This window comes from Carassius carassius, chromosome 15, assembly GCF_963082965.1.
Source record: "Carassius carassius chromosome 15, fCarCar2.1, whole genome shotgun sequence".
NCBI lineage: Eukaryota > Metazoa > Chordata > Actinopteri > Cypriniformes > Cyprinidae > Carassius > Carassius carassius.
In genome coordinates, this window is record NC_081769.1 from 24445601 (window position 1) to 24509403 (window position 63803).

The 63803-nt window shown below is 37.4% G+C and overlaps 1 protein-coding gene and 1 long non-coding RNA gene across 2 annotated transcripts; one reads left to right on the forward strand and one right to left on the reverse strand.

Moving 5' to 3' along the window:
* Positions 1-29667: 29667 nt before the first annotated feature.
* Positions 29668-57827, reverse strand: LOC132157807 (uncharacterized). The gene is made up of 3 exons (XR_009437623.1): positions 57481-57827; positions 53753-53903; positions 29668-30085 (listed from the first exon to the last, which is right to left on the reverse strand). It is a non-coding gene; the product is annotated as an uncharacterized LOC132157807 (long non-coding RNA).
* Positions 40548-43459, forward strand: pou3f1 (POU class 3 homeobox 1). The gene has a single exon (XM_059568153.1). It carries the CDS (start codon positions 40727-40729, stop codon positions 41831-41833), a length of 1107 nt encoding a protein of 368 aa, XP_059424136.1. The 5' UTR covers positions 40548-40726; the 3' UTR covers positions 41834-43459.
* Positions 57828-63803: the final 5976 nt, after the last annotated feature.

The window sequence follows — 63803 nt, forward strand, 5'->3', positions numbered from 1 at the left end:
TCAGATCCACAGAAAGCACTGCTTCTTTGCATGTACAAAGCAGTCCTTGACCCCAGCGACAGCCCCTTGACCCACTACAGTTACACAGACCAGCTCAAAGCTACACACAAACACACATTCACACACAAATAAATAGCCTACTGAATAGCATCATAGGACATATAAATGTGCATAAGATTATGTTGTTATCGACAGTATGTCATTAAAAACATATAGGTTTCATAATGCAGACAAAACTCTTGAGGGCATTATTGTTTTTATAGGTCTTTATGTTAAATACACAAGGGGCATATACCTTACCAGCAAGTAAACAAGCAACTAAAGTATCAGAAATGACCATTGTGCTACATTTCACTTGACTGTGGCTTTTTGAGCAATGTTTTTTTAACTAAATTCTTAATTTTTCTATTTTAATATATGTTAATCATGTGTTATCAAAGCTGAATTTTCAGCAGCCATGACTCCAGTCTTCAAGGTCACATGATCCTTTAGAAATGCTGCTCAATTTTAGAAGTTATAAACATTGTTTATATATATATATATATATATATATATATATATATATATATATATATATATATATATATATATATATTTAGTGCTATCAAATGATTAATCATGATTAATCGCATCCAAAATAAAAGATTTTGTTTATATAATATATGAATATGTTCTGTGTATATTTCTTATGCATATATAAATACACACACGTGCATTTACAGTATATATTTCAAAAATAAATATGTTGATATATTAAATATATTTATTATTATTATTATTCTTATCATTAAATTGATGAATTGTATGAATATAAATACAGACATGTAAATGTAAATATTTTCAAAATATATACTGTATGTGCATGTATTTATATATACATAATAAATTTACACAAAAAATTCATTTATTGAATGCAAACAAAAACTTTTATTTTGGATGTGATTAATCATGATTAATTGTTTGACGGCACTAATATTTTTATATTTTATAGTTTATAACTTTTTCTGTGCTGAAAACTGAGATACTTTTTTTCAGGATTCTTTGATAAATAGAACGTTTGAACCGTGTTTATTTAAAATAGAAATCAAATGTTTTCAACATTGAGAATGATATTGATTATAATAAGAAATGTTTCTTGGGGAATCAGGATCATGTGACACTGAAGACTGGAGTAATGACTGCTGACAATTCAGCTTTGCCTATACAGTAATAAATTACATTTTAAGAAAATGTTCCGATAGAAAACAATTATTTTAAATTGTAATATTTCACAATATTACTTTATTTACTGTATTTGATGTCTCATCATTTTTGGAGTTTTTTATTAGGAGTATAATGTAAATATTAATATTTTAATCATATCAAAGAACCATCTGATTTCATCATGGTACCACAATACCACCAAAGTACTTTTTTGTAGGCCTCTATGGTAATATGTAGTAGGATGCCCATGCAAACCAGCCCATAAAAATACACCCTTGATATAGTTAAATACTCACACAGACTGGCACTTACACACACAGAGAGAGGAGTTTATCTCCTCCATCAATTTCCTCTGCATATGGTGGCTGTTTATGCATGGGCTCTTGTGCTACACTTTATCAAAGGCATGTCCTCAGAGCCATGCATTATTTAACAAACCCAATCAGAATTCTGCTGCAGGTAGCACCACAACCCAGGTGCTGCATACACACACACACACATGCTAAAAACACATCCTCCAAGTCTCCTTCGTCACTAAACCGGTACATGTCTGTACTCCATTGTTTTTTAAACACTTTGGGCCCACTTGTACACTCTGTGAGGACAAAGGTACACAGCAAAGCTTCTAATTGAGACACATTCACTATATAATTGATGGCTCTCAGTTAACAGAATAAACATCTTTCATTTTGAAGCATTGCATGCGAATGGAGTTTTATGTACGTCTGTGCATGGATTCCAATGTTTTAGATGATTAAACATTTCATTTGTCAAACATATGCATGATTACTATGATTATTTTATAAGGCAGGTGCCTGAGTCAAGTGAGGTAAGCAACCATCTGCTGTCTCAAGCACTGCACTTCCGTTGCTCCTGTCAGAGAGAGACTGGATCGCTCAAGGCAGAAAGAGAGGAAGTGCACAGGTGTGTGTTTATGTAAGAAAGACTGCACACAGAATGAAAGACAGTTAAAGATAAAACAAGAGACAGTGATGGCCATCCTTTCAGAACGCAAGAAGAAAATGCTAAAACATGCAGAAGTTGTTGTAAACAAAGATAGCATCAAAAAGTTTCCGTTGTTGGGGTCTCAGGCCAATTGCACCATCTGTCCACCTGTTGTCGACTGCCGACTACCAATGGCCTTTCTTGTGGTTCTGACATGGTTACAGTCACCTCTCCCTGACCCCTTCCCAAACACCTCATTCACTCGGCTATATTCCGGCCGCCTGATGGACGCTGTTTATTCATCCACACTCTTTTGTTGAGGGAATAGCAATGAGACGATTGCATCTGCTTTACCTTTGCCCTCAACAGTGATGGCATTGTAAGGTCAGGAACGGAAGCAAGTGTGTGCGTGTGTGTTCTGTGGCGGTCAGTGAAGGTGAATGGCGTACAGAAGGAGCTGTTTAAGTCAGTTGTTCGCTCCACTTTGCCCTCTTCCCCTTCTCCACTCCCAGTGGCCTCTACAAGCGAAGGCATGGAAATGTATGCGGCAAATAAATACGTGGAGTGATGGAGAGGGCAAGCCATCAGGACGTGGAAGGTAAACCATACTGAGCCTGAAAGGGTGAGCATTTCACATTCAGAGGCACGTGGTTCTGGAGGTCACACAGCATTGCGTCTTTTTATACGTGAGAATGCATTGTGGGATTTCGCTTTTGTGTATCAGCCGTGCAAATAGATTCAAGGCTATACTCACATGAATGACATACTAGTGACCTGTATGGTAAAGCTGTGGTTATGAATCAGAGATGCTGAATCAGATTTGTATTGTGGCATTTTACTGTTGTACTGCTATACTTTTCTAAAGTGCAGAAGGAAACCAGCCGCAGACATTGCGCTCATTTGCACCAGATATTAATTTCTATCTCAGGTGGTCCATCACAAGCCCATCTGAATGGGGTTGGAAGTGATAAAATCACAAAATGTTTTGTACTGCGTTTTTTACTTCGGCATTTGAAATTTTTATATAAACACTCACTAGAAAGATGTCTTTGACCGCCGCATCTCTCTGCCTTTGTATGCCACATTTTAATACTTCTGCATCAAACTTTTAAAACGTGTCTCGAGACTAGTTCCGTTTTATTGCTTTAATCTCACAATTCAGACTTTTTCAGAATTAAGAGTTGTGAACTAAAAAGTCACAATTACCTTTCAAATTTGTATTTTTATTCCGTGGAAGAAAAATTATTCCATGTATTTCAATAGGAGTATACAGTTAAGAATTTATCGCAGTATATTTAAGTTGGTCACTAATTTGCAATGTTGATTAAACAAGCTGTTTGGATTGAAAGTGACCTCTGTGTGAGCAGTACTTCCCTACACTATTCACAATATACAGTATAGCTTCTTTGGCCCGGTTCCTCACAGTGCAGCAGGACCTGTGGATTCCTGTTGTAAAGGGGCGGCTGGGGTGTCTGCAGGATGTATGGAGTTCTGCCAGGCTAGGCTGTATTATGCTGGGATGATGCTGGCTGGCTTTCCCATGGAACATGAGCCAATTGGCAAAGAAATCAAACCCCTCCTTTCCCCAACATCAGCCCCTGGTGAAGAAGGGTGAGACCTCTGCAGTGGAAACAGAAGCTATTAAACAAACTTCATTAGCCGCAGTAAGCTTAATTTACACTCAGCTTTACGTCATCTTAAATCATGATTAAGATGTGTTTATATGAGGCAGTACAGTATACTTGATCCAAATCTTCCATATGCAGATTCAGATGAGTGGTGATTAGTACAATTGTAAAAAAAAAAAAAAAAAAAAAAAATACCAGCAAAACATATTGGTAACTATATATGCATTTCACTCCCTGTTTCAAGCACACACACACACACACACACACACATTTGTAGCTTGTTCCACCCCAGTGCTCCTCGCCTCTCATGCCTATTTGCACACAACAAAAAATCAATGGCTTTTTTCCACTTAATCTCCTGATTAATTTATCGCTTTACTGCATGTCTGTGTGTTTGTGTGCATCTGTGTGTGTGACAAACAGCTTTGTGTGTGATACAGATATTATTACACAAACCCATTAGTCAGGAGGATGCTGGCATTTGTAAGTATTGATCGATGGAGGGAGGAAGACGCCTCGCAGCACATGAGCCATTGGAGGTAAGTGAATGCCAGGAACGACACCTCGAGTGTTTTATTGAAAGAGGTTACCAAAACAAGTCTCACTTTCACAGTATTATTTTTAAAAGCACTTGTTCAGCAACTCTGCTTATAAGTGTCATTCGTTGGAATGCATTTTAAAGGTGTAAAGGGGGTTGGCAAAGGCCCTAAAAACATGGTTAAAAATTTATTTCTTGCTTATAGTGCCTTGCTATTTTAAGACTACTGAATCCTATTACCACCATGAGTAAAATAAAAAATAAAAATACTAAAATGTTATTTGACTTATTTAATACAAAAAAAATATTATTACAATTTTTGTTTAGAAAAATAAGTGTCTATATGAAACTAAAACACATAAATAATGTCCAATCCTCAAGACACAGCTCTGACATACCGTATCTAAGGATGTGTGGATACTTGACGAAGCTTCATGTTTAACGCAAGATAAGTTGGACCCAGCATGTGGCATTTTGATATGCAGGGGTAAAACATAATACCCTGGGGCTTATACTTCACCTCAGAAGCACCTGGCCTTTTGGCAGGGCTTTGATGGTGCCGTGCACAGACCGTTTTCCAACAAACACAGCGTTACGTGCATTCCTCAATCTGCCCGACACGCAATAACTCAAAATCTGAGACGTGTTTCCTATCGTAGGTGTCTTCTTTAAGTGTTTTCTTCAAACAGACTGTATTTTATTCTATTAAAATTCACTTGATCAGCAGATTTAAAAAATTACGATCTAGATTAAACAGAAACTTTGACCCCGCTGTCAGGAATTACAAGCTCTCTCTGCAGAAGGAGATAAATGTTTCGCAGTAACATTTTTGCCTGGCTCTTAGAATGCAAATCAGGGCCTGAGAGCACCAGGTTTGTAATTGTTCATTAGTAGGGTGGATCAAAGTTGATTTTCAATTCCAGTCACCATTCTGTATGTAAATTTATGTTATGGGTGGTGAGCATGCAAATACCATTTAGAAGCCGCTTTGGTGGCTTTGTAATTTATGAAGCATGTACTGTGCCATTACAGCAATATTATTACATAACTGGATCATTAGAAGACGTCAGGCCTCTGATTTGTTTAGTACCAGTTCTGCCTGCAAGGTTTCAATACCATTCTCGTTCCACAAGAGTTATTAAGGTATTTATTCATTTATTGTTTTTACGAGGCCACCCTTTAGTGTGTTGTCCATGTTAGGTGAAATTATTCAATTGTTCTGAGCCAAATTAAAACTTATGCAAAAGATTGTGTGCGTGTGAAAGAGAATAAGTGCCTCAGGCAGTGAACTTGCAGTGAGGTAACTAACTGGAGGGCAGAGGTGGGTAGTAGCCTAACGAGTTACATTTACTTCGTTACATTTACTTGAGTAATTTTTTGGGGTAACTAATACTTTTCGGAGTATATTTAAAGATGGTTACTTTATTCTCTTACTTGAGTAAATTTTTGGGAAAAAATCTGTACTTTTACTTCGTTACTGTGGGCGACGCTCCTCTCGTTACTTTATCTTAATGCAATAAATGTTGCTTCAGTTTATTCCAAACGCGCCGTCTACTTTTCTCTGGGCAATGAGCGATGCCCATTCGCGAATGATTCATTCTTTTGAGTCAATTCTGTTCAAAGGCTTGATCAAACCAATTGGCAAACGAGTGAATTGGTTCATGAATCAGTTTGAATGATTCGTTCGGTTCCCTGCCGCACCGCACGCGCTGAGCGTCTGAAGCGGTTCACTCAGAGTTGTAACGTTTAACATCAGCAGCGTTGAAAACGTGGCTATGGAACTGCACTGAATTGAAAGCAAATCTACAAAGGCTATTATTTGCGATGGAGATCCTTATTAGATGAACACCGCGTGTGCTGTCTACTGTTTAACAGGTAATAACTTGGGCTACATTCGATTACAGTAGCACGATACCACTGTGACATTAGTTTGTTGTACGTGTGTGGCTTATAACAGAGGGGAGTTAAGAGATAGATGTGTTTTTACAGCACTGCGCATTATAACAAATCACACATGATTTTTTTGAGCTTATTAAAGCATTGGCCAATCAGAGGTGTTCCGATGAGTCATCGCTAAAATGCCGGTGCTTCCTTCACTCGCTCACTGACTGAATGCCTCTTTCTGGCGAATTCTCTCATCAGAAACAACAAAGTGCAGATGTGTGTACGAATCTATAATTAAGATATTGATTTCACAGTGTTAACAGTTTCAGTGATTTTAATGGGAGTTTCTGAGAGTGATTGAAATCTAGACTGTCAGTGAAAATTATCTTTAATAATGTAAATGTTATTTGCTCTCTTTCTGAACAATGAAAGATTAGTAGCAATATTTATATCACATTAACTTTCAATGTTAAATTCACATTTAATATAAAGTCAGCCGTATTAAAAATATGTTATGGCATGACACCTATATCTGTTACTTAAGTAAACAGACAGGGTTTTATAATAAATTACATAAATTGGAGTAAAGGCTGATGAAATATATACATCTATACACACACAAATACATTACATACATTTTATCTATATATCTAAATAAAAATAGGCTCAGTATATATGATCCAAAGTAACTAGTAACTAACTACTTGAGTAGATTTTTTTCCTGATACTCTTTTACTCTTACTCAAGTAACTATTCAAGACTAGTACTTTTACTTTTACTTGAGTAAATATTTCTAGAAGTACTTTTACTTTTACTTGAGTACAGTTTTTGGGTACTCTACCCACCTCTGCTGGAGGGATATTTTGGGTTGGTGAGGTCAGTAGGGTTAAACAGAAGGTCGTGACCTTGACCCTGCTGCAGCTCCTTAAACTGTGAGAGGCGATCAGTGAGGCTCTGTAGGGGAACATGCAAGGCTCACTATGTTAGAGAATTACAAATGGACAAAGAGAAAAATACCATTTTAGTAATGGACTAAAAGGGCCGAGAAGCAACATAAAAGTAGATAATAAAATTCACAGACTATATTCCTAGTCTGAAGACGTGATAGCGTTAATTTAATTTGTTTGTTCTCTGAAAATTCTCCACTCCGGTGGGTTGTAAGCAATTTCTGAGTTAATCATTTGTGAATAAATCATTCAGTTCTGTTTTGTGAACTGGATCAGCTGATTCATTGAAAGGATCTGTTTCGAAGAACTATTTTTTCACAAATCAGCCTTTAAGCAGAGGTGGGCAGTAGTGAAGTATTTTTACTCTACTCAAGTCAATTTAAAAAGTATCTGTAGTTTATCAGAGTGTTTTCCTTTGTAAAATTTTCTTCACTACATTCCAAAGCATACAGTAATATCATACTTTTAAGTCCACAACATTTCATAAATTAAAGTTGTTGCTTTTACCTTTAATACTTAAGAACGTTTAAAAAAAATGGTACTTTCTTTTTCTCAAATAAATCTTTTAATAACTTTTACTTGAGTAAAAGAAAGTAATAGATTTCTAATGTAATTAAGTATTAAGTTATATTTCATATGAAACGTGGTGCAGTAAAAAGTACAATATTATGCTTTGAATGAAAGTTTTCTAAAGAAAAACAAAACTCCTCAAAAGTACTTTTACTGCAGAGTAAAAATACTTCACTACTGTCTGCCTCTGCCTTTAAGAGAATAATGACTTGAATTTTGTTTCCTTGCCTCGCACAAAGCTATCACATGGCTTCAGAATTGTTGTAATCTAGCTGAAATATTGACCTCTTTTATTATATTTATGGTGCTTTTTGCTGTTGTTTTGATAGCTGTTGATGTTTGACAGCTTCAGCCTCATTCACATTCATCGTACTGAAAAGAACGGCCATAGTATTCTTAAAAAATTATTTTATGTTCCCAGAGGAAAGAAAGTCACAAGGGTTTGAGACAACATGAGGGTTAGTACAATTAAAAAACAATTTTGTATTGTTTTCTTTTTTTGCCTTTATTAGGGACAGGATCAGGAAAGATCAGGCAAAGCGAGGCGAGACTTGAACTCGGGAAGCCCAAAGCACAATATTGGCGCTTTTCCATTACCAGTACCAGCTCGACTCGACTCGACTCGACTCGGCTCGGCTCGCTTTTCGCTCTGTTTTCCATTGCAGATAGTACCTCCACAATAGTACCTGGTTGTCATAGCGACGCTGCAGGAAACTGCCGTGACGTAATCTTCTACGCGACACACACCCGCTACCCACACACACATGACAATGGAGGAAATCGAGTGCATGTTGTTTTTGATCCTCGGGATGTGGCCGTTTCTCACAGCAAGAAGACAAACGTTGTTTCAGGAGAGGCTGAGGGCAGCAAAACGAAACACTGCTGAAAAAACTATCTGGATACTATTACTGGCGCGTGTAATGATGACGCAGTGAATAGTGACGATTCTCTCTGACCAATCAGCAGTCTGCTGTGTTTTCACGTCACATTATAGTATCGCCTCAGCTCGCTTGGAACCTTGCCGGAGGTGGTACGAAAAAAAGTACCTGGAAGCCGGTACAGGTACAACTTTTACACAGTGGAAAACCAAACAGAGCCGAGTCCAGGCGAGCTGAGGCGAGCTGGTACTGTGTAGTGGAAAAGCGCCATATGTCAGTGTGCTGCCCACTACGCTATTGGCACTGACTGATGTTTGCATAAAATTGTTCTTTGAATTATACTGATGTGCTGTTGCTACGGGTGTCCCAAATTCGAAACCTTGGCCAGTGGACCTTTCCTGATCCCACCCCCATCTCTCTACCACTTCTCTTCCTGTCTTCTTTACACTGTCCTATCATAATACATGTAAATAATATTAATTATAATAATAATTATAAAAGGGAAAATAATAATTATACTGACATACTGTATACAATCCTGTTCAAAAGTTTAAGGTAGTTAAAAAAGTAAGATTAAAAAAAAAATAAAGTCTTATATGCTCACAAAAGCTGCATTTATTTGTTCAAAAATAAAATAAAACCATTGATATTGTGAAAAATTATTAAATTTGTATTTCTAATATATTCAAGTGTAAATATATATTATATAAAACAAAAATTGTTTTCCAGGATTTTTAATAAATAGAAAGTTCAAAAGCACAATTTCTATTTGAAATAATGTCTTTACTGTCACTTCTAATCAATTTGTATATTATTTATATACAGAACTATTATACATTAATATGTGTGATTATATGATACTGTTAGACTTGGATATTTCAGTGAGAATTATGTTTCCAGCTTTTATTGATTTACATGAAAGTCTGTGTGTTTTAATATTTAGAAGTGTGCCTTAAGCACTTTTATCATTCGAACTCAGCCCTGAACCGTTCTCGCGATTTTACTTCCGTCCTTCTGTCTGATTCCCCTGCGTGTGTCTGTCAGATGACACCGGGTGATCGAGTCTCTGTCTGCTGAGGCATGTCAGAAATTAGCGCTGCTCGCCAGAAACGCCTGTAGTGCTGTCAGGTGAAATTAGAAAAAATGGAAGCACTCATCCTAGCGACAACTTTACAGTGTGCAGGGAGGGGAGGGCACAGGCACGGGGTGTTCATTTGAGTCGGTTGGCAGGGGTTTAGTGCCTTTCATTGGAGTAGCGGAAAGACTGTGAGAGGATAAGATGAGCCGCACACCACGTCTTTGACACCGATGGATTAGCAGTGATAATGTGATGATAGTAATTGAGCTCGTAATAATTGCTAAATCACAAAGCTCATCCCAAGGGCCTAGTGACAATATTACACTTCATGTCCCCACACAAGCATTTATGAAACAAGTTACATCATTCAGGGAATTCCGAGGGTATGTGTGTGTCGTTTTTTTTTTTCTTCTGCATTTATGGTTAATGGGGGTAATTGGATGTTATCCAGAGATAAAGTCTTTTTCTTTCATCTAAATACTGTTTTGAGGGTGTTTTTGACAAAACTAAATTTCTACATGGCTGTTTATCTGAATTTTCTCATTTGATTTTAATTTGACTGTATTTCATTTTAGATAACTTGCATTTATGCACTGACTGATCTGTCTGAAGCGTTTTCATTGGTAGATAATTAAAGAAATAGTTTCAAATATACATTCTTAACAGTTGTTCTTAATTGTGCCAGCAGCAAGATGCAGGACTTCCTTGTGTTCATCTGTCTGATGTGAGAAAAGAGAGAGAGTTGACAAGGCCACCTTCTTACTGTCAGAATTTTCTCGGAGAATCCAACACAAAACCCCAAGTTGCTGAAAACAGAAAGCGAGGGGAGAGAAAGAAAGGGAAAAAAACAGCTGAGGGTGTAAATAATTCATGCAGACAATATGACTTTTTTATGTAAATTTGGTGCATTAACCCTCTATTAGAATGATGGACGACAGATATGGGTGATGTTTCCTTGGTAAGGGCTAATGGATGACCATCATAAATTCACTGCACATTTTATTGTGTTGCCAGGGAAATTGTGCCTGCAGGCAATGTTGTTTACTTTTATGTAGAAAAAAAAATCCTGCCTGTCTTCAAAAGGGAGAGAGGAAAGGGAGGGAATAATGGGCCGTCGGCCAGTGCCTTGTTATGCACCTTTAGCCACATTTGGAGTGAATGTTCCTACACTCTTCCTCATCATCTTCTTCCTCCACCATGATGTCACCACCAGATTAGTGATAGACATTCATTCAAAGATGCATGCTCTCTCTTTCCTTTTCTTTCTGTTCCCGTTTCTTGTTTTCACTTTTAGAATAGTTCACCCATAAATGAAAATTCTGTCTCGTTGTACTTGACCCCTGCATATAAATAACAGTTTTGAACCTGTATGTCTTTCTCCATTAAGCAACGACATGATAGCTGTTTTCTGTATAATGAGAGTGAAGTGGGTGCTGTCATGTTTTAAAATTACCAAAAAAAGCTTTTAAAAGGGAAAAAAAGTGTTTTTTAAAACTCATGGGAACTGTTCCAAGTCTTATAAAGCCATACAATAACTTTATGTGAGAAACAGACTAAAATTTAAGCCACTCTAATTGATGAGAATTAGCCATGTCAGATAAACAGAAGAAACATGTGTAGAAAAACAATTAAACATTACATTTTGAAGTATAAAAAGTAGGGTTTTGTGTAAAATGTAATGTAATAATCTTTTTTTTTTCTGTTTTATTTACAATTTTACACGTTACTTTTTCATCATCCAAAAAAATTCAATTATTTTTATTGAATCAGTTGATTCAGTATAGAATCAATCTACAGTAAATGCTTCTTCTATGATTTAGAAAGATCCAGACCTACTGAATTTGAGAAGTATCTGTAAATAATGGCTTTAATTTCAGTCTTTCTTTACATAAGGTTATCATATGGCTTCAGAAGATCTGGAATAAAGTGCATGAGTCATATTTTATGATATTTCATGCTTTTTGATTTCTATTTTAAAGCAAAATTAACTTTTATTATATGTGACACTGGACCACAAAACCAGTCATAAGGGTCAAATTCTTGAAACTTTCTTTCTTTATACATAATCTGAAAGCTGAATAAATAAGTTTTCAATTGATGTATGGTTTGATAGGATAGGACAATATTTGGCTGAGATACACCTTGAATTAGAAAATCTGGAATCTGTAGGTGTCAAAAATAAATAAATAAAAAAATTGAGAAAATTGCCTTTAATGTTGTCCAAATTAAGTTCTTAGCAGTGCATATTACTAATCAAAAATTAAGTTTTGATATATTTACAGTGGGAAACTTACAAAATATCTTCATGGAACATGATCTTTACTTAATATCCTAATGATTTTTAGCATAAAAGTGTAAACGCTGTGTAAACATACTGTAAACATTGTGTAAATTTATTTTGTAAGTATGGTGAACAGCGATAAATGTACGAACGCTGAAGTGCAGGCACTTGTTGCAAATGTAGCACTGCCAGTGGTCGTTGGAGACTCTTAATTCTCCTTTCCGTTCTTTCAATCGTTTTACGTACACGTTAACATTCCACGTCCATTATTGTGAAACTCGCGAGACACAACAAAAACACACCTCCGATCACAGCGTCTTTCATCCTCTTGTTGTTCTTCTTTGTTAACGTTGTTGAACGTCGTGCACAAATGGCATCTCTGCCGACTGGCTTACATCACGTCCTAGTACACACGATCGGTGCGAATGCAGCCCTTTAAATGGTACTGGGAAATAGTTTGCGCATAATCATCCCAGTACTTCAGTACTGTACATTTAAGTTCTGGAACTAAAGCAGTGCGAAAGGGCCTTATTTCTGGCTATTGCTACAAATATACCTGTGCTACTTATTACTGGTTTTGTGGTCTAGGGTCCAATATGGCTAAAAAAGCCTTTTGTGTTACACAGAAGATAGACAGATGAGTAAATTATATTCATTTTCGGGTGAACTATCCCTTTAAGACCATCTTTGTCTTTTCCTGAGTGTGTTCTGTGAAGGACCACTTGCTTAACTTTCCCTAATGAGCTCTGAGTTTTGTCAGGAAGCCTCTATGCAGTCTGTGATAGGCAGTCTGTGTATTTCTCTAAGAAAGAGAATGGGAGAAAGCGAGTGAGCACAGAGGTGAAGCAGATGGTTGGGTGCAGCTGTTCGACAACAGACAGACTGGTGAAGCACCTCTGGATGCAGCCGAGCATCAGTGCCACATCTGGGCTTTAGTCACACCACAGTCTTTTATGGAGAACCGAGACTCACATACCCATTTATATCTAAAGCTCCAAATACACATCTGTGGAGCACAGCAGGAAACAACAACATTGTGACTAGGGTGCTTCAAAGAACTGTTATCCATTGTTTGCTGCGAGATTTATTTACTTGCACACAGAGGTCAGATACAAGATGGTTTTGGGTTCGAATCCCAGGCTGATGTCCTGTCTTTCTCCTTGTCTCCCCCACGGGGCTGCAAAGAGTTTGGCTAAATGGTGGAGGCAGAAGCCATGCACACTGCCCTCGATGAGGGCGTCTGCTAAACATATAGATGATAATTACCAGCACAGCTGTCTGGTGCCATGTGTTGTAATAGGTCTCGGCTCACTGCTTGGTCCTCAGAGAGTCGTCACCATGCGTTCCTAATTTCTCAATTTGTCCACGGCTTTCTGCTCTGTTTTACTCCCATCAAACTTGCTCTTTCAGCGGATGTCTTTACTCTTCAATATTTGTTATAATCTCAGCCAGGAGTTTTGAGACCGCAGGGGGCTACAAGAAAATTTTATAGGGGTTTGGGGAAATAGTTTTTTTAAGGACAGTGTTAACTGATTTTGAACAGTATTTATTATAGAAACTGCTATACAAATCTCCTTGAGTTTATGGTCAATAAGGTTTTGTCAGTCTTTTCCAGATATCCACCTTCTTCAATGCGGAAGTATGGGTTAGACTTCCAGTTCATTTTTCATTATTCATTCAATATAGGTAAATAATGAGGAGAATAACAATGTGCAGTAAACAGTAAAACGGTTTGCACTACAAACCAATGTGTTCCTAATTAAGATAATACATTAAAATAATATGTTAAGACACACCAACTTTCAATATCAAGCAACAAAATGGAACTGTTTTGTTCAGCTAAAAATAGCTAGACGTAGTGAACGCAGATGAGACCAGAAGCCAGACCCATAGAATTTACAAATGACCATGCCCATTTTTATGACAAGAAAAATGTGGATACGATTTTGAACATTAATAACCAAGGCTTGATTAAGGATTTTTTTATTTTTGCATAATATCATGCATTTTCTCACACAGTGTAAACAGGTCTTTATGCATATGCTTTACTATTTATATTTATTAATATTTACACTATCTTTACACTGAACGACTGGTGTTTTTCAAATAAATTTATACTTTTACTGAGCGAATATGCATTACATTGATCAAAGGTGAAAGACTAGTCCAATGTTAAAAAAGATGCTGTTCTTTTGAACTTTCTATTCATCAATAATAATAATTTATTATTATTATTATTATTATTATAAGATTTTGTTTTACATTATTACTGTTTTTACTGTATTTTTTATTATGTAAAAGCCTTGGTGAAAAGAAGAGACTTCTTAATATACATATATATATATATATATATATATATATGTTAGGAGAAAATTGTTAGCCTGAATGCAATGTAAGTCGCTTTGGTTAAAAGCGTCTGTTAAATGCATTAATTTAATTTAATTTAATATATATATATATATATATTAAATTAATGCCTTGATGCTTCTTTGATTTATTACACAGATAATATATAAATGAAGTCAGGTTATCTATGAAAATCAGTTTGAGTTGTTTATCTGCTAACATAACACACTCCCACCTTTTATTTTTTATTTCCGGTATACAATGTACATACACATCCTCTATTGAATTAGTGATATTTTTTGTTTAAAGCTGAGGCTGTTGTCTCCAGGGGTTTGGAACTGTGTGTTTGTCAGCTTGGTTCTGTGTCTGTTAGTAGTTCTGTTGGTCTCAGAGGGACCAGGGGCCTCTGGGCCTCTCTCCATCTGGGGAACTGTTTCCTGGGAAAAACACTAGTCTGGCAAGGTGCCACTTTAGGCATGTTTATATACTCTGGCAAACTTACGCTGGTGAGAGAGTTCAGGTGTGCCCAAGAGAGAGCTGGATCGAAAGAGCTGTAGTGGAATCTCAACATCCTGTATTTACTTGCCCTGTAGCATTCACACGCAGCACATGCACAGAACTGTGCCTGTAGTTATCATGAGTATTTCATTTGGACTAATTATTGGGTCCAATTAGAGGCTGATGTGCTGTGGTGAAATGTTATCTTTCTGTCAAAAGAGACTCTGGAGGGGTTGAAGTTTCCTGTTGTTAACAGTCAGTGTAGAAATACATCATTAATGGCATAGAAAGCAGTTGATAGATATTTTCTGGCAGCCTCATATTTATTGGAATACCTATATATAATTTTTCTTAAGTAGGTTTCTTATTCATAAACGGCTCGATTGAAAAAATAGCTACTAAACCTAAATTATGTTTGAATTCATTCTGCCCATTCAAACTAAGCACCCTGCTAAAATACACATTCCTACTTATTTAGTGCTGCCTAATGCCGCAACACCAATACTGTGTCTATACTGTGAAAACAAACCAGTGTTAATCTATTATGAACCAAAACATAAGTAAGCAAACAATATAGTCTGATTCCCAATCAAATGGCTCTCATGAGCCATTTCTTTGTAGTGAATAAGAAACATCCAAAGCAAGCAGTGTAGTCCGATTCATGATCAAATGACTCTTATGAACAAGTTGTTTTTAGTAAACATACTTTGCAGTCAATGTTGTTTAATTCCCAGACGACTGACTCTAATGAGTTGTTTCTTGTCCGTATAAAAGATAGTAGAACACAAGACTACTAGAGGATAGTGAATGGCTTTGAAAACTGTATTTCAATAATATTGATATTGTAGTTCTTTCAAATGTGATTAATTGCATCCAAAATAAAAATGTATGTTTACATAATATATGTGTGTGTGCTTTGTATTTTTATTATGTATAAATAAATACACACACATAAAGTATATATTTTGAAAATGTTTTCATTAATATATGTATGTAATGTATATTATATACATACAGTATACAGGTGCATCTTAATAAGTTAGAATGTCATGGAAAAGTTCATTTATTTCAATAATTCAACTCAAATTGTGAAACTTCTGTATTAAATAAATTCAATGCACACAGACTGTAGTTTAAGTCTTTGGTACTTTTTTTGTAATGATTGTGGCTCATGATTGTGTGATGATTGTGGCTCACATTTAACAAAAACCCACCAATTCACTATCTCAACAAATTAGAATACTTCATAAGACCAATAAAAAAACAATTAGTGAATTGTTGGCCTTTTGGAAAGTATGTTCATTTACTTTACATGTACTCAATACTTGTTAGGGGATCCTTTTGCTTTAATTACTGCCTCAATTCAGCGTGGCATGGAGGTGATCAGTTTTTGGCACTGCTGAGGTGGTATAGAAGCCCAGGTTTCTTTGACAGTGGCCTTCAGCTCATCTGCATTTTTTGGTCTTTTGTTTCTCTTTTTCCTCTTGACAATTCCCCATAGATTCTCTATTGGGTTCAGGTCTTGTGAGTTTGCTGACCATTCAAGCACACCAACACCTTGGTCATTTAACCAACTTTTGGTGCTTTTGGCAGTGTGGGCACGTGCCAAATCCTGCTGGAAAATGAAATCAGCATCTTCAAAAAGCTGGTCAGCAGAAGGAAGCCTGAAGTGCTCAAAAATGTCATGGTAAAATGGGTGCAGTGACTTTAGTTTTCAAAAAACACATTCGACAAACACCAGCAGATGACATTGCACTCCAAATCACATACTGTGGAAACTTAACACTGGACATCAAGCAACTTAGGCAATGAGCTTCTCCACCCTTCCACCAGACTCTAGGACCTTGGTTTCCAAATGAAATACAAAACTTGCTATCATCTGAAAAGAGGACTTTGGACGACTGAGCAACAGTCCAGTTCTTCTTCTCCTTAGCCCAGGTAAGACGCCTCAGGAGTGGCTTAACAAGAGGAATCCGACAACTGTAGCCAAATTCCTTGACACGTCTGTGTGTGGTGGCTCTTGATGCCTTGACCCCAGCCTCAGTCCATTCCTTGTGAAGTTCACTCAAATTCTTGAATCTATTTTTCTTGACAATCCTCATAAGGCTGTGGTTCTCTGTGTTGGTTGTGCATCTTTTTCTTCCACACCTTTTCCTTCCAATCAACTTTCTGTTAACATGCTTGGATACAGCACTCTGTGAACAGCCAGCTTCTTTGGGAATGAATGTTTGTGGCTTACCCTCCTTGTGAAGGGTCTAGATGATTGTCTTCTGGACAACTGTCAGATCAGCAGCCTTCCCCATGATTGGGTAGCCTAGTGAACCAAACTGAGAGATTATTTTGAAGGCTCAGGAAACCTTTGCAGGTGTTTTGAGTTGATTAGCTGATTGGCATGTCACCATATTCTAATTTGTTGAGATAGTGAATTGGTGGATTTTTGTTAAATGTGAGCCAAAATCATCACAATTAAAAGCACTAAAGACTACAAACTACTTCAGTCTGTGTGCATTGAATTTATTTAATAAACAAGTTTCACAATTTGAGTTGAATTACTGAAATAAATGAACTTTTCCTCAACGTTCTAATTTACTGAGATGCACCTGTATTTAATATACAATTATAAAATATTTTTCTTAAATATATACATCCATGTGTGTGTATTTATATATACATAATAAATATACACAGTACACATACATATATTATGTAAACAAAAACATTTGGATGCGATTAATCATTTGACAATGTCTATTAATATAATAATCATAACTAAATATTTGTTTGCTTTATGCAAATTAATTAATTGTTTTGTTAAATAATATACATAAATTAATATTGTTCTGATGCTTAAGCAGTCAAACCTGACAGTATTCTTATAAACAGCTAATTTATAAAAAGTCAAGTGGAAAAAATTTAGACAAAACATAGTCTGTCAATAAAGCAGTTCTTCAAATAAACTTTGAATTCATGTAGTATTACTGTATTTACATTACGACTGAATTCAGTCCAGAGTCTTCAGTAATGAGCGTACTTCATCTAAAAAAATGCTGCTCCCGCCAGTGCACTCGCCTGCCGCTGTCAAACATTGCTTAGTGTGAGCGGTGTTTAATGCCCGGTAATTCTAAAATTAATCATCTTACTATTAATTAAACCGGTTAAGTGCTAGTTGCGTTTTATTAGTCGTGCCATTTGGACATTGAAGTGACACTCCTAATGGTGCTGCACTTAAAAAAAAAAAAAGAAACAAAAAAAAGAGGCATAATTGGGTTTGGCAATTCCATTTACTCAGACGGCCACTATCCCATCCCTCCTCCATCTATAATTCATCTAATTACTGATATTGTGGTACGAGTCACTCTCAATTTAGGAGACAAACATGATTATTTAATATTAATAATGTCCAAAACATATGCATTTTCTCTCTTCCAGCATTCTCCCTTTCAATTTTTAATGATCTCTTAACACAACGGGTGAGAGCAATTCCAAATAGAACAACAAAAGAGGCCTCTTGTACGTGACCTTTCCAGCCTGTATTAGCAACACGTCAACTAACAATCAAGACAAAAGCCCTAGCACAAGCAGATGGCATTGCCTGTGTTATTAATGAACGTTCAAAGTTAAAAGCATGCTAGCCTTTAGCGAAAAGTGGGTGGAATTGCCGGGTCTGGACGTTCCGTGGAATTCACCCCGCTGCTCATAATGAGCTCAGTGCTAGTCTTGGATGCTGTAGAGTTAAAGTATGCTGCGATGCCGTAGATTATGTGGGGCAGTAAAACACAGACAAACTCCCTCGAACATGCGGGAGGTAAATGAAGTCCCAGGGGCGTTATATTCTCCAGCTCCAACTGATACATTTGTTTCATTCTCATCCAAAAGACAGCCCGTGCTGGCCCTCACATATGTGGGGAGTGTGTGAGAGCAATAATGGAAGAGGGAAGAAAAGAAATGAGAGCGAGGTATGCAAGTATTATTATGAGTATGTGCCGCAGGCTGGATGTCATTATTTTTTCTCAAGGACATTTCAGTGGTTGTTGTAAACCATCATTGATTAACATTCTATGAAGACGCTGCACAAGGCATTACATACTGTATATTGGCTATATGTGCAATGAGTAATTCAATAACTATAAATGAGCAAAAGCCACTGAGCATTATGAGGGGCTTCTGAATGGAAGAATGATCTTGCTCTGCTCGCTTTCTTTCCATCATACAGTATGTTGTGCCCACGTGCTTTTTCTGCTTACTCATGAATCTGAATCAAACTCAGATAAAGCAAACTCAGTAGCCACATGACTCAGTAAACAGAAAAATTGCTAAGCTTAAGTGTTACTGTACTAGAAATACATTTTTACACTGTATGGACAAAATGCAAAAATAACCAAGCTTTTTAGGTCAGTTTTTAGTATAGGGACCAATTCTCACTATTTAGTTGCTTATTAGCATGCCTATTATTAACATATTTGCTGTTATTAGTTTTTATGAAGCACATATTCTGCATGACCATATTCTGCATGACCATATTCTGCATTCCTAATTCCAATACCTGAACTTAACAACGACCTTACTGACTACTAATAAGCAGCAAATTATGACTTTATGAGCCAATAGTTCTAAACAAATTCTAAAAAATGTTATATTATATTTTTGGGATATTTTTACCTACCAGTGCATGTGTGTGCATGAACTGTACATCTAAAGGTCAAATGTAATGATGTTAGGTCAATACAAATAAGGGCATTAATGTGCATATTTTTGAAATTGTTAATGAAAGTCCCTTCAAATAAGCATCTTTGTTAAAGAAACAGAATCAATACTATTTATATAATCATTTTATTGTGATTCTGAATCATAATGCATAAGCGGGTTACACCCCCCCCCCCCCCCCCCATCAAATTGCACAAGGGGGATCATGCTAAAGAATATCTTAATTCAAGACATGCACTGTTTTTTTCATGGCTGCTTTCTGTTTAGCTCCATCTAAGACAGCACATGACTGATTTTATTTGTGTGTATGTGTGATGGATGTGAAATATCCAGCTTTAGAAACATTTCCTCACTCAGGCCTGTGTGCTGTGGTTTAAGGAGGTAGTGAAAGAATCCACTGGGTTGTTTGGTTCAGTAGCTCATAAGACCCTTACTCTTCACGCTTTTCTTTTCTCATGCCAAGGCTGGATCTATGCTCCCAGCAGAAAACTTTAAGCCAGTATGGTGTGGTTCAACAGGTGCAGAGCTCTCTCGCCTGATCCGTGGCTGCAGGGCAGAGACAAAACATGTAGTACCTAAAATTAGTCTCTCCGGGAAGACGAGTTAAGGTTCTTCTCTTCACACCTTTACCTGGTAGGTGGATCCGTCCTGGTTTCAAGTCTATGGGAGCTGTCATTGGAAATACACATGTCATTGAGGCAAGACGTTAATTGCCTTCGCGGGGTGGTGCGATGCATGCTCAGGTGTGTGTAGTCTGGCCGCAGCTGCGCAAATGAGATTTGAATATTCGCCAACGGTGTCTCCTTGCTAGAGATAATTGACCTGCGGGGTCTGCCTCTGAGCTGCCCGCCCTCTCTCCTCTACAGTCCTTGACAGTCTGGGAGCTTCTGATTGGTCGGTAGTCAGCATTAAATGGCAGCCCTCTGACCCAAGCCCCATTCCCCCACCCTTTTTCTTCCTCAGCTCCTTCACAAGGACATACAGGAGCTGAGGTGGCCAAATCAGCGGCGTTCTTTAGCTCTTCTGCATGGCCCCCCACACCTTCAACACACACACACATATGCTTGTACACCTACTGCTTAGTTATTTGTTTCTGTTGTCACCCATCCAGGACTTAATTAGCTGAGAACATCTTGTTTGGACCTGTGTCCGGGTACCAGCTACAACAGATACCGCTGTTCACACTTTGTTGTTTATGTTTGATTAATGAAATTTAGCTCATTTTAGACACTTCCTCTATGAACGTGGGATTTCTGTGCAACTTGTGTCACCTCACAGAATTTAAAAAAATGAAAGATTTCCCAAACATTCTGGCAGTCTTCATTGGTTGGACAAGCAAGTAGTCCTGCCCCAAACTCACGCTATTGGTTAAGCTACTCAATATATGAATACAAAAGAAGAATAATTTTTTATTGTCATCAACTATGGGAACTTTTGGATTTTTTATAGACACTTTTTTCATTCTCTCTTTAATCTGTAATGTTATCAATATCTCCCTCCCCCCTTTTTTGTTGTGACGCTTTAGAATAGGGAACATATATTTACTTTTAACTAAAAGTTTTCTCTGAATAAACTCCTAATTTGCTGCTTAATAATGGTTAGTAATGTAGTTGTTAAGTTCAGGTATTGGGAAGGATTAAGAGATCTAAAATATGGTCATGTAGAATAAGGCATTAATATGTGCTTTATTACTAATAAACAGCCAATATTCTAGTTATATGCATGCTAATAAGCAACTAATTAATAACAAGAATTGGTCCTTGGAAAAAAAAGTGTTACCTTTTTGGTTTTTAGAAAAAAAAAAAAAAAATATATATATATATATGTAATATATGTAATATATATATATATATATATATATATATATATATATATATATATATATATATAGTGTTTTATACCACTCTGACATGGAAATGACAATAATGTCTCTTCAGTCTCTTCAGTGACACATTTCTCTCTTTTGGTAAACAAGTAACATTTAGAAATTTTTGAAAAATTAAGGGCAAAATTTTTGGTTTGGCGTAAGTCAATTATTTCTTAATTAATGTATTAGATTAATCATGCATTAATCATATGTTCAATGTTGAAATGATCTATATTTCTAAATTTGCTATTAATCCATATTTTCATGATGTATTTTCTGGGTATGAGACTATGGTAATTAAATCTTGAAAGGCAAGATGCAGTCGTTTTAATGTGATCCTGTAACAAAACAAATCTGAATACAAACTTAAACCCCTAAGACATGAAAACTCCCTAAAGTTGAATGAACACCCAATTTTATCTTAATTTAGCTTTGGTATCGACAAAAACATAACTGTCTATTTTCATACTGTTTAATTTTTTTTTTTTTTTTTTTTTCATATTTTTCAATGTCCTAAAAGTGTTTTTGTTAATTTGACAAAAATTAAATCCTATTCTTAAATCAGAATTAATTTGACCCAGAAGGGACTCTGAGGATGCCACAATGGTGCTGAATACCTCCTGGTATTGTGGTAGGTGGAACCCTGGAGAAAAGCACAACAGTAGGAGGTTAGAGTCGTGCAGTTAAGTCTGCATCCATAAAGTACAAATTGATTACATATATGTATATGCCCGTTGGGCTTTGCAAGGGCAGCATTCATGTGTGTTGTTTGTGTGGGTGTGGTGTAACCAGATCAGTCTCTGTCGTAGAGCCCCTCTGCTTTGCGGAGAGCTGCACTTGTAGAGGAGGGGGAGCGCTTAGTGTGTTTCATGGTTAATTCTGTGTCAGTTAGTTGACTGCTACCTTCCCTCCAGCTAAAAGTGCACAGTGAAACACAAGCCCAAAGAAATCCTCTGGCTTTGACAGCCGAGCTGTTCAATCATTTATCTGTAGGCCCGGGGCCATGAATCAGTGTCAACAAACATTCCATTGAAATCATATCAAGCCCGCTCTGTTCTGCTATTTCTTTCTTTCACACTCTCGCACTCCTTTCTTTCCCTCTCCTGCTGTCTCCCTATCCCTTTTTCCTCTTTTCATCCCCACAAGGCCCCTGTGTGATGGAACTATATGTTTTCTTTTGTTTGACATGGCCCAACTCATTACCAGATCCACTGAGAGCTTATACTGTGATGATTTTTTCATCTCTTTTGGGTCTTAATAGCATTTTGACCTGTTGATGAGCATATGATATCATATATCAAATGTTTGATTCTGTTATTGTACATACTGAGGAAACAGCCTTTATTTAATTTTTTTAAGGCAGAACATACTAAGCAAGCATTTAAGACCACCAATCTATGCTGACATATTTATATATGTTTAGTTACATGGTTATTACTTAGTCATAATCTCCCTTAATTTTGTTGTTTAAGAAAGTTTTTTTTTTAATCAATATAAATGTTTGGGTATATAATACTTTTTAGTGTTTGTATAAAAAGGTATTTTATGCTCACCAAGGCTGCATTTCTTTGATCATAAAATACAGTAATATTGGGAAATTGTCACAATTTCAAGGAATTTGAATTTGAAAAAAAAAAAAGATTTTCAGCAGCCATTACTGCAGTTTTCAGTGACAAATGATCTTTCAAAAGTAGGATTCTTCAGAGTAGAATTAGAATTAAGAAGTAGATTTTAACAATGTCTTGAATGAATGCATCCTTGCTGACCCTAAACGTTTCATCACTAGTGTCTCTAAAATGTTTAAATATTTGGGATAATTTTCTACTAAAATTTAATTTTGTTGTATAAAATTCTATGCCGTTTTAGTCATAGTAAAACTGAGTATTATGAATTCTACAAAGTGTAATGTACGACAATTTCAGCAAACGATTACCTGGGGGGAGAAATGCAAAAATGAACACTCTCTACGTTCCACTTTTCTTCTCTTCTTTGTTGATTTCTATGAGCTTTGTCTGGAGGGCCTTTATGCTGATTTGGAGGGTTTTAAGCAGGTGAAGTGGACTTTAAGTGGTGCTTTTTTTGGCACTTCCTGCGCATGGGGCAACAAATGCTGAAGCCGAATCACTCTTCCTGTAAGCCTCCCTCACTGTATGTATCCTCAGAACCACCGTGGACCCTAGAGACTGCCAGACCACAGGAGCGTGGAAGTGAGGGGAAAAAAAATAAACGAATACAGCAAGCTTAATTATTAAAAATACCCTAAACTGATCCCTCCCATTTTTTTCTTCAAGAGTGAAGCGTATCCTCCCCGGACTTTTGGTTCAGGGCTGAGCTCTCTTTTGCTCTGTTTATGTTTACATCCCCTCAGGTGGTGAAGGCAATTCGGTGCCTCGTGGATCCAACATATCAATTTGTCTGTGCACAGTTGGGCCTGCCTCTGCTGGGATTGCTACGCAGCTCAGAGCCAATAACTTTGATCATGCAAAGTCAGATTGTTGATGGGCAGCGTGTCCTACAAAGCTCGATTCTCAGTCCTTGCTGCTCTCGTAGTGAAGGTATCAAAACAAACTTGGCTTCACAAAACGAGAGATGAAACAGATACTAAGTGCATTGGGCTTTTAGTTCTTTTAGTTCCTCTGAAGAAGGAGCGTAAAGTGCTTGCCAGATTGAGGGATGCTTGAATCCAAAGGCCTAGTTCTTACTCTCCCTCCCTGTCTCCTTTTCCCTCAATCTTTTTCTCAGTTTCCCATCCCACCCACTCAGTCTTTTAGCGTCTGTGATATGGTCCCCGACGCCTGGTACAAATGAAATCTATTGTCCAGTAGCTTTCAGGTAAAGGTGATGCTTCAAAGGGATGTCTGAATTATTGTCCTCCTCCTCCTGCATTGAGCTGCCTCTCTCAGACAGTCACTCGTACTTCTTTTTCCGCTTGCCAAAGAGCGGCACTTTCCACTTATCCTGATGCTCTGAGAAATGAACAACATGTCCTGAAGGTTTCATAAAGACAGGGCCTTCTAAGAATATGTAAACTAACTGTTCTGTAAACTGCTGCTGGGCGTATTAATATTAGTGGCATATTCTTCATTTCTGGAAAAAAATTTTTTTATCTCATTTGCTGTTTTAGTACAGTACAGGTTATTTTTTATATTTTCTATAAGTTCTCCAATAACCCGTATCTAGTACGGAGTAATTATTGTATTATTTCTGCTTTTTGACCCAGTAAATTAAATAAAAACTTTGAAAATCAATCAATCAATCAACCACTATTTTCATTTTATTGTTCATCTTGTAAACTACTTGTATGAATCTTGTATTTGAGTCCTTCAAGAAACCTGTGTATACATAATACACAGACTATTACACAATGATTTTTGGAAGGTTTGACGTGGGTCATGAATAAACAGGGAGCTCTGTGCCTGTGCCAATTGGCAAAGAACCCATAACAAGTTTCTGACCCAAACTGGAATAATGCCCAGCAGAAAATCAAAGCCCACCTCTAGATCATGCATTTAAAGTATATTTTTTATATTTTAGTATTTGAATTAATCAGAGCACTGCTCTACACTTATAGCAAGAGCTCAATTTAATCATTGTGCATTGATGCAGGCTGCAAAGTTAAAATTACTGTGATGTATTAAAGATACATACAGTTTGATGTACTGAGCTATTGAAAAGTGCAAAAAAAAGTAGTACTTGAGATTTTATGCACCTTGCCATGTGTTTGCAAAATTGTGATTTGGGTAAATTCAATCACAAAAATTTTTTTCAGATTTATTTTTACTTCAAAGCTAAAACTAAACAGCGTATATTATTTTCCTTTATGAAAATCTAATATAAATGTCTGTATTATGTGTTTGTGAACATGGTAACAGAGAGCTGCTCACACAGATGGCTCCTAAGACAGCCTTTCAATTACTGCAACAGTTTAAATGTCCACGTCTGATTGGAATGTGCTGGGAATAGGCACAGAAGGCCCCGCGTGGATCGGCTCCAAGTCATTGCCACTCACTCTGTCAGTCTGGACGCTCTCCAAGGTTATTTCATCGATGGCTCCAGCGTCTTCCAATTCCCTCGACCCCTGATAGTACACAATACACTTTCTCCCTCTCTTTCTTTCTCCCCTCAAACACACACACAATCATTGATAAAGTAAACCACCCTCGTAATCCTGTATTACTTTGATTTATGTGTTGTTTGTTTTCTCAAAGCAATTAGATCACTTATCAAATTACTGGTGTGGAGTTAATATAATACCTTTTTTCTGTGGCACTTTGAGATTTCAGCTCTGCTGTTTGTTTCAGTTCATATATGAAACACATAGATTGCATGTGGGTTCAGATAGATGTAGAAAATACCCTTATTGTGACACTTGCAACAGTACTATTTAGGACCATGGGTAGGTTGGTATTACTTTTAGAGCAAAGCGGTATCGTTTTGTTGTCGTTTTTTTTGCACGTTTTTGCTCGCTTTTAGTAAAATGTGCAGTGAAAGGCTCTAAATGTGTTCAATTTTCTCAGAAATACATAAATGTGAATGAGACAACATTTTGTTATGTTAGTTGTTGTACATATCAGAGCACTTTCAAAGGGTAATGTCTGCTGACTGTCACTAAAAGGTTAATGCTGTATAAAGTTTGAAAATAACCTACAACCTACAATATACCCTACTCTAAACTGATAGTGCTAACAAAAGCAAACATGAGAAGAAGAAGAAATTCAGAAGAAACCATGCCATTTTAACTTGTGTTTTATGGATTGTTGTGAATATTGTTTCAAATGATTCATACCTGAGTGCTCTATAAGTGGAGTGCTGTACCAGGTGAGCTACTGAGCAAGTTTACTTTGGTAGAAAAGCAATACAAATGTAGCTGGTTATATAATGCCAACTTGAATATGTTTTAGTTTAGAAATCATGCACCATAAAGGTGTTTTCAGATCATAAAATAATATTGTGCAAGGAACCATGCGAAAATAAATCTTCATTAATCGGTAGATAATCTGCCCTGTAATCACAATTTGTGTGAAAAAGAAATACAATTTGCTGGTGTTTTACTGGCACTAGTGTTCACTTCAGCTGGAAACTGCAGTAAATTTTATATATAGGTATGTCTTTGGAGCTTTGCAAAAATGTAGTTAATTACTTATGTAGTTACTTTTTATAAAACATTGCCTTCTTGGTAGCAATATTGGCCTTTAACGGAAAATTGCGACCCCTTCCACCCCCTTCAAACTCAGACCTAAAAGATTATTAAGTAGTACAAGTGAAGGGTGAGGGTAGGATTAAGAATGCTGCATAATCTAAAACAAAGGATGCTTTTTCCAAACGAGGCGACTGGGCAGATTAGGACTGTCAGTTAGTGCTTATGGGACTTTTCCATTAGAAAGAAACACACTTGTTCTCTTTACCCACCTCCTCGGGTACACCATCACTGCCATAATGAGGTAGCATGGGAAATCGACATAATACTAGCTAATAAGGTCGAGGAAGGCAGATTTTATTAGGTTAAAGGAAGACGCACTTCTCTATTTGGGTTTCTTTCAGAACAACGACTTAGACTTCAACAATCGGACCTTACGACGATTGAGTCCAATAATATTACACCAATAGTGATGTAAGACCATGCTGGCAAACCGAGGGTGAGGGTGCTGAGATATGCACTGTAATTGAGCAGCTGGAGCAATCGGAGGCCACGGGACGCACTTTTAATTTCATCACTCTGTCAGCTTTTATTAAAACTCATTCGTCATGAAGAGCAGAGCGAGAGGTTGGGCCGTGCATCGGAGGCTGTATTGCCATTGCCTGGGGATTGAGGCTTTGGAAGAGTAGAAGGACTCATGATATTGGGGAGATTGATGACGAAGCTTGGTTTTTAGGCACAAGCATCAAGAGAATGCCTTCTACATTATATACGCAAACATCAGCCAAGCCAACAAGCCCATTTGTTACTGTCAGTAAAGTTGGGGAACGTGCACTGTGGGATAGGCTGCATGAGAACGTAAAAACCCAAGTCGGATAATTATCAGTCACATTGATCCAAAGTCTAAGTGCAGTGAATTCGCCCAGTGTATTGAATTGCCGTTAATAGCTGTTTTTCCTTACAGGCTAATGAGATTACTTCAGCCTGCCGTCATTCTTGTTTTGTTGGTTGAAGAAATAGAAGGCCTTGTTTGTTTTCAGCATTGTTTGCTGTAACGTTGTGTTTTGTTTTCACAAGGGACTGTAAAAGAGGGCACACATATGCTAGTTAGTTCTCAGATAGGTCTGATAGCTTAGTCTTGGCACACAGTTTTTGAAGTGTCATCAAAGTGTAAACCCCCGTCTCCCCTCCTTCTTTCTTTTCCTCTGAACTCTCTCTGTCCTCTATACTGTCATCCCACCGATCCTCGGCAGCTCCATCACGCCTCCTTCAATCAAAGCAAATTAAATGATTCATTATTTCTTCCCGCCCACCAAAAGATGTAGAGACATGAAAAATAAAAGAAAGGCAGTAGTGAGAATGGCTTTTACATCTTCTCCTATTCATGTTTTCACACAGTACATGTGTGCAACTAAAGAACGAACCCACAAATATGAAGGGGAGAATAAAATGAAGTGTGACAACATATGAATTTCAAATTTGCAGAGAGACATCAAAGTGCACCATCCTGGGTGCCTTCGACACGGACTCACACTGATTTTTAATCCGGTCCCCCCGATTGTATCGCCACCCTAACGAAGAGTTGAGCGGGGCCCTGCCAGAGAAAGTGGCACTGGGCAGAGGGAGATAGAGAGAGGGAAAGATCAGAGACGAGAGAAGAGGAGATGGAGGAGGAGGAAGGTGAGAAGAAAGGGGAAGCTTTTCCAAACACAGGCAGCCAAGCCCTTTGTTGTCGTCTCGATCAGAGGGGCCCTTTCATCAGAGCGGGAACCGTTTCCACTCCTCTCAGTTTTGGTAAGGGGGAGTCAGTGTGTGTGTGTATGTGTGTGTGTGTGTTTGTGCAAGTGCAAGTGTTTGGTGTTGGTGCGTACCTCTCATACATCAGCATCTGAGGACTTCAGACTCTGTTCAGACTTCGGTTATAGTTTAAACATGTCACTGTATGAATATGATGTAATTTTTATTTAAAGCATCTTTGAGAATTAGTAGACAATTGTAAGAAAAGGCACCAAGTTAACTTTTATATAACCACACAGCCAAATGAACAAATATATATATATATGGCCCACAAAAGAAAATTTTTAGAGGACATGAAAGATTCGTTTGCATTTTTATTTTCAAAAATATATTCTCTCAGTGAAATTGTGCTGGTTACAAAAACATTAATGTAATGTCTTAAAATGTCTTAAAACAAGTCCAATCAAAAATTATAATTCTATCATCATTTATTCACCATCATGTCATTCCAAACCTATATTAATTATTTTCTTATGTGGAACATATGGAAGATATTTTGAAGAATGTTGGTTTCGATTACCATTGACTTCCATTTTATTTTTTGTCCATACAATGAAAGTCAGTGGAAACTGAAAATGATTGGTTTGAGAATTGTTTGTATTTTTGTACTCTCCCTTTAATTTTGTTTTATATATTTTATTATTATTATTATTATTATTATTAATGCAGGAATATTGAATGTACAATATGTCACCTCAATTACAAGTTTGCTTTTGTTGAATGTACAATATGTCACCTCAAGTACAATTTGTCAGTCATAAACTTTACCAGATTGACCTGCCAAACTTATTTACTTCCCAAAGACATTTTTACTTAAATTTGTCACTTGAGGAGTGCTAATTTTGGACCTGCTTATAAGCATAACCAAATTGTAAAAATTTGTGCAGTTACACTTGTGGAATAACTGATGCAACAGCTTTCTGAGCACACGCTGACAGTGCAGAGAGACAGAACTGACATAATACAGTACCACCAGCACTGCTATAGTGTCAGTCAGTGTGGCTTAGCAACTAAAGGAAGGAGAGCCAAGCTTAAGTGAAAGCATGAGAGAGTGTGTTCACAGCAAGTATACTGCAAGGAAAGCTGCCTCCAAGCAGTGTCAGGGGGTCAAATCCTAAATGGCTTTTACACATTTTACACACAAACACATTTGCTCGCTCTCTCTGTCAAACGAGAAGCTTTACTACCAACACAAATACAGGGTTAAAGGATCTGAACACAGTACAATTACCTTTGATTACAGCACCCTAGATTGCTTCAGAGAAACTGTCTCTGCGGGTTATTGACTGTAATTTCCACTAAATAGTAGGGGGAAAAGTAATATACAAAAACACACTTTCTACAAAATACAACTGTTTTACTTTTTTATTGTGTCAGAGGCATCCTCAAACTTACATCACACATTAAATCATCAAATTATCAAACACCTTTTTAATATATTAAACAATGAGAACATCAGTAGCAATAAACATTATTATTAGTTGTAATATTTATCTTAAAAATAATAATAATAATACTTTATTGCTTTAATAATATTTATTTTTAACAATTATTATTATTATTGTGCATTTTGATTATTGTTATTGTTTAAAATGAATAAATATTGATAAATGCTGTCTGTTCAATGTTTGTGTATGTGATAGAGAGAGAGAAAGAGAGATTAAAGTGTTGGGATGTGACACTTTTGGTAACAGCCTGCCCCATGGCCTTACCTGAGTGCATATGGTACGAAAAGGACCTACGGGCACCAAACCTGTTCCAGTCTACATCCTGCACATGCCGCCCTGCAAGATACAAAGAAGTGTGAATGTGAGTCTGCATGGTGTCACCTCACTTCAAATGAATGAACACATTTGCACACCTTCGTTCCTTAAAGCGCACGTTTGCCAGGAAACAATATCCTAATTTATGCATGTGTTAATCATAGGTAATGTGCATAAATCTGCACGTGACCCCACACGAATTGCCCTGTTGTTTTTCGCTTTCTGGCAAAGTCCTCAAACATCTAAAAATTCAGAAGCTCAGGTTTGTGTCACAGTAAATGTATGTTCCTTGTTCCTTACCCCCATGCAACAGCAAAATGTCCTGATGGCCTAACAGAGCAGGGACTCTCTATTAATAGTTTTTACAAGACGTCACACACTCATAGGAACACTCACCTGAAGGGCAAAACGAAGCTCTGCTCCACTGGCCGCCAGTTATTTTTATACAGTTTGCATTAAGTAGTAATGTAGTAAAACGCAGATATTAAAAGGTGAAATTCAGTAAACACCTTATTGATTGTGTCCATTTTGTACAGGCAACCATATGAACCCAGAAAATAAACACAGTGTGCAAAGTTTCACGTTAAATGTTTTCCCATAGAAAACCATTATAAGGAAAACACTGAACCATTAAGCGGATTGCTTTCATATTCCTACCTTATCTGCTTGCCTATGTAAACTATCTATCATTAATATAGTGATTACTGAATTTTTGATCTTTTAATATTTCTATTTTAAATATAATAAGACACATTTAGTGCTTTTACAACGTTTTTCTCACTGTATAATGATTGAAATATTGCTGTGGGTGCTTAATATGGATTACAATTGGCCAAAACTTGCGTTTTGTTTACATACGTTTGTTTTATTCTTTTGAGAGGTGATCTAAATATGTGCAGCTGTGAAACAGATGGAAAATTGGATAGGCTTAGGCTGCAGTTCTATGGATGTTTTGCCATCCAGGTCTTCGAGCCGGTCACATGACTAAAAGCTGTCAATTGCATATACAGTTAAAAAACTATTTTTTAGTTTGTGAGGAAGGAAGAGTAAAAATTGAACTGAAAATCTTTCATAGGCCAGTGGTTTTCAAACTTGTTCCTGGGGATCCAAAGCTCTGCACATTTTGCATGTCTCCCTAATTTACACCTGATTCAGATCATCAGCTCCATGAACTCAAATGAGTGTATCAGAGACATGCAAAATGTGCAGAGCAGTGCGTCCTGAGGAACAGGACTGAAAACCATTGTCATAGGCCCACAGCTGCATTGAGAAAGGAGGTGTGACTCAAAATCTTGTCCCCATGGGCATTTGAGGGTTTACATGCTTCATTTCTTTTTCAAGTCAACTTCATCCCCTTAACAGGAAAATACGATATATAACATGTTACATATGTTGTAATATGTAATATAAAACATGTGTGTGTGTGTGTGTGTGTGTGTGTGTGTGTGTGTGTGTGTGTGTGTGTGTGTGTGTAAATAAATAACATTTTAGATATATTAAAATAGAAAATAGTTATTTTAGATTGCAGTAATATTTCCAAATATTACTTTTTTTATTGTTTTTAAATATTTGTATTGTTTCTAATCAAATAAATTCAGCCTTCATGAGCATAAGAGATGTCTTTCAAAAACAATAAGAACTCACCCCAAGCTGTTGAACAGTAGTGTAAAATTAAACCAACATTTTTGTATCATTTAAAATGCAATTTTTTGTATTAATACTGTAGTTTGTTAACTTAAATTATTCAAATGATATTTTTTCTAATAGTAACTAATTGTATTACTCATCATGGTGTGTGTATAATAGACTCTAAAGAATTTTGCAATATTCAGAGAAAATACATCACCTTATAGACCTGAAAACATTGGTATCTGAAGTCCAATCTTAAATTGCCCATGATTCTACATCAAATTTCAAGTCACTATCTTAGTCTAAGTGTGGCTTCTCTTCTGTCAGAAAGCTGTTAGTACAAGAGAGAAGAGTGTATGTATGTGTGTAAGGACAGTAAAGCGATAGAGATGTGCCTGGTTCAAGAGTGTAAGAGAGAGAGAGATAGAGAGATGCACCGTGCACTGCCTCCGGCTACCATTATGTCTTCCATTTGTCTGTAGAAGTATGGGTCAGTGTGTGTGAGAGTGAGTTTGTGTCTGTTTGCTGTGGTTAGTGGTTAGTGTGTGTGTGTTGGAGGACAGAAGCAGTTCTCATTATCATGTGGTGTGTGTGATTAGCAGGCTAGCTGCTGCAGTAGGCAGGCTGCATCGTTTACCATGCTGTCAACACTACAGCCTTCCACCGAGCCCTGCTATTACTCACCATACAACACACACACACACACACCCCGACGTGCTCGCTACATGTGTGGGTGTGCATGACCAAGACAAAAGCATTCGTATACATAATTTGCATAGTATCGAACTCAAATCAAATCAGCACATTGATAATTGAGAGTGATGGCGAAAGAAAAAACTTTTTTTTTTTTCACATACCCTTGTATGTTACTGAGATGAATCAACAACAAAAGCCAGATTAACTGACACCGACAGTCGAACCATAAATGCGTACAGTATGAATAAAGAGAAGAGATTTCTGTGAACCACACACCAGGAGTCTGAAAAGCAAATCAACAACGATTGTCACAAAAGCATGGGCGTCTGATGGTGACCTGAAATGATTCTTCAGCATTAGTGTGTTAAAAAATTACAAATCTTTTTAATTGCCAAAAAAAGGTTGATGCTTTCCTAAGTAACAGAAGTTTGGTAATTCAGAAAAGCTCAACAATCAGAGATGCCTCCTCTTAAAAATGCTTTCCCACCCCAAAGATGGAAAAGAAAAGAGCATGAGAGAGAGAGAAAAAGCGCATCTAAAAGAAACGGAGGGATTAGGGCTTTGCAAGAGTTTACTACGCTCATTTTGAGCGGGGACCTGCAGGATTATAGATAACAAATGTTAGCAGAGCACTCTGACCTGCTTGCCGAGAGAAAAGTGCGTCTGTTCGTGCTAAAACAGCAGAGTCGGCTTTTGCAATGCTACTTAAAGAAAAGAAACGGAGTGCAGAAGAAAAAGATAAAGAGGAGTATCGAAGCGGGTGGGAGGAGTGAAAGAAGAGAACATAAGAAGAAAAAGAAGGGTTGCTTGTAAGTTGCACGCTTGCCAAGACACAGTCGGGGTGGTGTATCGCGCAGCGATTGTTAATTAATGAAGCGATTAATTGTGTCGACCGGGCGATTGAGGAGATTTTCAGCGAGGTGCAAACCTTAAGCCGATTTACGCTGAGTCTACAGACTCTGAGTGTGTGTGTGTGGTACACTTTCCACTCAAGCAAACAAGCCAAATCTCATCTAAGCCTTCCTATAAACTCTTATTGCTAATCATCAGCCATGCATTCCCAGCATGCTTGGGCCTTCTCTCCCTCCCAGTCCATTCCAGGACCTGCAGGGCTGAAATTGCAGTTGGGGCCTGGGGGATTCAGGCTTTGCTATCTTGACTGACCCAAGCATCAGCTGCTCTCAGACCGGTCAATCCTCAATTAAAAGCAGTCTAATTTAATTCAGTCTGTCATGGCGAGTGCTTGACCACAGACGACATCGAGACAGGAGCACTTGGCGTCTGGTCGTGACCCCTTTTGGGCTGAAGCTGATCTGGTCACTCTGCTGTTTGCCATCACTATCTCTTAGTATCCACAGTGCGGAAACACACACATAACGCACGTAACCCCATGGCTAGAAGTTCAGTGCAAGCATATCGTGGTGATCTCAAAGCATCTGTTGCTAAAGCAGCCGTCTTGATATCATACGGTCGAATTCATACACAAACGCCCCTTGATCCCATTATTGACTCTTTCAATGGACTTCTCAGATGTCTCTAAAGCAAGTCGCTCAGTCCTTTCTGGCCCCTTTGAGCCTAATAAAACACAAAAGCGGGAAAAACAGACAGAATGAGTAAACACAGTGGAACTCCGCGGAATGACCGAAGGGAACGATTTAGGTTCATTAGGCATGCATTAACATGAATTACTATCTAATTAAAAGGAAGCAACTCATTAATAAGTTTGGTGAGGGCTCTCTTGAGTGTGCAGTGACATGTGGAACTCTGCAGCTTTGGGCTGGCTTAGCCTCACTGTTTCTGCCACCAGGGAAGAGAGACGGCTCTTAAAATACTCTAGTGCAACAGACAGTTTACATGTGGAAACCCACAAAGGTTTGCCAAATCAATCATTAAATATTTAAGCGGCTGAATAATGATTAAGTATTTTACACAAGGTTTTTAGAAATTCTGCTGTTCCTAAGCTCAAGCTGAGCTTGACGAAAGGAGGAAAAGAAACAGCTGTGGGTTTTCTAATAATAATACTCTGTAAGCAGTAAACGGGTGTTGATGGAAACTACTGATTATAATTTGTAATTTGACACTTAAGCAATGCAAGCAACATACAAATGCATACATTCTGTTTTTGCAAAAAAAATGTTTTGCAAAACAAAATGTTTGCTACCATGCACATGTTATTGTGCATGGTAGCAATAAAAGCTCATTCATTAATGTATGCATTTATTATATAAATTATATAAAAATATATATAATTAATTTAATATATAAATGTATATTTATATTTAAATTAATGAATGCATTTTATAAAATTATAAATTAAATTGTAATTAATTGTTATATTTTTTTACTTAATGCTCGCTTTAATTGCTAACCGTTCACAATAAAAAATAAAATAAAATGTTGGATCTTTGGAACGTGATGGGTAATTCTTAAAAATATAACTATTACCTACAATACATGAATAAAATTAATTGTGTTATATATTATCTAATAACTATAATTATTAAACTAAAAAAATTATAAAACTTAAATAATGTGATGTGTATCACCTTTTTTTCCCTCTGCATCTGCTTTCACAGAAGGAAAATTATGTTTGCATGATATTTTCTCTATCATCATCAGCAGCTTTCAGCTCCATTAGTCCTGTCAAGAGAGATGATGAAACTCGATCAGCATCAAGCTGTGTATTATTATAAACATAAATCTATAAAAAAGGAACATCATTGCTACACTTCAAGTCAACATTAAACATTTCAGAATGTTTACGAGATGGTTAAATAATATACATTCTAAAAGATGCGAACTGAAATCATACTTTCATATGTGAATATGATCAAGACTTACTGATCAGCATTGTATGTTGCTTGATAATGACTTATTAAGTTATAAGTTAAGTATAATTTAATGTAATGTGAGACTAACAAGAGGCCACATATATGTGTATATTAGGACTTGATTCTTAACTGAACAAGACATTCAACAGAAATGCATGATTCAGGGGTCAAGTCCTGAAATCCAAAGAACAATTTGATATCAAGCGAAAGCGAACAGAAAATATTTGCCATTGCAATCACCCACCAAGCCTGAACATTAATGTCAACGGTTGATAAGTGAGTGGATGGGTGTAGTGGCAGCTTGTCCAACATTACAAACCCACTGCATCACAGGGATTGAGGGGAAAGTGACGTTGATTTGATTGACCATTGTGCAGGCAGACAGTGGAAGAGAGGCCCAATGTATTCAGGAGCATGCTTCTAACCCCTTCAGCCCACAAGCTGTTTACCACTCTATCAGCTGCTTACCAAGGGTCTGGCTGCCATCCATATTCAGACAGCACAAATTCCACTGCTTATCTCACAAACCCCCCTCCAAAAGCTCCCCGTTCCCTTCAAACACATACATACATACATAAACGCATCTTTATGGAAGCAAGTGGCAATTGCACACCCGGAAGGGAGCAGGATAAAGATCACCTTGAATTCAAAGCAAAGGAATGAGGCCTTGGCGGACAGAACGGACAGCGACAGGTTGGTGCCCAACTTTGTCTGTGAATGCATGTGAGAGAAAGAGAAAAATAAAAGAAAGATACTGCAGAAATGAAGATCTGCATTTTTTTAAAAGAAAGGCATTGGAAGAAAAAAATCTAATCCAAATAATAGTAATTATAGATAGAATATAATAGTTGGGAGTGTATTATAATTGGAAAAAATGGAAAAAGAAAAAAAAACATATAGTGATTTGAGATTAAAAACTGCACTAAGGAAATACAAAAGCTGACGGTCAGCCTCAACAACCTGAAAATGTACAGAATGTTTCATATTTATTTTAGTTCAACCAGATATTATCTGGAAACCACGTATCCTAATTTTGTTTAAAAATTCTCTAGGACCAGGGTTTTTTTTAACCAGGGGACCCCTGGGGGTCTGTGAAGGTACTGCAGAGGTCTGAGGGGAAGATATATGAAACTGGATTCTCTACTATTTGCATTAACATAATGCTCTGCTGAGCAATATGTAATTTAATAATGGTATTGTTTTTAATGTAAGATATTACAGACTGCTATTGTGAAAATACAGCTATTCTATATTGTGGGGTCCCTGGGTTGGCTGAGTCTCTGCATGGAGGTCCCTGGGTCTATAACGGTTGAAAACCTCTATCTAGGATGCTATAAAAAAATGGTGATTTAAAAACATCGTTTAGTCTATAAAATACTAGATTGACTAAATGCACTTCTGAACCTTTATATATTCAGAATCCTATGAAATGCTGGTAATGGAAAAATTGAATGTGGGTAGCCTGTAATTTATAAATAGGGTTTGCATCCATTAAAAAGTACCGACTGCGCATAGAATTAAGTGTGTTAAAAAGAGAGAGAGAGAGAGAGAAGAAGTCAGGTTAGTCTCTCAGCTGTTTCTCATACACTTTATGATTTAAAAAGGCTTGTTCTCTGGCTGTGAGGGAAGAGTACCCTTCTCTCTTTGCACTGGCCAGCGATTGAAGTTAGGAACTCACTCCATGGCTAATTGCACGCCGGTGCTTTCACATGAATATTCATGTATGCGTCTTCAGGGCCCCGCCTAATTAGCCCAAAGATAAGTCGAGAGTTGGAGAGAGATAGCCCACACCTTTTACGGAAAGGAAAACATTCCCGTTCCATTCCCTCGGGATGCTTGCGGAATCGCCCGAGTTCATTAACCAAAAAAAGAGAGAGAAAGAGGTACCTGAAAAAGCGCAGGATGTCTGTAAATTCGTGGCTACCCCATTACACACGTCTGTCAAAGTGAACCGCTGAAAACAAACGGGTAAAATGGAATGAGAGGTGAATCTTTAGTGGAGCGAATCTTTAATTAAAACACTCATTTCAGTCGATATGTATGGCACTTTCTAAAGTTGGGTGAAAATTAGTTCTTTTGTGGGACTTTTCTCCGCATTTTTTTTCTTAGCTACATGGTCTCCCTCATTAGACACCAAAAGAGATTATTCATCATAATTATTTCCCCTTGTTTACGCATTGTTTTGTATATTTTTTATTATTTATAAGCCTAGGTGAAATGGGCTATTACAGTGCATTATACACTATTAAGTATGTTAATGTATTATCAACTGACGCTGAAGTATTGTTTTTCACCCGATTGTTCTGTTTAAGATGAAGCCTTTAGCTTTATTTTCTAAGTTATAGTTTAATCTGAGTGTTGATAAAACATTTTAGAACATTTTTATAAGTGAATTGATGCAATAAAATTCATACAAATGCATATGCATTTCTGTATAAGAGTAAGCTGATACAACGTGTGAAAGAAAAGATTAAAGAAAGGTCAAAACAATGAAACTTTATGATAATGAAATATTTGTACGTGAATTTTTCCGTTTTTGGCACCCACAGATTAGGCTGTGTAGTCTATATTTGCTGTTTACTGAATTTACTCTCCTGTGCACTTTCACGGCCTATGGTTAATGGAGGGTTTGACCGACCAGACTGTAATTATATTCAAGTGGAGGGGGTCCCTCATGCAGATTAAAGCACGTGACTACAGACGCGTGAATCGTGAGAAGAAGAAAAAAGCTAGATCTGTATGAGCCAATTTTACATTTTTGTAAACGAAAGCAAACATCTTGTACGAAAATTAAACTAAACATTACTCATATAGAGCTACTTGGATATCAAATGAATTAGTGAGATAATAAAATCACAATGTTTTAATTCAAACTCAGTCTGGTTTAAGATAAAGAAATCCAATTTATAACAGAGATAAGAAAAACTTTTTCTTAAACTTAGATCTATAAAATTCTGTAACCAGATTTAGTACATCCTGGATACTCAAAGGCCAGAATTGTTCCCTATACTGTCTTTCATTGCCATCTTACAAAACAAGGGCTATTATTTGTCTTTTCCTGTATGGCAAATCATTCATCTTCAGGATCTGTGTGATCCATTCAAACTGCTCTCCATAGCAACCTCGTGCATCCCAGGAAAAATTCACCTCGCTCCACACAAGGCCATATTCTTTGCGAAGGAAAAAAGGAGCATCTGGACGCTTTTTGAACCAATTTCTTTCGCTGGCAAACTAAGCCAAGAGTTTGACTGTGCTGCTATGTGACGCAGCTCTATGGGCATAAATGACCGCTCTTTTTATAGACTTCCAAATGAGAGCAACTGTACAGTGAAGCACCCTCATTAACTGCGGCTCTCTGGGGCATAACCGGCCATCGCACTGCAATCGGCTATACAGTACGATTTAGATAATAATAATGAAAAAAATCTTGCCATCTGCTATCCTATAAGTTTTTATGCCTTCTATATAAATTTAGGGTCACGCCCTAGGTCACACACAAAAAAATATATAGAATTTATAATATTATCGTGGACGCAAAACCACCGCGTTTTCAATCATAAAGAAACAGCAGTTAAAAATACTGTTGTTTAGAAATCTAGCCTAATTTAGACAATATAATCAAAAAAAAGATGTAAAGTGATTCTTATAAAAACACGTTAGTTTAGATGCCTTACTGAAGTTATAAAATTAAAAAAAAACAATGCATAATCATTGCCCTTAAGAAGACACATAAGCTACATGATAGTTTGTCAACCACCTGAAAAAATCGTATTAAAGTAACCGACATGATGTTTTATCTGGTAGGCTATAAATGACGCGCTATAATCAGCTGTTCCTTTAAAAAAAATGTAGAATGTCTTCTACAAGTGTTATGGCATATGTGATAAATAAATAACTGGTGGCTTTACATAACCACGCCTTTGACAGAGTGGTGACGAGCACTTGTGACCCCAAGAACATCATTTAGGTTACACTTCCATGAACGCGCGAAGCTCGTGCAGATGGACAGATAGGAAAAGCAGTGAGCAAACTTACCACAGAGAAGCGGTTTGGTTTGACGCCTGAATTCTCCGCATGTAACGGCACATTTCCTCGCAAAAGCCTGTGGAAACACCCCATAAGAGCAAGACAAACACACAAACACGAACGTGAACTAAAAAAAATACAGTGAGGTAAATAATTTAAATAGAAGTGATACCAAAAAAATCTTCCAAAAAAGCTGTGGTTTTAGATGGAGTCGAACGTGTGCCTGATTGCGGAGTTTTAGACGACTGGAACAGAAGAGATGTAAGATTTGTTTAAAGCCCCACATTTCCATTTAAGAACGTGATTGTGTTTGCAAAGATCCCTTTCAATCTTCGCATCTCCCCCTCTCTACCCCTCAGCGTCTCCGAGGCTGCTTTGCAATTCATAGAATTGGTAATTTGCTATTGGGACAAAACGTGAAGGGAAAAATAATCAGATCAGCCGGGAAAGGAATACGGAGGAGGCCAGAAGGGAAAAAAACACTGGATTTCTCTCAAAGTTACTGTTTAGAAAAATGCTTCGAGTGAAGATACTGTCAACACACCGCAGCTTTTGTTTGGACTTTGTATGTTTGTTACAATTTGTTGGCTTAAATATGAGTTTATTAACCCAACAACCCAATTTACTGATTTGTAAATGCTCAAGTGATGTTTGCTGAAATTTACTTCAAGTGAAATGTATATGAAATAGCCTACTAAAATGCCTACACACTGCATAAATAAAATTAGATGGATAGTGATTTTTATAGGCTCGGTGGTAGATTGTTTATGCATATATGCATAATGATGCGATTGTCTCGTATGTTACAGAGTGGGCGGTCTGTATTTCTGTGTGATGTTTAATTAATTCGATGCATGGTTCTGTGATTGTGCATTTGTTTGTTACTTCAATAACACAATCATCATAAATAATTGTGCATGTGGATATAACTTAAATTATATTTCTGTATAAACATATTTTAATGTACCTACATTAAAGATTAATGTACCTTAATCTTTCTCGTGGGTGGCTCCTGAGATACTTTAGCATATACTAATCTACTTGCAACGAGGAGCGGTACAGTTACTAAAAGAGGCAACGCAAGACGGGTCATTCTTCCACCCCACCAAAAAGAGCCACACTCCCCCACGTGGTTATTTGCAAAACAACCCTCAAAGCACAATAATTTCCTACGGTTTTGCTGCTCACGCTCTCTTGACTAGCAGGGAGAGGAGAAGAAAGGGAAAAGGGGGGGGGGGGGGAGCGTCTAGTGAAAGCGGCCAATTGCGAGTAACTGGGATCACGGCGCCCGGCAGCCAACCAAGCGGCCCGCGAGAAAGAGTAAGGAAACCTGGTGGGCTGTAGTCGGCGAGGAACCAATGCACGCGCAGGGGAGGCGTGTCTTAGCTTTTCCCTAAGACCTCCCAGAGCAGGTTGTTGCATTTCGGGCTCTAAAGCTCAAAGATCTCCGAAGTGCTTGTCAGTTTTCTAAGTCGGAGCCATGGCGACAACAGCTCAGTATATTCCGCGGAATAACTCATTGCCTTCGAACCCGCTAATGCATCCGGATTCGGACAGGATGCACCAAGGGACGACCTACAGAGAGGTGCAGAAAATGATGCACCACGAGTACTTACAAGGGCTAGCGACCAACACGGGACATCCGATGAGCCTAACGCACCATCAGTGGCTGCCCACCTCCAACACCGACTGGACCAGCGGCACCCACATCGGACAAGCGGAGCACAACAAAGGCAGCGTGCAGAGCAGAGAAGACCTGGGGAACGGCTATCACAGATCTCATCTGGTCCACCAGCCGACACAAAACAGCCACCACGGATCATGGGCGCCGGCCACAACGCACCACTTATCCCCGCTCTCGCCCGCCTCCAACGGTCACCAGTCGCTGGTCTACTCTCAGACGGGCTACACTATGTTAAGCCCCCAGCCCTCGCTGCACCACGGCTTGCGGGACCCGCTCCACGACGACGCGGGGAGCCATGATAACCAGATGGAGTCACCCCAGCAGCCGTTCAGCCACCATCAGGACCACTCGGACGAAGACGCCCCAAGCTCCGACGACCTGGAGCAGTTCGCCAAACAGTTCAAGCAGAGGCGCATCAAACTTGGTTTTACGCAGGCGGACGTGGGCTTAGCGCTGGGCACGCTCTACGGAAACGTCTTTTCCCAGACCACCATCTGTAGATTTGAGGCTCTGCAGCTGAGTTTCAAGAACATGTGCAAACTTAAGCCTCTGCTTAACAAATGGCTCGAGGAGACAGATTCAAACACGGGCAGCCCCACGAATTTGGACAAGATTGCAGCACAGGGCCGGAAACGAAAGAAGAGGACCTCCATCGAAGTCGGAGTCAAAGGGGCACTGGAAAACCATTTCTTAAAGTGTCCCAAGCCCTCCGCCCACGAAATCACCTCTTTAGCTGGCTCTCTGCAGTTGGAAAAAGAGGTTGTGCGTGTGTGGTTTTGCAACAGAAGACAGAAAGAGAAAAGAATGACGCCGGTGGGGGTCCCTCATCCAACCATGGAGGACGTATACTCACAAGCGGAGACACCCCCTCTCCATCACACGCTACAGAGTCCTGTCCAGTGACTGCTATCATAAACAGTGTCCTTGTTTGAAAAGAAAATACAATGGATTTTGTTTATCCCCTTTGTTTGATTAGGCCTATCCCAAGACATCAGAGACAGAAAGTTTGGGAAGAGTTCGCTGACAGTGAGCGGACAGTTCACGGGACGCCAGTAATTCTGAATAACGTGAAAATGCATTAATTACCGCGCAAGCTTCGCGCGCATTTATCAAATCAGTACCAGTGTTTACGAAAAAAGTATCGTTTGTGCCACTCTGGAAAAATTCGACTCTTCACCGCCGATCAAAGGAAAGCTACGAGCCACAAAAAGGGCAATGTCTCCTTGGACAAAGGAGATGGGACAGTGATTCTATTAAAGCGAGTAACCAGATTAATTATCACCGTGAATTATCTGATATTATTTGTGTTGTTCACTTTATTTGGAATGTTTTAACGTTAAGATCCTTTTTTTCTGTCTAGCGAGTATTTTACTTTAAATTCAACTAAGACAGAGGAAAATCTTGATGTAAAGAACAGGCACTTGGTCAAAACCTCCAAAACAAGCAAGTGCGACAGAAACTGTTTACAATAATCATTTCTTAGCACCTGATACCGTCTGAAGATGCATAGACGTTAAAATGGCAACATGAATACACTGTCTGAAACAATATTTAGTCATATTGAGTTATACTGCTTTCATTTTTTTCCTCTTTGCATGAGGCACTTATAATGTTATTTTATTATTATTTTTATTATTTTCTCACAATGTATTTGTTCGAGATATACGACATTAATGCTTTTCTTGTTTACAGTTTCCTTTTCCAATTTCGTGTTATTTTGAACCGGCACTATTCAGCAAGTCTGCTCTAGCTAAACATATTGAGAGTGATGCGTCAAAATGAAAAAGAAAGAAATATCTCAGGTAATTTTCAGTGCCCAAAAATCGTGCTGTACTCTTAGTTCTTCTTGAATATTGGCCAACTCTTGACACTCTCTCTATGTCAGCTGTGCCCGTTTAGTTTATGTGAATTACATTTTGCATCCTACTCATGAGCCTGGACAAGGACAAAAGTAGATGTTGTTGTGAATAACGGTTGTGTTTTCGGGACTTCTTTTCAGGATTGGGGGAAAAAAATAGGAGGCTGATAACGTTTCGTGTTGTTTCTCAAGGTCTGGCATTTTTCATTGGACTGCAGGTGTTCATCTCTCCAGTGTTATTTGAAACAGTGTGAATATACAACCTTTTCCAAAAAAGTAATAAAAATAAAAATAAATTACAAGAGAAAAGATTTTAAATAAATAGTTGTCAGGATTATTTCCAATATGTAAATATGTCGAATATGTAAACATATGTATTTGTTCTGGGTTAGTTTTGTTTTGTTTTGTTTTCCGGGCAGTTTTGTACACTTACTAATTCCAAGAAGATATTTTAATATTTCATTTATGACCATTTATATATCTATATATTTATTTCCTACGTGTGTTTGGAGCTTTTTTTGTTCGGCTCTGTTGATTATGTTGCAGTGGATTACAAATGTTTTCTTTACTACATTGGTTGTTTGTTGATTGCGAAATGTAGACTGCAAAGTCACGTTTATATTTATGTTATAGTAATATTTTATTACTTACATAAAACATATATACAAGAACACGACTTCTGTCTTTTTTTAAGCACATTTTCACGAATATTATGATGATAGTGAACGAAATAAAAGTTCATGAAACGACTCTCAGGATTTTGTGTTTGTTGCGATCCGAACCTTGAAAGCATTAGGACTCACACAATCTCACGCTATAGCCTACTATATTGTTTATGCACGACGAATTAATGAAAAATAATTTACATAAGAAACTACATTTTAATGTAGACAATCACACAGTAAAAAATAATAATAAAATAAACGATGTTTTAAACTATATTTTGCGCACTAGAAATGTTGCCCTATTGAAACATAAGCCTAATTAAAACTTCTATAAATAAAAATGTACAATCTGTGTGAGAACGCTACACAACATAACGGCACTATTAGGTCTACAACAATACATTTATCTATTGAGGTACGTCAAAAACTTAAAGTCTAATACACCATTCATTTAATACATTTCCAGTTTTTAATTCTATAAACTCCAGTGGTTTTTACATTTTAAAAGGTAAAAGCCTAGTTTGTGGTTGTTCTGACTAAAACCCAGTGGATTTTGACAGTGATCTGTTTAGAACACCAAAATCCTGATCGTCCAAATTTCAAAACTCTTTATGGCCTTGACTATTTTCTAAGAAAAACGTTAAATACGTAAAAGGACATAGCTAAACTCGTTTGATTTCACACGAGCCTGGAATTTGCTGTGATAGTTTGTTTTTACCCGTGACTTGCGAATCAAAATTCGAAGATTCTTATTTCTCTTCTAAGCATCTTCTTTTGATGATGCTGATTTCCCGTATCAGTTCATGCATATATAGTTGTTAGCTCTCATTAATCGTTATCGTTTGCTATGATATAGCCTATATTTCTCCTGTTTAATGACTTTTAATAAAGGCTTGAGACGAATCAAACCATATATGCTCAGGAATATAAATATAAATGCTGCTTAAAAATTAACGCAGTCATATGAAATCTATAATTAAAATGGGATGTAAATAGTGAGTGATTTAAAGAGTAAAAAATGGCAATGCCATCTTTGCAGACAGGGTCTAATTAAAATGTGATAATATTTTAAATCTGTCGTTGGAAAGTAAATATTTTTCCAATTTAATAAAAGTGTTCATTGACTAGGCTTTATTATTTCTATTAGTTTTCCCCGGCTCTTCTTCGTTGGAATTGTATAAGGGCTGCTTTGTGTAGAAGAGAACGTAAAGCTATACAAACTTAATTAAAAATGAGTTAGTTTATGTAGTAAGCTACAAATCATTTTTACAACTATTTTTTATTTATTTACTATTTTAGTATGAGTTAATCTCAGCACGAACAAGCTTCACCAATAGTCAAAATTAAGATAGCCTAATTGAGAACAGGTTCGTTAGCCTATAAAATAAACATAAGTGACAAAGTTTAAAATTCTTTTACCTTCTTTTCTAATATTATTATTATTATTATTATTACTCATTTTCTCTTAAACAACTAACATTTCTGGTTTGTGATAATAGGCCTATGTGATGCGAGCTATGTGTCCAATTATTCAGGCATTGCATTGGAAGAGAAGTTATGAGAAAACTGTGATTCCCAAGCGCCCCCTAACGACGTAAAAAATTCATGCACGAGCTACGGTGCAATAGGTTCGTGATTCAATTTAACAACAATCCTCTTCAAAAGTCACCCTAATAATCTATTGGTTCTCAATAGATTTGCTTTCTTTAATCTCATGCTAACATTTATCTAAAAAATAAAAATAAAGTAAAATAAAAATACAAATATTTCAAATAATAACTGATAAAATGATGTTATAAATTAGTACATTTTTGATAGATTGTTTTGCCACACGTTTTCTTCTAATAAATCAGCTTCCCAAAATGGAAAATTATTTCTAAAGCTTTACAGTCTATAGGCCAACTTTAAAAGAATATGTATTACTCCATTATTTCCTAATTTATTATTTATATCAGTTGTAAAAACAGAAAAAAGAGACAGAAGGACCAGGAAAGATATAAGCATCTTATAATATGCAGTAACCTGCTGGGTTTTAGCCCAGCCTGATACAGGGACTGTATGGTGAAGACTGTGGAATTGAAAAGCGATGTTACCTGGAATGAGAATTTGTGGCACAAAGACTATTTAATCATTTAGAGTAAAAGCCAGGAATGTACCAAGAATAGAACATAAGTTTGTTTGTGTTTGAGTTTGTGTTTGTGTGTGTGTGTGTGTGTGTGTGTGTGCATATGTGCATACACAAGTCTTTTTTTAATAAGCCATTACAACTACTCAAGTAAACTGCAGCTTTATAAATGTGACATCATATTAATCCACAACTAAAAATGACTTACCACTGTGGATATAAATAGACACAGTAAACCATGAATGAATGTGTGTGGAATGAGTCTCCGGGGCCAGAGTTTGTCCAGATGTCACTATGAACGACAGCTCTGTAGGAAAGCAGATAGCATGTCCACAGCAGGCAGTATTCCCAAAGAGTTAGGCTTTTGTTCAAATGGGATCTATGCCCAGATTGACTGTGATTTATGATTTATTAAATTCTGGACCATACATTTCCAGTGACCACCAGCTTAACTCTCAGGACAAAGGATGTGCATTACTTTATCCTGCTGTGAGACTGTAAAAGTCATATTATGGTGGTTTGTTGGATGTTATAATTATATTCCATTATTTCAGTTTCCTGGTGGTTATGAAATAACCATTCGTATATGTAACACATAATTGATCAGTGTTTTCTACAAAAAATGGATTCTAAAACTGCCTTCGAAAGTCCTAAAAGTTCTCAAACTTCACTATGGGTTTAGTGTCTAAAGACACAAAATCCTTGAAACACCCATTTTATAGGAAAAGAGCACTTATATGTGCAAGTCTGATGAGTACAGCTTTGTTACGTATGCATAATTAAACCAAAATGCACTCTGGGATGACCAATGCAGTCAGGCCTACCTTAAAACCCAGTGGCTTCTTTCTCTCTCCACTGTACAAATCACTTCCAAGCTCATGCCCATGTCTGGCGAACCACAGACCCGGGCTAAGCTTGGGCATTTGAGACACAACGCCACCTCCTTCATCAGTAGAGTATCATCAAACACAGGAGATGTGGATTAGCAATGATTAGCAGGGATTATAGCTGGTTAATGGTGGGAAAATACATTAGGAGCCACGGGCTCAGGGAGGGATTTCGCTCACGCTAGCGGATTTGCATTGATCCAGAGCAAATGAATGAGGATTAGCCACATCTATCTACAGATAAATAACATTAAGCATATTATTTGGGCAAGAGCTGTTATTAATGACATTACATACACCACAACAATGCCAGTAATCATAACAAATGGGCCGAATAATGGTATTTTTAAGTTTGTGTCTTGTTCTAAGAGGGTGTGAAGATTTTAAAGAGCTAAGATTTGGTAAAAAAAAAAAAAAAAATACCAACAACACTGAACTGTAGTGTGAGATTTCATATTAGAAGATTTTAAAACTTTCTCTTAAAGGGATAGTACACATTAAAAAATTAAAATTCTGTCATCATTTACTCTCCCTCATGTTGTTCCAAATTTGTATGTCCAACATGCAACACATATTATGAATAGCAATACATGTTTTGACATCTAATTTTTGGAGAGAAAAAACTTCTAATTTCATGTCCTGCAGAAGAAAGAAAATTATACATGCAGGGAACGACATCAGGATAAGTAAATTATGACAGCAGTCATTTTTCTTTTGAATTAACAAGATAATTGTATTTTAAACATGTCTCATACACAATTTTGTTTTTATGTCCATATTCCAACCCCAAAAAGTAAACACCATTTGTTGCTTCTGTGCCTTTAAGATTCCTACAGTATGTAAAGACCCTTTTTACATATGAAATGAGTAATAGCATATTTACACACAAGTTATGTGTTTTTATTTTGATCTAATGCTGTAGTTTTTAAACTCGTTTTTTAATAACAACCTGTTTATGAAATCAACATTACATTCTGAAAGAATTTAAAAACAATCTATGCTGAAGCATGCCACTCAAACTGTGAAGATCAGATCCTTAATTTAATTTAATTCAATTTAATTTAATTTAATTTAATAAAAAACAATAAATAAATAAATAAATAAATAAAATAAGAAAACTTCAGTTGCATATCTTCAACACTGGTAATTTCTAGAAGGACAGAGCAGTAAGTGCAAGCAAACAGTGAGGAACAGCACTATATTTCTTTCATCATTTGTTATTCTGGTGTTTAATACAATTAATAATAAGATTAATCTCATTTATACCAAATTACTGGACAGGCTAACTTTCAGAAAACAATATATACGTATAAAAGTGGGCAGTTGTGTTCATCTCTGGGACAAAGCTACATATGTTCAAAACGAGCCATTTCTGGAGCTAAGTTTCAATAAATGCTCTTATTTTAACTGTGGAAGATGTTTTGAGTTCTGAAAGTTACAGTATGTTTTCGTAGCACAGTGAACCCTTTTATCTCAAGACAACAAGGAAAATTTGATTCTTCATGATATGACCCCTTTAAGCAGAATTTCTTCAGCGACGGCCACACATTGTGGTGCGTGATAGCATGCTGCTGCACAAGGCTGCGTTTGTCCCATTCAAAGCAACTGATGGGAAGGCAGTGAGGAACAGAAGCACGGAGAGACATGTGCGGTCGCGCTTGCATCACCACAGTTACCAAGCAAGTGATCTGATAATATTTACCATTGTTCTGTCTACCCTAGTCTCCTACACTCACAGCCTACACTCGACTCTCAGCGCACTATCATTTATGTAATAAACACCTGACCCCGACAGTGAAAGGCAGAGTGGTTGAGAATCAGAGGAGGAAGGAGGAGAAAATGTATTTTTTTTTTCATCAAAAATTCTCTCTCTTCCATACCTCAAGGTTTCACCTCAGAGCTGCATGAAAGATGGGCAACAATGTGGCCACATAGCGATCAGCTGTTTACCATATGAAAAGCTTTGGCTGAGCACAGGAGGAGTCAGATTCTTAGTTATTTATGATGCCAGGGCCCTGTATCTATATGGACCCTCCTTCAATTTGATTCTCAAATACAGACCTGTATATAGAGGGTTCAAGTAAAGTCATGGAGAGTCCTCCAACCTTTCCACTGCTTCTCTCCTTCGCTTCAGGTGGGCCGCAGCACCTGTCTGTGCCAGCGCTCTGGTGATGTAATGAATCCTCAGAACTGTAAAGGGATATTTTGGGGTTAAAACTTGTGCTTTTAAGGTCTTAAATATTTTGAGTTGCATCTCATGTTTGTAAGAAATAAAAATCATGTTTACAGTAATGCGACTGAAAGTCCAAAGGTCATTTGTACTGGAGGGTTTAGATCTAAAATTTGAAGTTTGCATTTTTGTTTAAGCACATAAATGTTTATTATCTCATCTGTAAAGTCCAAATCATCTTTTTGAGATGTAATGGTTACATACATCACTTTTTTGTATTCCTGTGTGCATCAAGGTAAAGTTTTTGAGATCACTGGGTTTAAATGCCCACAACATAAACTGGAAATCCTCGATGGCAAATAACTTTGCATAGACGAGGTAAGTAAGAAATGATATCATATGTGTTTCATGTGAAATGTTCAAGTGTATAATTTGAAACTTTATATATTCAAAACAAATAATCATACTCTTAATAAGTGTTTTAGTTTAATAATCCAGTAATAAAATCCTTGCAAATCAAGTTACTTGAGAAGCAACACAGAATATAAAAAAATGTTTATATGTGTGTATTTTGCATTAGATTTCCATTTGTTTTAAGTATAAACAAGGGGAAAACAAGTGAAAAATCTCCCAGGGCTGTAAAACAAAAACACTTATATTTAATATACAATCTAAAGCATGTCCTAATATATTATAAAGTGTTACTTTTAAGCAAACATATTACGATTTCAGATGCAAAAACCTCTAAGTCTGTCTGAGAATTTGTTCTTTTAAATTAGCATTTTTATCAAGCTCCTTGTGTTTAGGTTCAATAATTTTACTTTAATTACAATAAAAAAGGTTATTAGTTTGTTTATTGGTTATTAGACAGTAATGTCTTATTCTCAAAAAAGTCCAATGTTATTTACATAGGAGTATGATAAAATGCTAATTTAAAAGAAACAATCTTAGATGAACTTATTTTTTTGTACAGTAGTTTAATTACATTATTTTTATTTATTTATTTAGCATTTTTACTGGAAAACAAAAACGTTAAAGTAAAAGATAATGTAAAAAAAAAAAAATCATTATGAAGTAATTTTTGTGGTGTATAACTGTATGACTTACACCTGCATTACTGTTATTTGTTTGTTTCTGGGGCAAGTCATGTATTTACTGTAGTAATTAATGGTACAGTGTAGTCACAGATGCTTACAGCAAATGTTTTTCTCTGGAATGGTCATTTAATCTTCATTGTTGGAGCTTGGCTTATTTTTAAATGAATAAATAGTCTCTTTATTACAAGAGAAATCGAACATTCTTGATGCATTTATTCGCTCATGCACTGATATTGTCTTACATTAGAATCATGTGCCTTATGATAACTTTGAATGGCATTATCAGAATTCCTCTCGTCTCTGATTTGCTACATCTCAGATATTATGTTATAGTACAGATGTCCAGCTATCTGTCCCCTGTCATTTTTTTTAAAGCTAAATGCTTCTTAAAAGCTTCTTAGGAAGGTCACAAGTTAATAACTCACCCCGAAGGCCTTCTTCTCAAAGGTGTAAGTCAAGCTATAGGTTCTCCAATACTTCAAATTCAAAACCTAGCCTTTGTGTGTAGGCCATAGGGGACCGCTCTTGCAAGGCTGAATGTAGCTCTAGAAAAATAAAAAATAAAATGACAGAGTCTGAAAGAAGGCTATGCTAAACAATGGGAAGGTCACAAGGGCTGGAAGATTTCCAGGGTCCTTCAGACAATATCTTTAGCGTTTTGTATTAAGCACTTTTAAAAGCGATAGATAAACACTTGTTGTGCTGTGCGTTTGTTTGTATTTCCACAATTCTGCGAATGGCCTGGGTTCAACAACATGTTGCACATGAAGGTTTTTCTTTTTTAACAAGCAAAGAAGAAAACTAATCAGATGTCTGTTTTTGCTACAAAATGTAATATGGCATTCGCCCACAAACTCAACTTGACATTACGTATTTGAGGGTGATGACCAACTTCTTTGAAATCTCTTTAATATCTATGCATGTTCTGGTTCAGGCCCACCCTCATTGCCCTCCAAAGCACTGCCACAAGAGAGAAGAGCAATGTGCAAACGAGCCCTTCGGCTCACAACTGCCAAAATAACAACAACAACAACAAAAAGAAATAAATGAGAAAGATGAAACGAGGGGAGACAAGGAGGGAGCGCGAGACGGATCGAGATGAAATAGAGACCTGCCGCTGAGCTCAAGGACGCAGCGCGCGACTGCGTAATTAGAAATGTACACAGACGATTTAGATGCAGGGATGTGATTAGGGAAAGCAGCCCGGTCTTCATCTTAATCAGCTCACTTCTGAGAGCTCCTTATGGATGGGAGGGGGACATACTCCCAGAGAACAAGACTGAAACCATCCACTCAAACAGACTGAAGAACTGAGGGAAAGAGAAGGAGAGATGTGAAAAATGGTGGAGAGTAGGAAAAGATTGACTGGCAACAAAGAGAATGGAAAGAGAAAATGGAAACATTAACGATGGCAACAGTGAAGCATTTTCAGAAAACAACTGGTAATAATAGTAAGTCAAGTAAGTGTGAAGTAATGCAAAATTAAAAATGAATGAAAAATGTGTTCCAATAATGTAATCATAAATATAGATAAAAATAAGTATAATTATTTTAAAATAAATTACATGTAAATCGTTTATATTATTTTTGAAAATCGTAAATAATAATGTAAAAAATATTTTAAATCAGTGTTTTTTTTAATATTGTTAAAAAAAATTACTCTAATTTTACTAAAATCTGAATGTTTTCTTGGAATTTTTTTAAATAATTTTAGGTGGATTAAGAAATGAATAAATGGAATGTGAAATTGAACAAAATAGTTTCCTAGACAAATACTAACCATTTTGTATTAGTCACAATATATAGTGATTTGACAGGTGACTAAGAAAATGTGCTTATGTGTTGAATTAACTGATACTTTTTAAGTAAAACAAAATCAATGTGACTGAATCAACCTGTATGGCACCTAATGGCACATCCGTTTTTGCAGTGTATGCAAGGCCATTTTAGTGTGTACATAGTACTGGGAACTGAGAGACATTATGCAATGACTAAATAGTGGACAATAGAGGTAATCACAGACAGCAGAGGCACAGAGAACAGACAGATGCTAATGTCCACTATCCGTCAATGAAATATGCCCACTCATCCACCTCTCTTAGTTAGAGAAAGAACAGTTCTGCTCATGAGACACACACACACACAAAAAAGAAGACTGACACACAAATAGTCAAATAATGAGTGCGGGCATTTAAAAAAAATAATACTCAGCCTCCATCCCTCTCTTTCTATCTCCTTCTCCATATCACCAGCCATGTTATTGATCACCTTTAACCTCTGCTTACAGCACTGTCAAAACTACCATTTAGGGCCTCCCCAGGGCCGAGCAGCCATCAATGACACCCCTGCCCCATAAATCATTACCAAGCCTGTGAGGGTCTGCTGCCCAGGGGCCTGACATTCAGGGGCAAAACCCAGCCGATCTCCCTTAACACGCCCCCAGGGGTCAGAGGTCATCCCGTCAACCCTGTGCCAGCCGCTCCCTCGGCCCACTGCTGGCACTCGTTTGATTTTTAAATCAAAACAAAGGTCAGGAAGATCGTCCTCTTGCCCTTTGCACCACACAAGTGACACTTTCACACCGTTAACACTCCTAATCGGGCTCACAGCCAACAGGACGTGGTTGTTCGACAGGGGAGGCAGGTGGTGTCAGAGGTGACGACTCCAAATACTTCTGGAATAATCTATAAGCTTGGGCCTGGACCTTGTCGGGTTCAGGGAAATAAGATGATTCATTTATAGATACCATCAAAGTTAGGAGACTAAGAGGTTTTGTGACCAAACTTTCCTCATTACTGATGTGGAAGTCTGTGAGGGCTAAAAATATTTATTTTTATGATTAATTGCAGTCTTTATAATTATGAACAATCCTGATATCAATATTTTAAACCTCAAAAATATTATAAGTATATAATATATATAACCTTATATATTATAAGTGTCTGCATGAAAAATGCATTTGTACAGCAAAGTAAATATACAATAGCCAATTCATGATCACATGAGTCTTTATGAATTGGGTCTTTTTATGGAATCAAAAACATACAACGCAACCAGTCTGATTCCCCCCCAAAAAAGAATGTCTAGTAACTGGCTTTTAAGCTTTTAACAATTAGCTTAAAGGAATAGCTCACCCAAATTTACTCACCCTCATGTCTTTCCAAACTTTTACAAGTTTCTTTCTTATGTTTAACACAAAGGAATATATTTAAAATATTTTTTTCAAGAACCAAACAGTTGTTGGTCCTCTATAGGGAAAGAAATACTATGGAAGTCACTGGGGACCATCAACTGTTTGATTACCAGCATTCCTCAGAATATCTTCTTTAATGTTCAACATAAGAAAGAAACTCATACAGGCTTGGAACGATGTGAGGCTGAGTAAATAATGGCACATTTTTGGGGTGAATTATCCCTTTTAAAAGGTGCCCTGTAGTCACAGCATTAGCTGAGAGAATTTATGTGAAAAAAAAAGGATATTATGAATGAAACACACCTAAAAGAATAAGCTTCTAATAGATTCAGAATAAAAAACTGGACCGAGAGCTTGTGAATTAGAATTTAATCAGAAAATGTATACTGATATAATACAATTGGATTACAAATAGTAAAATACAGTTTCAAAAAAAATAAAATAATAATAATAATAATATATATATATATATATAACAAGTTATCAGATTTGAACAGTACATTTACTGTACTGTAAATTTTATTGTGGTAAATTTACTGCTATTAATATTAATAAATGTTACTGAACTTTCATTCATTTACACCAAATAAATAAATAGTTAAAGGTCAAATCAAGTAGAAATTTCAGTGCCCAATACTAATATAGTGCAGTTCAACGAAGTTCAATTAGTACTCTGTATATATTAATTAGTATATCTATGCACCCTGTTCTCAGATAATTTTCTAAGACAGAGATAGTTTGTTTTAAAATGCCTTCAATATATACTTCTCAGTCCACCACATAATCATATTCCCTTAGAAAGACTGAGAAAAATCTATGGTACTCACAATCCAACTGCGATCAAACACTCTCATTTTCAAGTTGCAGGTTTTTGTTTCCCAAAACATGAAGGATGAGCTGATAAAGGTGACAGCTGGATGTGAAGGAGCTCGGCATCCCCTCAGGAGGAAAGCCTCACCCCCCTCATCTCTCCCCAGTCTGGAGGTGAAACAAAGAGGATTAATTGGTTTAGCGCCTTTTTTGCTATGCTTGGTCCCAGCAATTAAATATTGGCCCTGGGCCCTCTGTGACCATTAGCGTACAATGCCGTGTTAACTGGGGCCGCTCCGGTCTCATGTTTGTGTTCACACAGGACCACGCCCGCATTAGCCAAGCGTTAAAAAGTTAGCCGGACTAAAATTCATCTCCACGTTCTGAGGGCCAGCGGTAATTGGTTGTTGTGCTCCATACTGATAAGTAGTTTCTCAAAGGGAAAGGAAAGAGAGTAAATAAGGGATTTCAAAAGCCTATCAGGGTTTACTATTTACAGAAAAAGAAGTTAGGGACGACGCACAAGAAGTTGAATGCACTAAAGAAGAAAAAGCAAATAAAAAAGATAACTCGCATTTTAAGTCTGTATACGCCGGGAGGAATAGTTTAGTGGGGTGGGTTTAGCAGCTTTCATATCTTTCCTTCCTTCTCTCTGTCTATGTTGCTTCCACTCCCTCAAGCCGTCAATTAGTGGGCCCGAGCTTCTGAGGGCCAGGCTCTTCCTCACATGTCCCTTTGTTGCAGTGACATTGACTCTCTCTCCCAGCAAGACGTTTGAAGGTTAGGATAAGACACTGTCCAGGTTATCCATGGGTGCTCTCTGGGGTGCTGGTCTATGCCTCCCAGGATGAATAGTGTGTTGAGGAAGCAGGCTAAAGGGCCTTTCAACTGCACCAGGCTGCTCACACACAAGAGTAGCTTGGCTTGGGGCCAGTATTTGTGCACTCACAGAGTGCTTCAAGTTGTCTTCAAAGAGCTATTGAATGCTGGAGTGTCCAGCTGTGGAAACTGGACTGAAGAGTCAGTGGGGACATGCTTGCCGTTTTCGCCATATTAATCAGAAAAATGGCTAGTTACGTCAATGCAACAATTCCGATCATGGTGGCTAAGGCAATTTGTTGTGGTGTTCAATGTTGGACTATCTAGACCTTCTAGAGCATCTTTAGGACTACATTCATCACAGTGTCTGCTATATACACCCCCTACACCCTGCTGGGAGGCCGGCGCCATAACTCAACCCTGACATGACCGTCGATGTACCCTCTCTGCACTCGTTTGGGCAGGTCCAGCCGGCTCCTGTCCTAGACCGCCACCCCCACCTCTTCTCCAGCTCCATCCATCAATCCTGCCACGCTCAACAGATGAGTGGCTTGTGTGCAAAATGCCAAGAAGCCCCAAAAGGGACCAATTGGTGGAGAGTGACAATTGTGATGGCATTTTGAAAGAGCAGGTTGCCTATCGAGCAAGATGTCCTGTGTTCTTTTCGGTCAAGATTTAGTATTTATCCGACATTAATAATGGAAAAAAAGGAGAATTTGTTGTGAAGTCTCAGCACTGAGTGTATTCATAATCTAGTGCGGAGCTTCAGAATGTGAGAAGGCTCTGACAATGGCACAATTGTATTCATGGCCCACCGTTATTAATTATGTATGTGTCGATTGCTGGACAACAACAAAACAAGTGCATGGCATTATCACTAACAATAACATTGACTATCGCTCCTACACAGCGTTGGTTTGAAAGTCTGTCTGTCTGGGTTCGGTCCAAGAAGACTGGATGTTAAAAAGTCCACTATTTAACATGAATTTCCCTGCTGAAAAAAAAGGTTTAAATCAATCTAAGCTGTTTGCTGGTCTTAGTTGGTTTAAGCTGGTCCTCCCAGTCTGAAAAATAGAATGAAAAATGAATGAAAACATTTTTGTCCCTTGAAACAAACATAACTGTGAAATACACTTTCATGACTCAAACACTAATCAAAATAAAATGAAATTGTGAGAAAATTATTTTAGTCTTTGAAACATTTTATTACACCTAAAACTAGATAGAAATAACTAGATAACTAAATAAAAGATGTACTGTGAAATCTAATGCCATTAAACATTTTAAGTGAATTAAAACCATTAAAATTAAACCATTTAGAGAATTAACTATGGTAGCTCTAAAAATTAAATTAAATTAAAGCAAATTAAATTCAGGCCTTAATTTTGTCCTGCTAATAAACCATTAAAATGAAAACCATACAATTTTACCATTTATAGAGAATTAATTGTGATAGCTCTAAATACATACATACATACATACATACATACATATTTTATATATATATTTTTTAAACTATATATATATATATATATATATATATATATATATATATATATATATATATATATATATATATATAGTTTAAAAAATAAAATAAAATATTGACCATATTCTAGATTGGCTAAATTGGTATTCAGCTGGTCTATCTACAAAAATGTGCAAAATCCCCATAAAACCCACCAACAGACCAGCATGACCAGACTGAAATCATAGCAAACCCTCTTAGTCTGATCCAAGATGGGAGTTTTTTCAGCAGGGTTAACCCTTATTACATATTGCCTGTTGTAAAATGCAGAACATGAACCATATTTATGACCATTAGACCAAATGCAAGGGTTTATGAGTTATCTCAACCCATTAATAGTGGGTTCAGCAGAACTAAACCAAATTGTTTACAGCCCACTCCATGGACCCACATGAGCACTTCTCAGGGTTCAAGGGTGAACGGCCCACCCACGTCACTACACAGTGAGGAGACACCCAGGAATGTTGAAGGTCAGTGCCACGCAAGACCATATCTCTAAACCCCACGGGACGCACGCCCCTGCCCTGTCACACCCCCATCAGTAGCCCATAACCTCTCCTGCCCTTCAATACCCCCAGTCCTGAGCATATGCACCCTAAAGCCTGCGAGACCCTTGCGTTTGTCACTAAACTTCTGCGTCATAGCCGGCATACAAAAGCAACCCAGTGTTTGCGTGAGCATGCGAGCGCGCGCCTGGGCGCAGATGTCCTGCAGCGGTGCCGTGTCAATGCGTCTGTTGTGAACGCAGCAGGGAAACGCGTCGGAGGCCTGGCCTACACAGTAACTACCATCTGAATGGATGGAATTCAAGATGGCAACTCTGACGAGCTGAGCATGCAGACGTGAAACAATACCCCTCTCTTTCTTTTCCCTCGCTCGCTTTCTCGGTCTCTTTCACAGTGGCTTTTCATTATCCTTTCATCCCATTCTCTCTGCTCGCTGGAGTCCCATGCGGCACTATCGCTGTGATGGAGACCTATCCGGGGTTCTTTGGTGCGCACAGATACCATGCTTTGCCCCAGCAGACTCGGGCTGATTACTACAGAGAGGCCTTCAGATGTGTGTTAAATCACAGGGCTGGCTTATAGATTTTTTATGATGAAGTGGGTAAGGCTTGGGAGGTGAAGAATGGCTGAACAGGGTAGTGTACCTCCTCTGATCTTCCTCTGTGCTGTTCCATGCTCTCGTTTTCGCCACCTCGTGCACTTCGGAACACTGTAAAACACACTATTCATATTTTAAAGAGAAATGTGGCAGGATAGAAATAAATGTGTCATAACTACGCCCCGTTCGATGGAACGTTACGGAGGAGAGTGCGCTACCCTTCGGCAGCAGATGATTGATTGCAAACGATCATTCTATGATTGATCTATTGATTATGTGTCCGGCAGCCCTCACCCTGTTAACAGGAGACATATGGCATCACTCTGGGGACATTAGAAAGGCATGCCGCAGCCCATAATGCACCTCTTCCATTTGCCCTATAGTCTCCCAGCAGGTGAAAAGGAGTCTGGAGAAGAAACAGAGGAAGTATAAGTACATTGCATCAAGATTCACATTATAAAAACTCATCTCCCAGCATGATCTGAATGATTCATTTGAATGAATATCATGTTGCCCTCGGAGCACATGTGTTTACCTCAAACCCAACAAGGTTTGCGGCTAAAGATTAATGTATGATCCAAAGGGCTTGCTGTGGATCACTGACAGCATAATGGGGGTCTTTCAGCGGACGTGTATTTTCCCACAATTAGCAAACAATGTAATTAATGTAAAGCAAAGTAGTTTAAAACTAAGGGGTCTCTGGAGAACGCAACTGTAGACTGAGGCTGAAAGCCAGCCTTTAACTAATTATTCATATAGCTTCTTTGAAAAGATATTAGAAGGGATCTGTGGTATATCATTTCAATATCTAAAACAGGAAGCAGTGTGTTCAGATAATAAAGATTAAGAGGAATGGAAAAACATGAATTCTCATCAAACAGATAAAAATCACACAGATGCTGATAAAAGCAGTTGATCTGCAGGTGAGTTCATGACTAAAGTACATGAGTGTGAAATTCAGAATTAAAGAACTGTCTCGCGTTCATAATTGTGAATTGGCCACACCTCACAGGATAAGGATTACATCTAATTATCTATCTATCCATCCATCTATCCATCCATCCATCCATCCATCCATCCATCCATCATTTTCTTTGCCTACAAAACATTTCTGACTCACTTTCTGAGGCCCCTTATTGTCAAAGGCAATATCTGAAGACACCCTAAAATATTTGTGGCACTTTGGCTGTAATGACAGACCTAATTTTAAAACTATTTTTATTTATAGAAACAACAAGTTGAAATACAAATGTATTTAATTAACTGAATAATTTCAGTAACTGAATGCGGTCCAGGATTTATATATTTTTTTTTATCATAAATTAATTTACATGACATTTTTAATCATTTGTGATTACAGGTTTTTATTTTTTATGTATTTTCAAAAATAGCCATTTCCAATTAAATTCCCAATAAGTAGGTAAATGTACATTACATTACAAATGTACATTTCACAGAAATGTCAATTAATTTGTAATATTTGATCAATTTACATTATTTCTTTAATTAAAATAAGAAATATGATATCAGCATACATCTCAAGTTTCTGATGTTTTAGCTTATTTTAAAGTTTATAGTTTTAATCGACATTGCAACCCCCTTGGAACGGTGCTGAAAGGCCCTAGTGGTCCCCGAACCCCTGGTTAAGAACCACTGCTATAAACCCTCAAACTTTAGGGCTTTATAAACTTTTTTCAGAACTTTCAAACAAAATGTCAAGCCAACATTTTAAGTGTCTCTTGACAAGCATTCCTTTCATATAGTTACAATAATTAGTTATGTGGATTTCAATTTATATTAATAGTACTTTAAATTATATTCAAATTTGAATTACAATTCAGCATCCTGTTTGTTTTCTCAATTCAGTTTCAATTCAAAGTCAGTGATTAAATTGGATTTTAAAAAGTATTCTCATTTAATTTCTGACTGATGTATTCTCTGTATAGTAGTAAAATAATTTAGTAAGAATGCATGTGAGAAAAGAGAAGGAGGGAAAGAGATAGCGAAAGAGTAAGAGCCAGAGAGTGAGAGAGTAAAAGAGCGCAACCAGCTCTTTGCAAAGCAGCCTCTTTGTTCCCAGGGATCCCAGCGGTGGGCGGATAGCCCTAGATGAGAGAGAAACATTATCTCTCCGAACAGAGCCAGTGCACTGGTTCCAGAAGCCGCACTGGCACGATTCGCCCTGTCCTCTAGGTAATTAATTCTCTGAGTGGCCCTTGTCTCATGGGAACAATGTGGCTGCTTGTCAGAGCAAAGTGTTCGAAGATCAACCAATCTCGCTGCAGACATGCCGCAGGACTACCAGTGTTCAAGAGCAGCCACGTGTTGGCTATTCCACGCCCACAAAGGGCCTCTTCATCTCAAAATTTAGAGTCTCATAAAAACATTATTGTGCAGCATTGGGATCATTTGTCCTCTTCACAAAAGACTCGAAAACCAATACATTGACCCCTCTGGTCTTTCGGGGTGCATTTTTTAAATTCTGACCCCCTCCCTGCCACTCTTGTGCCCACACTGACGTCCCAGCAGCGCTCCTACGCAGCCAAAGTCACCATGAAGGTATTTCAAAGGTTGCGTGGTCAAAGCCGCCACCATAGAGGCTATTATGTTTTGGCCCTCGTTTTGCCACCAAACAGAGGAGGCTCTGTTTGGCGACTGCGTCCATCTATTGCGTATTAAATGTCTTTTGCTCACTCTGATGGTTCCTAAATGCATGTTTTTGTCCCTCGTTAGTTCACCTCTTCTCGTTTCAAACATAGCCATGAATCATCGGGCCCGACTCTCCATCAATAATATTCTAAATATGGCTGCTCCACATGGCTCCACTCTTGCACACCGTGTACCTGCCAAGCGCTTGGGCAAGGTCATGTCAGCCTATTAACCATATTAAAACATTGCAATTATGGTAATTGGCAACTACTAATGCAACTTTAGGTAGCTTTGCTCCAGGCAATTAATCATAATGGTTTAGCCACTAACGTGTAGGGGGAGGGAGTCGAGAGGTACAAGGTCACATGCTTTAGGCCCATCCGTCTGGTCAGAGCTTGACCCTGATTGCACAGAGCTCATTCAACTTCATTGCGCTCATCTAATTTGCAAACATCATAGCGGAAATAGACCTTGTGCAAAAATAGTCTTAATGGCTTTAACATCAACAGATGGCTAATCATGTCTGGTATATCTCAAGACACGGATTTTGGAGAAATGCCTGTCTCGGGTGATACACATATACAGTGACCTAAAGATTGTTGCAATGAGCAGACATGCAAAATATTTTCTTTTACCTTGTCACCGGGGCTTCGAATTTTGAGGGTATTTTGTGACGTATACAAAACAATATTTTTATTTAGCAAGGATTAAATTTATAAAAAGTCAAAGTAAAGACATTTCTAATGTAATAAAATAATTTGTTTAAATAAACACCTTTCTTTTGAACTTTCCGAACTTTCATCAAAGAATTCTGAAAAAATTGAAGTTGTCGCAAGAAAAAAAAAAATATTAAGCAGCACAACGGTTTTCAACTGTGCTAATAAGAAATGTTTCTTAAACAACAAATTAGCATATTAGAATGATTTCTGAAGGATCATGTGACACTGAAGACAGGAGTAATGACTTTCAGGAGTAATCTGCTTTCACAGGAATACATAATAAAATACATTAAAATTGAAATAAATGTGTACTAATATTTCACAATATTTCTAATTTAATCCTTTTTTTGGATTAAATATATGCAGCCTTAGTGAACATAAGCTACCTCTTTTAAAAAAATATTATCAACCATAAACATTTACATTGTGTTGTATATATGTATGCATAAATATATAATATATTTATAGTTCTATTGTCTACATGTATGTTTTTTTCATGACTATTCTTTTATCTCCAAATGTGGTGAGGAAATGTCGATTATGTATCAAGTTGTTGGCTGAAGATGTCATGCTACACAGTTCGTCCAAGAAATCGCAGAGTTTGATTTTGAGGAAAGGAAGTGTCATCCCTTTTCAGTACCAAACTCTCCCTATCGTTCCACTGTGCAGACCCCCTTCACCCCTCCTCTCCAAGCGGTCCTTACTGTTTCTCTCCGGGAGGAGAGCGCATTCTCCTTTCATCCCCTTTAGAGGACAAACATCAGCCCCATCTTGCCGCCATCCATATTCATGAGCCTCTTATAAATATCTGATAGCGACCGCTCTACAGCTGTTTAGCTGTGAAAGCAACGCTAAGTCCATACACACACACACATAGGCTTTAACGTAAGCACTTACTGGTCTGTTCTCGGGCCCTCATCACCTAGTGTGCCCTGGCGGCCCCATGATAGCATCGACTCATTGCCGGGGTATCACTCTTGGCTTAATTAAAGACTAAATGTGACCGCTAAATAAGAAGAGAATCCAAAAGAGCTACGCTTACCTTCCACATGATAGCACAGCGCTTATCTAAAGAGAGAAAGAGACAGAGCGTGCATGATAGAGAGAGAAAGAGATGGCAAGGATATACAGATTTCAGTTAATTGTCAGTTCCTCATCTCACCAAAGCACAGTACAAGGTGACTGCTATATCAATCATGTACGCTTATAATTATTCCGCTCTGTGTGTGTGTGTGTGTTTGTGTATCTATATGTATGAACTATATATATATATATATATATATACATAAATATATATATAAATATTACAAAATATTATTTATTAATGATTTATTGCATATTATTTACAATACTATTATAATATAATAATAAAAATACAATATATAATAATAAATAATACATCTATATATTATTCAATTTCAATGTCTCAAAATGTTAATTTACATTTATATATGATTGTTAAAATATATTATTTAAATCTACAAATATGATTTGCAATAATAACTACATACATAATAAGTAAAGAAAATTATTATTATTATTATTATTATTATTATTATTATTATTATTATTAAGGAGTCTATGGGTCTGTAAATGTTAAAAAGCCTCTCAATAGCTGAATTTGACATGAAGGCCACATTAGTCAAGCCAGTCATACACAGAGAATTTTGTTGTCAGATTATCTAATCAAAAGACATCGGATGGCTTGGACTCTTTACTAAATGCTAAACTAGTTCATGAGGTGGGCACTGTGTGTTCTCAACACAAGGCAGAAAAGAACATTTGTGCCTGTCTGAGAAACTGTTCTTTTTCCCCTCAGATAACGCTTCCAGTCTTCCTCCAACTCATTAGGAACGTTAGAATTGCTGATTCAGGCAAGAAAAAATGCTCTTTGCTTCGTTTTCAAGAATATCCTTGTTCTGTTTCCAAAACAAATAGCAAGAAATTTAAATATTGCTCCTGTGGTGTGTGTGTTTGTGTGTGTGTGTGTGTGTGTGTGTGTGTGTGTGTGTGTGTGTGTGTGTGTGTGTGTGTGTGTGTGTGTGTGTGTGTGTGTGTGTGTGTGTGTGTGTGTGTGTGTATGAGAGAGAGAGAGTGTGATAGAAAGAGAGAAAGACAGATTGTGAGGTTTAAGATAAGTATCACAGTACCCAGTGGAATGGATGGGTTTAAAGTATTAACATTAGAGAATACAGGACGAGGAGAAGCAGAACAAATCACAAGGAGGGAATGATAAGAAAGAACATACACTAAAAGAAAAAAAAACACAAAAAATGAGGAAAGTAAAGCACTGTGCACACATACAGTGCATCAAATAAACGTATAGACGTATAGATATGAGGTGGGAGTTTCCTCTGAAAGAAAAGAGCATGTCAGAACAGGATTGATTTGAAGAGACAATAGGCAAAAAAAGAAAAAGGGCCTATGAGACACTGAGATTTTACTGAGTCTGAGGAGAGAGAAAAGGAGAGATGGGGGATTTCTTTACCGCTCATTAGCCATGCACAGTGATCTGGCTTTTCTCCCACACCTCGCGGCTTATTACAGCCCGAGCCCTGCCTGCCAGCACAGCCCCCCTCGCCACCCTCCTCCCCCGGCCCCCACAATCACGCCTGCAATCACAGCCTCTAATTAGGTTAATTAATTTGTATCAGCCCTTGTAGGGACTTGGCTGATGAGCCAGCCATAAGAGTACCACTGCTTGGACCTCATTAAAATACAAGAAAGACGACGAGATACAGAGAATGTTGTTGTTTGTGTACGACAGGACAGGACAGGGTCGTAAAGCATTTTAGATCGAACCCCAACCCCGCTACACACCCCCACCTGCTCTCTCTTTTGCCACCTTGTGAAATGAGGCTGCCCCGTTCAGCTATAGCAGGAATGATATCGTGTTAGTGCTCAGAAAGGAGGGGTCTTTAAACAGAGGCATCACATTACAATCAGCGAGGGCCGCTCATCAGGACACTGACGAACACACTCTGATTAACAGCGCGATCTGATTACAGCAATCACACAGCCCGTAGGACCAGTCCCATGAGAGAGGGAAAGAGAGAGAGACTGCAAGCTTTACTGGGAATGTGTGATAAGTATATTGGAATGCTCATTCACTCTGTTCTTACAATAACGGGAATATCATAACAAAAAAGTATTATTATACAGAATAATCCAGGAAATATTAAAGATTTAATGCTCATGTTCTGCTTGGGGGTCCGAGAGGCCACAAGAGCCTCAGAAAACATACTTGAC

Excerpts from the sequence above, each read along its gene's own strand:
- pou3f1 (XM_059568153.1), top strand. The coding sequence starts at position 40,727 with ATGGCGACAACAGCTCAGTATATTCCGCGGAATAACTCATTGCCTTCG.